The sequence below is a fragment of the Citrus sinensis genome, chromosome 3 (genome assembly GCF_022201045.2).
Source record: "Citrus sinensis cultivar Valencia sweet orange chromosome 3, DVS_A1.0, whole genome shotgun sequence".
Lineage (NCBI taxonomy): Eukaryota > Viridiplantae > Streptophyta > Magnoliopsida > Sapindales > Rutaceae > Citrus > Citrus sinensis.
The window spans coordinates 29,440,628-29,512,716 of NC_068558.1; the positions used below are offsets into that span (position 1 = coordinate 29,440,628).

A 72,089-nucleotide genomic window follows, 5' to 3' on the forward strand; every position below is an offset into this window, starting at 1 on the left:
AACTTGTGAGGCTTGTAATTTGATCATTTCTGCATTTGTCAATGCATTATTGATTCCACGACCAGGCTCTAAAATCAGGTAAATGCTACAGTTGCCTGCAATTGATGAATATAGATCAGCTAATCCAAAAAAATTTTATTTTACTTATTAAGATTACGAATCCATCCGCAAGGCAGCTGTAAATAATCATAAAGCCTGACGTCTGAACCTTTTACATGATTTAGCATATTCAGAAATCAATTTCTACTTGAATGTATGGTAGTCATGCAAAATAGAGAAACCTTGTTATAGTGAATCTGTCAATGTGTATGGCACTGTGGCAGAAGTAAACAAAATCATACAAGCATGACAAAATATAGAATTAAAGATCATGATATGTGCCTATTAGATTATTATAGAACGAACCTACTGACAAGTGACTGAGCTGGAAGAAAAGGCCACCTAAGATGTGAATTTGCTGTTATTTGATTTGACTTTTCGGCATGGCTCTTGAGGTTTGAATCAGTCTATGGTGGCCAAGTGAGCAGGCTGATGCTGCTGTCGTAGATAGCTTGCTGCCCTTATTTACATTCGTCTTCCATATTACAGTAGAACAACATTGAAAGGAATGCACATAGAAGTAAGACGGTATTTCTTGTTCTAAAGGAAATTATGAATTTTGTAAAGGACGTTAGCAAATTTTGCTTTTGCTGGCTTTGTTACTGTCTTAACTGCATTCTGTTCCACGGTCGAAATCTTTCTACTTTTTGGCCCGACTGTAACAAGACAATCTTACTTCCAAGCTTTCAACTTTCCCCAAGTTCTCTGTCACATTTTTAATTTTGGAGCAGCCAGAGAGATACAACTTTCTAAGAGATCTCAAACCATTTATAGTACTTGGAAGAATCTCTAGATTTTTGCAATCTTTCAAATTCAACAAGACAAGGCCGGAAAGAAGTTCAATAGATGCTGGCAATCCTCTTATATCAGTTTCTTCCAAATGAAGCTTCAACAGCTGCTCCCTCCTTGAAGTTATCTCTCTCTGAATTTCAAAAGGCCGGAAGATTATAGATATTTTCGAGCACTTATGGTACTTGGAAGATTTTTGCAGCCATTCAAAGTCAATGAACAAGTCCAAATAGAAGTTCAATTGATAATGGCAGTTCTTTAATATCAGTTCCATCCAAAAGAACTTCCCACAATGTTTGGAAATTTCTTCAATTTCAAGCAACCAGAAAGAACAAGTGTCTTAAGAGATTTCATAAAAATCTTGCCTGTAAGAGTTGTAAGATTTGTACAACCTTTCAAATTCAACAAAATCAGCTTCTTTGAAGCAGCAAAGATGAGTGAATGTCATGCAAGCTTGTACATCCTTCAAGAATCAGCTCCTCCAAATTTGTACCCTGTGAAGTCTGGTGTCCTTATGAGGTTGTTGGAATGCTTGAGACTCTTGATTTTCAACTTGGTCAAAGGCTGTAAGAAACAAAATGGCACAAAAAGGATGTGCTTTTGTCAGCTTATCACATTACTTAAAAGAAAGCAAGTATGAAATTATCAATAAGCATTTACTGAAAACTATATCGCAAAAATGCTGATTTTATTGAGGAAATCAATAAAGTTAGTTGTTGGAATAACTAATTGATTAAATAAACACTGGGTTTGCACTATGTTTGTGTAAAATTCTGTTAAAGACATGTATACATACACTTCCATGGCACTGAAAATATGAAATTAACTGCCTCAGTGACTCTTTTAGATATATTGGATCAAAACAATACATATTGGTGGTGAAGGAATCTTAAAATCTGCTCACTGTTCACTAGATGAGTAACCTTAGTCTTAGAAAATCAATTTTTGGCAGTAAGAATGGTTACCTGTCCTTCAATTCCCAGCCAGAGATATTAGCCACCTCTTTAAAGCGTCTCTCCACTCTTGAAAGCTTCTTCACTTTCAGAAAAAGCTTCTTGAAAACTTCCTGTTTGCTTCCTTATCACAGTACTTGGTAGAAAATTGGAAATATCATTTGTTGATGATCACTTGTGTCCAACAATCTTAACAAGTTCATCCAAGCACCAAGTCGAAAAAGCATAGTTTCTTGAGAAAATATAACTGAAATTCTTGATTCTTCAATTGCTTTAAATAGTTCTGGTAAAATGGATGTTCCTCTGTCACATTCTGTCATTGCCGAATACAATGATTCATTTTTTATCCAAAAGCAGCATATAAATGGTCTATGAAATTTTTGCAGGTGTCCTTGCCTCTGAAGCTCAAGAACACATTGTATTTCCAATTACAGAGAGGAGATGGAACATAAGAAGAAACTCCCTGGATGCTCAAGATTCAAGCAATAACTGGATGCTCATGACTCAAGCAATTGATTCCACAACAAAGTTGCAACAAGTACCAGAAAATTGTCGCTTAAATAATGATAATCAACAAACAAAAACAGTTACGAAAGCAAACAAAACTCGATGTGGAGCCGAAAATGGAAAACCCACACTACCCGCAAATTTGCAACAAGTTCGAGCCTTGGCAACAAGAGATTAAAACTTCCTTGTAAATTGAATTATGTGAAACACTTATTACGTAAAATATGTAAAGTTAAACATCATTGAAGTACAAGAGTGAGTAAATATTAAAATGTAAGAAAATAACTTACAGCTTTGAGTGCATTGTTCCACTGCAAAATGAAGTTTTACTTGAATTCAATTAAGTTTGTTTCAAATAAATCGATAAGAGGATTTTACGCATTCTAGTTATTAATTTCTCCTATTTTGCTGGCTACAGCAAGTCTAGTCAAAAGTGTTCACAAAAGATAATACTAAAGGATCTGTGGTCTACGCTGGTGTTTCCAATGATCTTACTTTTTCTACCCAAAAAAAAAAAAAGAAGATAAAATAAATTAATTCAAAACAAACCTGAAGGTGACACAGACCAATTTGCCATTTGCTATCTTCAAGCTCCCAAACTCCAAGCATAGGTTTGTTTTGGACTGTTTAAGCCACGGTTGCCTGTTCCTCCTTGACAGACGCAAGCTGATGTTGCTGTTGAAGATAGCTGCTTGTCACGGGATGAGTATTTTGCGCAGCTAACCCGTGCGGCACTTAGACAACTTTGCCGAATGTTGCTAAGTAAGCCTAGAGCTTCTCGAACTAGAGAAGAGAGCAATGGAGCCGAATGAGAAAACTTATATTGCACAAAGAGTGATTACAATGCTTGAGTTGCTTACAAAGCTTGTTGTTGTGTTTGTTGGATACAAATGCCTAATGCCATCCCATATTTATAGGGGAGGCTTGCCAAGCTCTAGAGATTCTAGAGAATTCTACCACTTCCTAGCTATTTACATGAGCTGGAATTGTAAGGAGAATTCTAGAGTATTTACAAGCTTAATGTGCTAGAGTTGCCTAGAACTTTCCGGAATTGGGCCAAGCTAGCACTCTTGGCCTTGTGTTGGCTCTCTAGCCCGAATTTGTGGGCAATTGGGCTAGCGAATTGGGCGGTCCGCAACATGCTGCTCTTATTCAGTCTTCCATTGTTGTAGTACTGGTGAAGAAGGGGTAGAAAATCTGAGTCTGAGTTTCGTACCTAGATCAGTTCTGTTATTCATTGCTAGTTGCCCTCATCCACATTCTTGTTGCATGAGTCTGAATGATTCTCTCGAACAACATTGAAAGGAATGCACATAGAATTAAACAGTATTGCATGTTATAAAGGATATTATGAATTTTGTAAAGCACATGAGCAAGTGGGTACATCAATATCATAGTTTTGCGATTGTGCAGCATCTCTCGCTGCAATTTTTGCTTTTGCTGACCTTGTTACTGTCTCAGCTGCACTCTTTTCCACAGAGTTGAAATCATTCTGCTTTTTGGCCTCCGTTGTCTGCACCCAGTCCTTCACAAATTGACCCTATTGATTGATTGCTTTTGCTTGGGAAATCATAGAGTTGATGCAATGCAACACACCAGGTGGGATGCACTTTCCTTCTTGGGCATATTATCGAACACGTCCTGGGCATGAGAATTATACAATAATTCCTCCATAATTTCTCTTGAACCTGCCCTGCAAAATTCCATATAATCATTCCTTTGTCTATTTTTGTTTGTTCTGAAGCTAAATCAAGCTGAAATCGATCATATACATATTTTTTTATTCTTCCTAAAATCCTCAACATTCGCCCCCAAGCATTATAGCCTCAATCCCTAGTTTCAATTATTTAAAGCTATAAAAGTTCTCTGAAAATCACAGAAGTACATTTAATTATAGGTATATTATTCAAATCCTACACCTACATCCATGACCGATAATGGCTTGAAGAGATATTATCAATGGAGGATTTTATGTTAAAATCACAGAGGAAATAACAAGGAAGAGAGTGAGCTCAATAACACTTTTAACCCCTCACACTACACTTACAAACGGACACATTAAAGATAGCCAATAAATCAGCCCTGCTTTTATTTATAAATGCTGCTAACCACGGTTAACAAACTTGACACCAATCTAGACAGCTCATCAATGCCACGTCACTACCCTTAACTGGTTTCTAACAGATTTTTGAATAAATAGAATGTCAATGAATTACCATATGCGGAAAAAAAACAGAATTTGAGATGCATGCTTACTGATAAATTCAGAGAATAATAAATAGCCTTTCCCCATTATTTGAGTTCATCTTTGAGGGTGGTTCCTCATCATCACAGCAGCCATTCCACTGGCTTCTATTCCAAAACCATATTTAGTTTATTTATATTTATTTTTAAAATACAATATCAATTTTCGGTTACTGTGGTCAAGAGTATAATAGTAAAAGAAAATTTTTACTATCATAATGGAGGCATATTAAATTGGTAAAGCGAGGTACTTGCTAATATGCGTTAAAAAGACCAAAACTAATTGTTTGTTAAACTTCACTAACTTTCATATCCCAAAAATGGAAGCATTTTTAAATTGATCCAACCCAAAAATATCATTAAGAAGAAAAGGGGAGAGGACAAATGGCGGCTGCAGTGTGTTTAGGCCTTTGGGGTTTCTTTTTCCAATTTTTTTCTTTTTAAATTAATTAATAATCAAAAACTAATTATTTAATGAATTTTAAAATAAAAAATATCCAGATATGAGTTCTGGATTTCCGGGTTCAAAATACAACTGTCGGATCTGCATTGTTTTAGCATTAAACCCAGCTCGGATCATCCGAGTTTGTCCGGGTTTTGGTTAAGTTGCCATCCCTAAACCCAATGATGAAGCTTTGGATATCTTCTTCATCATTAAGGCTGAAGCTAATTATTTGACTGACTTTTTCATCATCCTGGCTGCCGCTTTCACTGGTCTCTGCTCTGTCATATTCATCAATAAGGCTTCTCTCAAACGGCGTTTTTGATCCTGAAGAATCGTGATGAAAGTCGTTCAAATTCCAAACAGGAATTGTTTTGTTGAACTTCTCCACTTGAATCTCGTTTACTGGATGGAAACCACAACTCACCTCCAATCCCGACGAAGATTCAAATGACAACACCCCATTATTCATTCCAAACAAATGTACATTAGGCTCATAGTGTAGCCAAAAATGTTCTGACACAGCCTGACCGAATTGCTTTCTGAACGTAGGAGTAGAAATCCAAGTATCACCGCCATCACATTTGATTTTGCAGTCCAGCTTATGAAGATGACTAAACCACTCTAGATAAGGAGGTGAATGCTTATGGACTTGAAAAACACAGCACATAGCATATCCCACAAGCTTACTGTTCTTATACGTCTTTGAAGACCTGCTTATTCTTATTGAAGAACCCTCATTATTACGATGCTCGAACCACTCTGGGATTTTACTTCCAGGAACAACAATGCTACAATATTTGTGATAATCTGACATATCCTGCAACCCCGAAAAAATAAATAAATAATATAAGAAGCCATACCATTGCATAATTTTTAATTTAGGCATAATGTTAGTACAGGTGAGAGATAGTGAGAGACTGACCTCATACTGTTCCATGTGCTCTTTCAGCAGTGAAAGCGCCAAATCATTGTTGCCCTGCAGTTTCACGCAGTCCATACATTGAATTTCAAAGTCCTTTAGCTTGTTTAATTCTAATGGATCTGACAATGTCTCCAATGAAGCACAACCATTTACACTGGCGATTCTCATTCTGGCTGGAAGTGGAGGCAGAGATTGAAGCTTCTTGCAACCATTCAAATTTAGGCATTCAAGCTTAGAAAGACGGCTAATGCTTGCTGGCAGCGAAACAAAACTGTTGTTACTCAAACATAGAACTTTTAACGAGCGTAAGTTGCCAATATCATTTGGGATAAATCCTTCCCCAAGATCACAGTCACTGAGATCCAACTTTGTTAAAGAGCACAAACCTAAAAGAGAAGTCAGCCTCAAAGCTACAGTATGTGAACTCCTCATTTTCATCGAATTGATGGGGAAAGGAAAATACGGTGATGATGATGATTGTGGTAATTTGCTTCCAAGAAAAGACAGTGCTTGATAATTCTGCATAGAAAAAATGGACGACACTGGGTTCCATAAAGCAGTTCCACTTGAATCAAGCCCCTCCAAACTTTCTACCCTGTCAAAACTCTCTAGCACATTTTTAGATTTGAAGCAGCCAAAGAGATTCAGGGTTCTAAGAGATGTTAAACCATTCATAGAACTTGGAAGTCCCACAAGATTTGTGCAGTTTTCCAAATTCAACAAAATGAGTCCAGTCAAAAGTTGAATTGATGATGGCAGTTCTTCAATAGCTGTTCCATCAAGAAAAAGCTCCACCAGACATTCCATACTTCCCACAATTTCTGGAAACTTCTTCAGCTTCGAGCAACCAGAAAGTACAAGTTTTCTTAGACGTGTTGTGGCAATCTTATTCGGAAGAGTTGTAAGATTGTGCAATCTTTTAGATTCAGTGAAATAAGGTTCTTGTGAAGCAGCAATGATGGGTGAATATCACACAATCTTGTACATCCTCTAAGATCCAGCTCCTCTAAATTTGGCAACCCAGTTAAGTCTGGTGTTCCAATCAGGTCATTGGAATGGCAAAGTCTCATGATTTTCAACTTGCTCAAAGGCTGTTCAAAAACAAAATCTCCACAATTATTCAAGGGATGAATCATAATACCATCAACACTTATTAACTGAAAGGATATAAACAAATCTTACTTTGATTCCACTCCAAATTCGTTCCATGCGGCTATAGCACATGTTAAGTTCAAAAAATTTTTCAGGTTGAAAATTTGCTGGCAAGGATTTGGAAGGATATCCATGCCATTCAAGATACTGTAATTCATTAGGGAGAAATTCAAGGCCTTCAGGAAGTTGCACATTACCAATTGTCAGCATCCTTAAGTTAGTCATGTTAAAAAATGCTTTAGCACTTGCACTCAAATGCGCATCATTATCTCGAGAAGAGTAATCAAGTTGTATGCCTTCAACTACTTCAGTCCCCTAAAAGTTATAAGCAAAGAATTAAGTGAAGAAACAATTTGAAGACCATTAAATCTTAGGACATGTTTTTGGCTTAGTTGCTTACCGTGTTTTTTGTCAACACATGATGTACATCTTCTTCTTTCCACAATCTGCTATGTTTCCCGGGCTCTTTAGGGGACTGTCTTTTAACAATTTGTTGACCCATTTCTTGCAACAAATCATGCATCCGTAATCTATTGCCATTAGACATTTCTATGAGAGATTTGTCAATAAGAACCCTTATTCCAATAACTGGATCAAAATCACAGTAATCAAGAATTTTTGTTACATAATCTCTTTTCTCCCCTCGATAAAAACATGCTATGTCGGGGAATATTTTCTTCTCTGTTTCTCTAAGCCCATCAAAACTTATTTTAAGTGTATCCAAAATTTCATTTTCTGATTCTCTTTCAAGTCTCTTTAGTGCACTTTCCCATTCTTTTGTTGTTTTACCATACAAAAAGGATCCCAAAACTTTGAGAGCCAATGGAAGACCACCAGTGTATTTTACAACATATTTTGACAGCTGTTCATATTCTTTCCAAGGCTGATTGGTTTTAAAGGCTTGTTTATAAAAGAGTTGAAGAGCTTCATCATCTTGTAGTGCCTTGAGCTTATGTACTTCATCTACTCCATGTGTCATCAACAAATGCTCATCTCTTGATGTTATTATGATCCTGCTGCCTGGACCAAACCATTCTTGCTTTCCAGCTAAACTTTCCAATCGCTTTAAATCAAATGCATCATCGATAATCAGAAGAACCTTTCTGTACCGCAGCCTACTTCCTATCATCTTGAGACCATCATAAACATTCCGTGTGCTACTATCTGGAAGCTTTAGTAATTTGGAAAGGAGTTGCTTTTGTAAACAGATCAGACCGCCTTTTTCTGAAATTCCTCTAACATTGGCAAGAAAACTACTTGCTTCAAATTCATGAGAACTCAAGTCATAAACAACTCTTGCAAGAGTTGTCTTACCTATACCTCCCATACCACAGATCCCAATCATACGGACACCATAAGGCTCTTTATCCATAAAAAACCTGAGTGTATTCCAGCATGAATCAATTCCTACTAGATCCTTAAAAATCTCAGATTTTGCAGGAATTTTACTTGACATCTCCAGGATATCCTTGACAATATCTACAATAAATTCTGATTCATTCCTGCAGATTGGAAGAACAAGAAAAGATTGGTGTTGTTGAATTAAAATTTGTGTGAACATGGTATCAAATCAATCCCGTAATATGTAGTATCCACACAGTGCTATATTCATTCATTCAAATTGAAGTCATTAAATGTGTTGATTTATCTATCTGTTCTCTTGTGCTTCTTCAGTCGCAGATATTCATTTTCAAAGCTATTATTTCAATTACATCATATGTATTAATAATTTCTCCTTACAATTCATTCTATGGCCTGCCTCTGTTTTTAATGTCTAAAAGCTCAAGAAATTCTACAATTTATTTGTTCCTCCGCATCATTCTTGCAACAATAAATAATCAAATCTTGTCATGTATATTTTTATTTGAAAAATCGCAAACATGTTATTTGTCGGAACAACTAATTGAATACATAAACACTGTGTTTCTGGTATAAACTTTTGTTAAAGACATGTATACACATACATGTACTATCAAGGCATTTTAAAACATGAAATTAACTGCCTCAGTGACTCTTTAAAAGTATATTAAATCAAATAATACATACTTGTGAAGGGATATTTTGATCTGCTCATTAGCGATGACTCATGCAGAACAAACAAAAATAAGAAGCCTTGGTCTTAGAAAATTAATGTTTGAGAACAAGAACAATTACCCGTCCTTCAATTCCCTTCCAGAGACATTAGCCACCTTTTTCAAAGCATCTCTCCACTTTTGCACCTTTTCTATATTCATCCTGAAAGTTTCTTCATGTTTAGAGAAAGCTTCTCCAAAACTTGCTGTCTGTTTCCTTACCACAGTCGGTTCGACATCATAGAAAATTGGAAAGATCATATGTTGATGACCATTTGTGCTCTCCAATTCAACAATTTTAACGAGTTCATCCAAGCACCAAGTCGAGTAAGCATAATTTCTTGAGAAAACAATAATTGATATTCTGGATTCTTCAATTGCTTTCAACAGTCCGGGTGAAATGGATTTTCCTCTATCAAGTCCTTTATCATCTCTGAATACAATGATTCCTCTTTGATCCAAAGCAGCATACAAATGATCCGTGAAATTTTTGCAGGTGTCTTCACCTCTGAAGCTCAAGAAGACATCATATTTCCAATGGGAGCCTTTTTTGATGTTCATGGAAGCCATTATATTTGTTCTTGAATATTTACATCGGAATAGTTTATCACTTCCTGCTAAAGATGTGGAACATTATGCCAACCAATTATATGTAAAAATAAATAAATAAATAAATAAAGATTGGATCGAAAATCATGGGCTTGACAAAAATGAATTGTGAATGTCAAAGCTGAAAATAGAAAGTCAATTAGTTAATGCGATCACTTAAATTACAATTACATATGAGCTAAATTGCTACTTTTAGGTCGCTTAATCCAAGAGGTATATCATGTTATACTTTCTTTACCAGAAAGAAAAATTCATAGTAAAGAAATTCCAAGATGTAGTGAAAAATTAATTTTTCAGACGCTGACTGGAGAATGAATATGCCGACCTCTATTTAAGCAAGACTTTGATTAGAGCCTCTAAGAGAACGCACAGAGTATCTTGAGCAAGCATCTAAAACAAAATTTAACAGTCAAGATTTCTTTCATCCTGGATATGCTAATTAATTCTGAAAATAAAATAGGAATTTGTATAAAAGATAAAACGTACAGCTTTGAGTGTTTTGAAGGCAGCTACTAATGATTGAATTCCTGTGAAGTAATTGATTTAAAGAAGTTGATCAGGCGAATATATCTTTCAAAGAAAAGCAGAGGATTTTTAGTTTGGAAAATAAGGAATCACAGAACTAGAAAAGCAAGTCTTGGTCAAAATAAATAATAATAATAATAATAACAAAAACAACAACAATCAGCAAGGAGATGGGTTAGGGACGTGACAGAACCAACGTGACAGACCCGACGAATCCGACCAGCGACGAGTGATAGAGAGGGGCTGCAATCGGCGAGGAATCCAACCGGTGACGAGCTGCTGAACCGACGTGATAGAACCGACGAATCCGACTGGTGATGAGCGATGGAGATGGGCTGAAATTGGCGTCGAATCCTTTTGGTGACGCGCTGCTCAACCAGAGAAGGTGCTGCAGACGATCGTTTCTTTGGCTCTAGGTGGTAGAGACGTGATGGGCTAGTGATTTCATGGCTTCTTTTTTTATTTTTTCTCAATTTATATTTTTTAATTGCCAAGAGGGTATTTTGGAAAAATTAAAAATATAATAGAAGGATCCCCTGTCTTACAACTAATGTAAGATATACCCCTCACATGAACAGTGAATAAATCCCACACATATAATATTTATGTGAGGAGATATACTTTATATTAGTTGTAAGATAATGTTTGTTATAATAAAAATAATTTTGTCGTTTGGGGAATAGGGTTTTGATGCCCAACCCCAATCAAAATCTCAGTAATCAAACTTTATTTTAAGTGGGTCTCATGCACTTTATTCCCATTTCCACCTTCAGTAAAACAAATAAATAACTTATTCATTCCCTTGATCCACATTTTACTCTCCAATTGATGATTTTATCTTTAGTTATGGATTATTATATTTGTTTAATGAATTTAGTAATTTGTTGAGAATGATGAAGTTTAATGATTTAGTGAGTAGTGAGGTTTAATTATTTTGTAACAGTGGTATTGGTTTGATAATTTGTTTAAAGTGATGAGTGCTGTTTGTCTAAAAAACTTATATTTGATTATTATAATAGAAAAAATTTAGAGGAATCAATTTTAAAGAACTCAAAAGTTTTGAAGCTATTTGTATAAATTTCTCCAACTTTAAGGGGCTGCCCGGTTGCATTACTATCTTAATTATTAATTGTTAAGTACATATATGAAATATGAAATATTAATTTTTATTATTGTTACTAAATTAAAATTTAAAACCTAGCCAGTCCAAGATCCAATTCAGCATGACAGGAAGCTCCGAAAACCTCGGAGCAGGAAAAAACCTTAGTTTCACAAGGGATTTTCCGCCGCCGTTGCAGGTGACTCGCTCAACAAAAAAGGCTCGGATGCGGGAAGAAGGAACATATGAGGATAATCCACAACCAGTTACATATAAGGAGACGTTAGTTGGACCCTCACAGGTTAAGGAACCTGGAGTTAGAGGAAGTGAGGAGGACTGGGAGTTTGAGGAAGGTGACATGATTGAGAATTGTGAAGGAGTAATGCCATCTATAACTTTCTCAGCCAGGATACAAGAAAAATTAATTCAGCCATGGAAGAAATCGGTTGTAGTAAATTTGTTGGGAAAGAACATTGGCTATAGAGCTCTTTGTGCCCGATTGGCTAGTATGTGGAAACCTTCGATGGGTTTTTCAGTAATTGATTTGGAAAACAACTACTACCTAATAAGGTTTCATGCTGCAGGAGATGTTATTGATGCTATGACAAAAGGGCCATCGATTATATTAGGTCATTATCTAACAGTACAGCCATGGACGCTTGACTTTGACAGTAAATTCACGGACTTGAATCATGCCATTGTATGGATTCGGTTGCCTGCTCTGGCTATGCATCTTTATCATCAGAAAACTCTACAAAAAATTGGTTGTTTAGTTGGGGAGGTCATTAAGTTTGACGACAATACTGAATTGTCGACATGAGGCAAATTTGCAAGAATCGCTGTCCGGATTTCCCTGGTGCAACCGTTAGTCTCCCAAGTTGAAATCAATGGAAGGGTTCAGAAGATTAAGTATGAAGGGTTACCAGTTATTTGCTTCAAGTATGGCAGATATGGACACCATAGTGAAACATGCAACGGTAACACAAATGAAGGGAATCCTACAGGTGACTATACAAATAGCCAAGACCAACAAAGAGCCGAGAAGACTGAACCACAGGAGAATAGAAGGGTGGAAGTTTCTCACCTTGAACCGTTTGGGCCGTGGATGATTGTGTCCAAGAGGGGTCGTCGTCTGAATGCTGGGAAGGAGAATGGGGATGTTTTTAATCGGAACAGGATGCATCAAGGTACTCATGTATCAAGGTTTCAAGTCCTTGCGCAAATCCCTGAGGAGACAGCTAATGGAGCACCTACAGAACCGCATGTATTGCCTGAAATACCTGGCCATTTCCAAGCTACCAACAGTAACAGTAACCCTAACACGATAACTTTTAGAGCCAACCTCTCAAAGAGTGCTAACCGATGGCAGCAAAGGAAAAAAGCTGCTATGAGTATACAAAACCGACCAGAGGCCTCCACATCAAACAATCCCTTTCAGAATACTAATTTCATCCAAGATCCTTCAAATAGCCTTACAAATGATGCCCGCTATAATTCCCATGCAAACCCTAGCTTCATCTTTCATCCTTTTACCCATGCAACTTCCGCTAGCCATACTACAAAATCCATCCCTATCACTTTAGACCCAACCAAACATACAACGGTATTCTGCTCTCCTCAGCCAAATACACCACCAAGGCTGAACAGTGATACGAATGTCTGGCCTGCAGCTACCCACCATGATCGACCTCCTCCACACTCTTCTCACCCAAATGATCCCCCTGATGATATGAGCGGTTCTATCACAGAGAATAATGAGAATGATCCTCTGGAACATGCATTAACAGAAACTGATGTAGTAGAAAATGGAATGTCTGAAGATGAAGAGTCTCTGGTGGAGGAAACGCCCGAGGAGTATCCAGAGCAACCTCATTGACAGTAGCTATAAAATCCACCTTTTTACTCGTACATATTTATTTATGTCAATATTAGTAATATTTTGGAATGTTCAGGGAGCGGCGTCCCAATCTTTCAAACGAGCTTTTGAGTCCATTAGGCAAAGTTACAATCCGGACATGGTTGTGGTTATGGAACCAAGAATTAGTGGAAGTAAAGCAGACAACTTCATTAAAGCAAGTGGTTTTAATCGCTCTCATAGAGTGGAAACAGTAGGATTTTCGGGTGGAATCTGGTTATTGTGGAGAGATCGTTTTGATGTGGAGATTGTTTTTAACCACAAGCAATTTATACATCTTAAATTTTGAGTAATAATGTATTGACTTCTTGGGTCACAACAGTGTATGCTAGCCCAGTTCCTGTTATCCACAGCGAGCTTTGGCACCATCTTAATTATCTTGCGGCTAACACGGATGAGCCTTGGATCGTTGGAGGAGATTTTAATTCAATTTTATTTCCAGGAGAAAAGATGGGGGGTTCGGTTACAACACATGGTGTTTGTAAACACTTCAGTGAGTGGTTTCATAATAATGGGATTCATGATTTGCAGTTTAAGGGTCCTAGGTTCACATGGTCGCGCGGATCTTTGTCAAAGCGCCTCGATCGAGTAGTTTGTAACAAGGCTTAGTTTCAAAGTATCCTAACGCTCCAATTCTTCATCTACCAAAAGTTGAGTCAGATCACCGCCCTGTGATAATTAGATTTGACCAACATGGCCGAAAAAGTAAGGATCTAAAGCCTTTCCGTTTCATGGCCACTTGGTTAACAGATCCGAGGTTTGAAAACTTTATGGAAAATAACTAGAATAATAATGTTTCTTATTATCAAGCAGCTTCGAAGTTTACCAAGCAAGTGCAACAATGGAATAAAGATGCCTTTGGGAACATTTTTCAAAGGAAAAAAGGATTGTTAGCTAGAATTGGTGGAGTCCAAAGAGCCTTAGAACAAAGACCTCTCCGTAGTCTATATCGTTTAGAGGATACACTTAAAAGAAAGTTGGAAGAGGTTTTGATGTAGGAGGAATTGTTATGGCTACAGAAGTCGAAAAGGGATTGGGTATTATTTGGTGATCGGAATACTGGTTATTTTCACCAAAAAACACTCACTAGACGACACCACAACAGAATAGATGCAGTCAAAGCAGAGGATGGTCGATGGCTCTATGACACAGAAGACATTAAAAAACAGGCTACCAATTTTTTCTCTAAACTGTACACATCGGAGCAAGGAGTGTATGAGTCGTATCACGTATGTGGTAGCTTCCCGCCAATTGATGAATATCGAATGACAAATTTAGCTAATGAGATTGAAGAATGGGAGATCCGGCAGGCCATTTTTAGTATGAGCCCTCTCAAGGCCCCTGGAGTAGATGGTCTGTATGCCATTTCTACCAAACTCAGTGGCATATTGTGGGTGAGTCTTTCTGCAAGGTAATCAAGGATGTTTTTTGATCTTAATATATTCCTGCCGAAATTAATAGAACTCTGCTGGTCCTCATCCTTAAGACGGAGAACCCCACTTCTTTTAAGATGTATCGTCCTATAAGCCTCTACACTGTAGCTTATAAAACGATCACCAAGATTATAGCTAATAGGCTGCAAGATATCCTCCCCGATTTAATTGGTCCTCATCAAATGAGTTTTGTCCCTGGCCACCATATTACTGAGAACATTATAGTTGCACAGGAGATTATTCATTCTATGAGGAGGAAAAAAGGACGTCAAGGCTTTATGGCAATAAAAGTGGATCTAGAGAAAGCTTATGATAGGCTTAGTTGGAATTTTATTCATGACACTCTTCAGGAGTTGAATTTACCGATTGTGTTTATTAATCTCATTATGGCTTGTATTACTACAGCCAGGATGAACATTCTCTGGAATGGTGAGCTCACCTAAGAATTCAGCCCTTGTAGGGGTGTTAGACAGGGGGATCCACTTTCGCCGTATATTTTTGTTTTATGTATTGAGCGCCTCAGCCATGGGATGTCGAGGTCAATACAGCAAGGCCAGTGGAAACCAATTCGGCTAGCGAAACTAGGAACCCCTTTAAGTCACTTGTTCTTCACGGATGATCTATTATTGCTCTAAGAGGCATCTAGACTGTAGGCTGGCGTAATTAACAAAGTTATGGAGGAGTTTTGTGTTAGCTTGGGAGCCAAGGTTAATAAATCAAAAACTTTGGTTTATTTTTCTAAGAATATTTCAGCGATGGAGGCCTCTAGAATTAGCTCTGAACTTGGAGTTTCAGCAACGGATAATTTAGGAAAGTATTTAGGTGTCCTTTTGCTTCATAATGGGATTTCGAAGCAAACATACCAGAATATTATTGACACGGTGGATAAACAGCTGTCTAGGTGGAATGCTTCTCATCTGTCGTTAGCGGGACGCATTACTTTGGCACAATCAGTTTTACAAGCCATTCCTGTGTACGTAATGCAAACCATCAACCTGCCAAGAAGTATAAAACTGAAGATTGATCAGTTATGTCAGCGTTTTTATTTGGAGTGGATCAGGCGAACACCAAAAAATGAGTTTAGTTAGCTGGGATATGGTTTGCACTCCAAAGTCTAAAGGGGGTCTCGGTTTTAAAAAACTGTAGATTATGAACCAGGCCTTCATTATGAAGAATACTTGGAGTTTGATTACCGAACCCACTAAACTTAGCAATCAAGTGCTGCTAACAAAATACGGAGTTCAAATGGATGAGGTTCCTACAAGTTTGCCTACTTGGTATGGTTCCCCTATGTGGAAAGAGATGGGTAATATTTGGGATAAAACTCGAGGGGGCATTCGGTGGAACATTGGTGATGGGGAGACAGTTAGATTTTGGGGGGACTGTTGGGTGACAAGTCTAAAGCCTCTAGCTGATTTTGTGACTCAACCAATCCCGAATGAGTTACTAAACAAGAGGGCAGTGGATTTTCTTGATGGATCTGGCAACTGGAATTGGCCTTTGTTTAGCCACTTGGTGCCGAGCAATGTCCTTTTAAAGATTGCTGCAATTCATCCGCCAACAGCTGCCTTTGGCAATGACAATTATTTTTGGGGGAGTTCAACTAATGGAATGTTTTCGGTAAAAATTGCTTATGAGTTGCTGGATGAGTCTAAGGGCGGTGGCTCTCAGATTGACTGGAGTTTGGCTTGGAACTAGAAGGGCCCTCAAAGCATACGTGTTTTTCTGTGGCTTCTTTTGCATGGTCGATTGAAAACTCGGGAGGAGCTTCATAGGAGGCATGTTACTGTTTCTATTTACTGCGATCGATGTGGAGGGTCAGTTGAGGATATCCTTCACTCTCTCTAGGATTGTGTTACGGCTAGGAGGGTTTGGTCTCAGCTTCTGCCGAGCCAGTATCATCCTAATTTTTTCCTTTGGCCGCTGAAGGACTGGCTCCATATGAATCTGGTGAGAGGTAATAATACTGCAAGTCAAGAGTACTGGAGAGTGTGCTTTGGAGTGACAGTGTGGCGTCTATGGTATTGGAGAAATGATGTACTCTTTAATCATGGATTGTGGGATAGCAGCTTTATAGTTACAGATATTAAAGCTCGGACGTATGAGATCCTAAGGTGTATCAAGCAACCTCTGAATGTCAAGCAGAAGAAAGTGGAGAAAATGATACGTTGGAGAGCCCCTAGTTGGCTGACTGTTAGCTTAAATACGGATGGTGCCAAGAAAGGTTTCGGTCAGACTGGAGCTGGTGGTTTGCTTCGTGACTTTAATGGAAATTGGATCATGGGATTTATAGTAAATCTTGGAACGTGTTCAGTCCTTTCGGTTTAACTTTGGAGGCTGCTGCATGGCTTGAGAATGGCATGGGAAAATGGTATTAGGCGTATTCAAGTTGGAGTGGATAACAAGAGTGTAGTGCAGTTGTCGACTATGGCTTCTGTTCCAGAAAATGAAAATGCCCCTCTTATCAAGGCTATTCGGAAATTATTAGAGCAGGATTGGATCGTCCAACTTGAGCATGTGTATAGAGAGGCAAATTGTGCTGCTGATTTTCTTTCTTCCTATAGCTTAAATTCCCCTATAGGCTTGCATGTTCTTCCTTCTCCCCCTCCTGGAATTGTTGGCATACTTTGGAAGGATGCTTATGGGATTGCACACTCCCGTTTAGTGTTGCTTTAGCTCCTAGAGAGCCCATTTCTAATCCAAAAAAAAAAAAAAAATTTAAAACCTAGCCAAACTTATGTTTAAAAAAAAACACATTACTAAATATAATCATGCTAATCCATTTTAATCCAATCTAATATGCATTCCCCAGTCCGTTTCCTCAGCACTCCCCATAGTTGGTTCGAAGGGCTGAGCTACGCATGACAGCTAGGGCTAGCCATGAAAAATTTTGCTTATTCCCCTTAAGATTTTATAATTTTTCGTAACATAAAGAATTTTTATTTTATTTTCAAGTATGTCTCTTGTTCATCTTTTTATTGGAGTTAGTCTTATTTGTAAAATGATTTAATCATTATTTATTAAGGAATTGAAATTATTAGGAGGTTAAAATGTTAGTATAGTTTTAACTTATTATAAAAAAATTATAATTTGGTCTAATTGAAAAGAAGTATGCCAATATATTATAACATTGTTACTAGAAATAAGTTTATAATAAGTGAATCTCGTACTTTTAATTAATTTATAATGCTAAAGATCTCTCCATTTGAGTCTCAACTTAAATCTCAATACTATGTGTTACTAATCTATTAGATGATAAATGTAAAATTACTTTTTCCTCTATTCTACTATCCAATTGATGAATGTCTCACCAGTTGGAACTCAAAATCAAATGTTAGTATCCCTGACATTACTCAATGATATAGTAACAATTAATGATATTTTCATAATTTCATAGTTTGTTTCTTTCACAGTCATATTTGTTCTTTCTTCTTTTAATTAAACCAAATTGTTCAAATATGTCATATTCTTCTATCACTGAAAAAAAGGAATTTTGAAAGAATTTTTTAATGTAGATTTTTAATAATTTATATTATAACCTTATTTGTTGCATTGTGATTTTTTATTAAATAAATGAATTTTACAAAGAGTTCGCTCTGGTGTTACTTGAGATATATATTTTTTATTTCTTTTATATGAACTGGTATTCACACAAATATTATACCATAAATTTATAAATTAGCTGGGGCTAATAAAAAATCTTAGGTCCGCCCAAATTGGTTCATCATCATAGAAAATCGGAATTTGTTGATGATGATGATCACTTGCGTTCATGCACTTAACAATCTTAGCAAGTTCATCTGAGCACCAAGTTAATTAAGCATAGTTTCTCGGGAAGACAAAAATTGAAATTTTTGATTCCTCAATTGCTTAAAATAGTCCTGGGGAAATTGACTTTCTTCTCTAAATACAGCAATTCCCTTTTGATCCAAAGAAACATGCAAATGGTCAGTGAAATTTTTGCGGGAGTACTCTTCGCCTCTAAAGCTAGAATTGCATCCGCCAGGAAGAATTGAAGGAGAACAGCAGCTGCAGCTTGGAGAAAGAGCCAGTCACTTGGATTTATTTCCTATGACTGGTTTTATCTACTCTTTCATCCTCAATTCAATTATGTGTAACTAAATCTTCTATACTAGGACTAAGGATAAAACCCTATTCAATGAAATAAATTACTTTTTTTTATTCAATTAGTTTCTTATATGAGCGCTTTAATGTTTATAGCTCTTGTTTCACATATTTGGTTGAGTAAAATTAAATCGTTTCATCAATTCTGTCGTGTATTATTGATTGTTAAGACTAATATTTGACTCAATTTATGCTTGGATCCATAAAACTTATATGTGATTATCTTTGATTTTGTGTCTTTCATTAAATTATTTGCATAAAATGCTTGGGTAAACTTTAACTATTTGTTATTCAATATGATTTCATGGATACTTAGATATCATACTATTAAATAGAAAAAGAACTTACATAAGATTAATTTTAATTGGGCTTAATTATTATATTCACGAGTAGACATAGATTAACTTCGAGTAGTTATACTAAAATTGAAAATTGATTAGTAATTAGATAATTGTTAATTGAATTGGGTAGATTTTGAAATCCTGGTACCCTCAATCTCTTGAATTGTTGTGTTAATTTACTCCTTTTAATTTTAATTGCATCCTTAGCTTTAATTTTCTCAAACAAAATATTTTTTATTCAACTAGGGCATAGTTATAATGGACTTAGATTAAATTTTCCTTTCCTAAAAATTCACATTCCTTATGGATTCGATCTAAATTATTTTTAGTCTATACTTCAATAGCCTCATGTGCTTGCCAATATATTAAAATTTGCACAACACATTCAGCCTAAAATAAAATATAAATTATGTAAATGAAACATAAAACTTATAAAAGGAAGGTTAAATAAGTAAATTAATATAAGAGTTATTAAAAAAATTACAAATGTAAATTAAAAGCTTATTATAATAATCACTATCTTATGTATTTATTGATTTTGTTTCTAAATGAAATAACTATAGTTTTGGGTTTATATAATACAAGTCATAATATATGTGAAATTTTATTAAGAATAAAATTCATTAAATACAGGAGACAAGTTAATATAAAATGTAAGAAATTAACTTGCAGAAGATTAGATGTTGCTAAGCAAGAAGAAGCGGCCACCTAAGATGTGATTAGCTGTTATTCAACCTAACTTTTCCATTTGTTGAAGTACTGGTGAAACAAGGGATAGAAAATCAGAGCCTGAGTTTACTTACTTAGATCAGTTCTGATATTCATCGTTGCTGCCCTTATCAACATTCTTGCTCCATGAGTCTGAACCATTATGTTGATCAATACTGATAGGAATGCACATTGATGAACTAACACAGTTTGCGTGTTACAAAGGAAATTAGGAATTTTGTAAAGCGCAAAAGCAGAGAGTATTATCAAAGTGTTGCTTTTGCTAAATCTGTTACTGGCTTAACTGCACTCTGTTCCACAGAGTTGAAACCATTCTGTTTTTTCCGTGGTTCGTAAAAGCCACTGGCATCAGGTGGGAATCGTCTCTTTTGTTTGTTCAAGACATCAGGTGGGATGCACGGTTCCTTTCCTTCTTGGCCATTTTGTCGAACGACTTTTGGGAATGGGAATCATACCATAATTGAAAGCAAAAACAGTAATCAGAAAACAACGAACACAGATTTTCGAGGCTAAGCCAGATGGCCTAGTTCCTGGTGCAGAACAGGCGAACGGATTTCATTAATCATCAGGAATTCAAGAACAAGGTCAAAATTATGATGATCTGATTGCATGCTGACAAATTGCAGCTTCTAACGCTATTTAATATAGCCTCGAAAACCTTCTGGGACCTCCCCCACTTGCCAACTTCGTTTCCCGCCAAAACCAACGGCTGTAACAACTAATCATTTGACCAGCCTCGGCGCACGTGTCCGGGGCGTGACAAGTTAAGTTTATCTTTAACATATGTCACGTGCAAGACAAGTGCTCTACTAAATGTTCGTAACCGACATTACATGATGATCATACATTGATATCGAAGGAGTAACCGTTATCTCGATCACGTTTAAGACGACATAACAGTAAGCAATAGAATCAGAAACCGACAACGTCTTTCGCTATAGAAGCTTAAATTTGAGATGGGTAATTTTTGGATACCTCCCCGAGGTTTGCCCTTGCTACACTTAGAGAGAATGTATGCATATATTGACATATAGCACCCCCGGACGTATATAATCGTTAGGATGCCGTTTGCTCTGTTGATGAAAGTACAATAATACCCTTCATTCCACTGCACAACAACTGACAATACTTGTAGCAATGCAGAGTTGCAGACTTGACAATACTTGTAGAAATGTTGCAGAGTTGCAGACCGTCTGTTGTTTTTTGGCGTCAAATACATAATAACAGTGAATATGTATTTTTTTCATTCGCGAAGCAACAGCATCACCAGATTCTGGTACCCCGGAAGTGTTAGTGATACCAGATGAAACACTATCAGTATCATCAGAAGTTACAAGATCACAGTACTCATTCATCAACAAATTGCCATCTTTATTTTGCTTAGCATTATTTAAATCCAAGCTCAATCTACTCTCATTTTCCATAAAATATTGGTACCACGACTTAGCCACCGCCCCATATCCATACCCAACGAACTTCTTACCCTCAACACTAGAATCTCTCACTGGAGTCCCTCTTATTGTCTCAGGAGTTGCCTTAGCTTTAGTCTTACTAATAGGAAGTGAAAAGGCATCAGCTTGAAACGAAACGGATAGGCTCCTAGTTGAAGTAATAAGCATCCTTGTTATTGTTGAAAGCTCTTGACTTGAATTGCTTGCTTAGAGCTTGGAACTAGGGTAATAGCCCTTGGACTAGAACCAATCACCTGCCTCCTTCTATCAACAGATTGTGATCTTTTAGTCCCCAAAGCTGGTAAATTCGATGAATTTATTGAACGAGACACAAGTAGAGAAGAAAATCTCAGGCTCTGACTCTGACTTTTTGCTGTTGCTGTTGCTGTTGTTGAAGATGAAGATGAAGAAGGAGAAGGTGACAAATATCTTGAAGAGACAAATCTTCCTTTAGGTTTCCTTGGACCATTAACAATAGGAACATTATGCGCATTGTTTTTTCAGAAGGCAAAAGGGGATGCCCTGACCTTGTCCTTGGGTTCTCTTCAGAAATGGCAGCCACCATTATCAGAGAAACTGTAGAAATAAAATTTAAAAAAAAATCTTTTTTTTCCCTTCACATTGCCTCATCGTGAAGTCCAATGTTACTTTATCAATCATTTTTATTTTTGGCACTTTAACCCAGAAAGCATTTGATTTTGTTCGGGGCAAGAAACTGCTGAAAAAAAATAAAACAAGGCTGAAAAAGATTAAGAGATATGGGAGAAACAGAAAAGGGCGGGTGAGTTTAATCTTATTTTCAGTTAATGAAATCTTGATTATAGTTTATCAAAGTGTATTTATGCCTTTATTGTTATTTCGACCCAATAATTTGTCTTAAAAAATTCAACAATTATTAAATCATTTAAATCATTGTCTTATTAAAGAAAAAGATACTTCTTTTCAACATTATACTTCAAATATATTGATAATATAATACAACATTCCGCAGTGCAGAAGCTCATAAATTTTAAGATGTAGATTTGCTCTCTCTCTATATATATTATATGGGTTATTTTTAGAGACCTCCCCTGAGGTTTAGTGTATTAACACCTAGATAGAATGTATTGATATAATTACAGAAACCTCCCCCGCCGTTAGTATAAAAATACGTATGGCATCAATATACAAGGGTAAATTTGTAAAATCATATTTAAAATTCAAAATATGTTTTTACTAGATCAATGATATTTTGAACGACTTGCCCGTTGTTAACCGAACTTAACTAGTTGGCCATGACTCCACCGGCAGCCAATAGTGGTGCTTTGCCACTGCCGGAGTCCCCTCTTCACCCTGGTTACCAACCCTAGTCACGGAAGCCTCTGAATCAACCGCATCCACCACCACGCATTAACCCAAAAAGATGGCTTTTGTCTCACAACAGCCCCCACACCGGCAGTGCCCCTTTAGTCGTTGCTGATGTCACCCAACCGCTATCACCCTTGAGCCATCCCTATGCCATGCAACAATCTTTGACATCCCAAAACTTAACCACACACAGCTCTCAAAACTATAGCTCACGGCTGGTCACGCCGCATACCACTGCCGTAATTTCTGCCATCAGTGATGGTTCCATTTCGTTGCTGTCTATCCCCTCAACCAACCCCCATGAAGTCCTGACCTCAATAAACATCTCAATAGCCACAAAACCCACAATTTTTTCATCCCACACTTGCAGCCACATTCAAACTCATGAGATCTCGCTGTCGCCATCTTGTCAAAGTCCGTTAGTGGTGCTTCACTGCAAACGGAACCTTTTTAAGCCCAATACACCACCAATAGGCATTTTGTTCAACTGAGTTTTCAAACAATTTGTTGATTCTGACGCAATTAATTGCTTTGTCGAACTGGGTTTTCAAACAATTTGTTAGAGTCCAAATCTAGCTACGACTGCAAGACTGTGAAATCTCCTGAAAGCAAGAACAATTGACGCTTCGCATCTCTTTGTCTTTTAAATAGGCACCAGCTTTCGGATCCTTTGCAGCCATCTAGAGGACACGGGTTGGTTTTGAAAGCATAGAGCTGGGTAGCAGAGAAAGAAAGGAAGGGAACAAGGTAGAAAGAAAGACAGGATGGCATTGAAAGTGTATAAGTCAAGCCAAAGGACGGCGACAAGGAAGATGGCAGGCAGCAAAGGAGTGGTTGAAGACCCGGTTAATCGATGGAAGCAGCAGCCGGCCAAACCTATTACCCATAAATTCTCAAAGCTACATTTAATAATTTATTATTTTGGTGAGAAGGGTATTTTAGTAATTTTGACAGTCTATTAACAGTAAACTTAACGACTAATTAACGGCAGGGGAGGTTTCTGTAATTATATCAATACATTCTATCTAGGTGTTAATACACTAAACCTCAGGGGAGGTCCTTAAAAATAACCCTATATTATATAGTATATTGGTATTTTTATTATTTTTTGTTCAATTAACTAATACACTTGTATATAGTGAAATAAATATTTAAAAAAATACAAACGTTTGTACTTAAAAATAATTATATTATTATAATTTGTTGAAACCTCCTAAATCACTTGTGGAATAACATAACCCAAATATATAAATTCATAATAAATTGGAGGTGTTTATGATCGTGCTAGTGAGTGATTCCTAAGAAGATGAAATAATTTACTTCAATGATAAAACAGTACCCAAAATTATTAATTCCAAATTTTTCTTAAGGTTTACAAGAAATATGCAGTGTAGAGTTGTCTTTTATTGGCAGCATGTAATTTGGGTCATGAAGCAAAAAAATTTATCCCATATAATAAAAACAATAAATTGTGAGAAAATAAGGGAGAAGTTCAACATAAGTGAAGATTCTTTAAATTTTTTAAAATTTAATATTGATTATGTGTGCCTTACAGGGACATCAAAGAGTGAAAATATGCAGGGTTCAGTCGGTCACTGTGATGTACAATGATTTTTTTTAATCAGTTCACGGCCTTTTTAACGATTTGAAAATTTAAAATTTGTAATTACGTTATTGTCCTTAACTATCAAACGGTATCCCAACCCTTATAAACGTCAGGGGTGCTATATGTCAATATATGCATACATTCTCTCCAAGTGTAGCAAGGACAAACATCTGGGGAGGTATCCAAAAATTACCCAATTTGAGATCAATCTTTCACATATTGTTTCCGAGCAAGTTAGCGACTTGTCAAAGCTTGGTGGCAGGCAGGTTCTGTCGGAAGAAGAATGTTTTTCAGCGGGAGTCTCATCTCAGGTTGAGGGGTGGCTGGAGAGTCCCTAATGGTAAAGTTGGTTACTTCATTTTGGACCAAAAAAACTTTCAATTTCCCTCCATTGAAAGCAATGGTTCCGATGACGAGGTTGACAAAAAGAAAGAGCGTGCAGGGACTGGGAGTGAGGGTGAGCCAGCTGCTCATGCATCCCCATAGTGTTGATTGGTCTGTCATGCTCTTCTGTTTCGGTTTCGTGGGTTTTGGTTTGTCCTTAATCTGTAAGAATGGAAATTGGAAGGTGAGAGAGAGAAGGAGAAAGAGAGAGAGAGAGAGGGAGATTTATTATGTTATATTGTATGTCGCGAGGAGGAATGCTCACATGATTTGTTGCAATTACTACTTCCTATTTGTGAACCAACGCTAAGAAAAAAGCATATCAAATTGGAACATTCCCAATTTGTGAACCACCCCAAATGTTAGTTTGGGTTGAGTTAAAAATATTTAGATTAGTTTGAGTTGGGTTTAAATTTTTATAGTTTAATTTAGATTGATTTAAAATCCAATTCAAACCAACCCATGCCCACCCCTATTTGTATGTACATGAGGATTGTGCATGCGTTTTCTCTTGCTTTATTTACTCAAGCGCAGTTGATCTCATACACGGAAAAATAGAATTTGTCGCTGTAAAACTCTGCATGTAGAAAAGCGACAATTTAGCTTATCTGTTCCCACAAGGTCTCGAATTGATTTGACATTTGCTCGCCGTCTTATCTTTAAAAAATATAAAATATAATAAAAAAATAAATCAAGTTACTAGAGTCGGCCATTTCAATATAAAGTATTCTGCCTAAAGCATACGTGTTTTGTTTTTGAATCCAAATTGCCATGGAAGTAGGATAAAGGTGAACTGCGAATAGAAAAATATAACAAAAAAATCTCTTAAAACTTCGTTTAGTATATGGAGGTGCTGTGACTTTTAAGTTATACATTTTATGGTATTAAATTTTATTTATGAAATAAAAATTGATAGTATTTGATGATTATCATTTTTTAACCTTTTAGGAAAATTTTTAACAATTTGATCTTTTAATTATAACAGAGTAGACAATTCTCCAATCAAAACAGAGATAATCAAAATAAGAAACCGAGTTTCTTTTTTTTTTTTTTGGTTGGGGTCTGTCCTTCATGTTTTCTCTTTCTTTAATTCTCAAATCATCAGAATTCATAAAATTCAAATCTTCAAATTTGACTTTCTCTTCTTTAACAATGAACTCAAAAACGAAAAAGGAGAAAGAAAATAATAATAATAATAATAATAAAAAAAAAAAAGACTAAACGTACGGCATGAGATGCATTTTTTCTCACGGGCCATCCATTTCCTCTTGCCATTTGAAATACGACTCAACTGCTTGTTTCTATCAGCAGGCATTGGATTTAACTACAATTTATGAACAAACCTCAGAGAAATTCCAGTAAGGGGCTAATCTGATCGGGCACGAAAGCAACTTTGGAGATATTCTTTGCTTCTGATTCAAGCAGAGCATTTTCTAGTGATTTAAAATAAAACTTTGCATGAGTAAATATAACAGACAAAAAGAACAAAACTGAAATTGAAATTGCATGCTTACTGATAAATTCATAGACTTTAAACCTAATATTAATGTTAAATAACTATACTTAATATGCACAAAATTTAATACATGAACCAGATGAAGATCTTGTTGTAAGCAGTGAAGGATTGAACAACAATTTGAAGAAGAAAAAGCTTGAAGAAGTGCAAAGTACACCAGATGCAAAATTGCCTCGAAAGTCTCCATCAATACAGGTTCAGGTTATTCGGAAAACCAAAGTTAATGCAAAATCAGAGAACAAACCAGAGGAAAGCTCTGTACTACAATCACTCTGCCAAAACTACGACAATGATGTGTGATGATGAGCAGTAAACCAAGCAAGACTCCTGACGCAAGCAATTTATTGAAGGCTTTTTCTGAAGTTCCTTGCTGCAAAAACGCATGAATCAGGCAGTTATTTTGCTTGGTCATTTTGAGAGTACTTTGCAGACTCATTCATCTGGAGAGTAAACATTTACCGTTTCTAGGTCGAAATAAAGCCGTCTCTGATCTTGTGCTAACCAAATAATATGAAAGTATAATTATTCTTTTTTTAAAACAAATAAAATATTAATCTGATATTCATCATTGATTTTATCAATTTTACCTAATAAATTATATTATAATTAATTTGTATACCCCACATTACATTATAACTGATTCCATAAAAGATGAGATTGATCATCTGTCGTTTCCCTGCAAATCCACAATCATTCGATGTCTATGTTTTCATTTGCTCTGAACCCAAAACAAGAAGCAGAAAGATCCTTCATATTAATCCTTCATATTTTGAAGCTTAATCGTAATCTCAAGTGATGACATAAGTTCATCAATTTTCCAAATCTTAATATCTGTTAACTGGTAGTAAACAAACAACAGCCATACCATCAGAAGGCACTAGTGCAGTTCGAGTAAAATCTATGTTCATTCAGTAAGAGTCTCAACAAGCGAAAACTGTGTCAACTAGAACTCCAGAAGCTATAGGCAACACAAGAATATTCAATCAGATTGCAATCAGCTAATTTCTTTATTGTTCATTCATTGCAATGCAATTCATCTACTATGATACAAACCACTTTCAAGTGTACCCAAGAACCTGCGCTTATCACTTCTGGATCTGGCATCTTTTGCACAAAAAGAAGGGAACAGATAGTTAAGTCCTCATCTCATCTCATTTGAGTTCAAAACCCCTCTAAGTCATTTTCTTGCACTGCACTGAAATAAAAAATAAAGTTATTAATTATATGTGTTGTTGTGTGCGCACACGCGCATGAGATAATGAATACATAAATGAGAAAGCTGCAAGGGATAATTATGCAATGAAACAGTGATGGTAAGATCAAAAACAGAGGATTTATTTCAGTCCTTTACTTTTGATCCAAGCAGAGCATCTTCTGGTAATTTAACATGAATTTTTTTTGCAAGGTTAGATACATTAAATAAATAAAGAGAATGTAAATGATTTACCATATGCAGCGAACATAAATTGGAACTGAGAATCTGAGATGCGTACTTACACATAAATTAGAACTGAGAATCTGAGATGTGTACTTGCACATAAATTCAGAGAATAATCACTAGTTTATTCCCTTCAATCGAGTCGTCTATATCTTTTAGCTTGAGATTCCTCATCATCACAGTAGCCACTTCCACTGGCTTCAGCTGTCCCAACATACTCTGCAAGGCTTCGCTTTGATGTTGTGGCTACTTCCATATTTGATCCAACAAAATTCCGATGGAACTCATTTAGATTATAAGTAAAGGGAGTCCATCGGTTTGTTGGTTGGTTGAACTCCTCCCCCACTTGGTGGATATATACTGGATGGAAACCACACTTTTTCACCTCCAATCCTGGGCCCCACAAGGGTTGAAATTCAAAATGCCAATTGTGTTCATAGCATTCTTGCTCTTGACGAGGTAAATAGAGTAGCCAAAGATGGTCAGACCCATCCTGACCGAACTTTTCCCTAAAAGTAGTACTATCACCAACTCTAGAACCTTTCAAGTGCCAGGTCAAGCACTTTGTGGGATATGAACGTAACATTCTGATTCTAGTTGAATGCTTATTGACATGAAACACACAGCAAATAGCATATCCCACCACCTTATTCTTATTAAATGAATCGGGAGGCCTCTTGAGTGTTATTGAAGAACCCTTGTTCTGATACATGAACCATTCCGGAATTTCGCTTCCTGGAACAACAATGCTTGAACGCTGTCGCAAATTGGACACAGCCTGCAACCAAAAAATTAGGAGGAAAAAATAAAAAATAAAACCACACCTGTGCATAAATTTAGCGCAATATGTTTGGCACAGTGGAGAGACATGGAGTAAGAGACTGACCTCGAGGTACTCTTTCAGCATTGAAAATCCCAAGCCGTTGAATTTGAAACAGTCCATACAATGAATATATGTGCGGTTCAACTTGCATAATTTTAACACACATGATATCGTTTCCAATGAAGTACAACCATCTACTCTAATTGACACAATACTGGGTGGAGGTTGTGGTAGAGATTGAAGCCTCTTGCAATCCTCCAATACCATTTTCCCCAGCTTAGAAAGATGGATAATGCTTGCTGGAAGTGAAACAAAACTGTTTCTACTCAAATATAACTCTTTTAATGAGCATAAGTGGCCAATATCGCTTGGGATTGCTCCTTCCCCAAGATTGCAGTCACTGATATCTAATTTTCTTAAACAATACAAACCTGATAGAGATGGGAACCTCCAAGCCACAGGATCTGAATTCCTTCGGATCAAAGTGATGGGGAAGTGCAGAAACCATGATGTTGATTGCAACAGTCCTTTGCACCCGCTTATATCAAGTACTTCCAAGCTTTCTACCTTCCCCAAGTTCTCTGGCACATTTTTAAGTTTGGAGCAGCCAGAAAGATGCAACGTTTTAAGAGATCTCAAACCATTTATAGTTCTTGGAAGACTCTTGAGATTTTTGCAATCTTTCAAATTCAACAAAACAAGGCCAGAAAGAAATTCAATAGATGCTGGCAATCCTCTTATAGCAGTTCCTTCCAAATGAAGCTCCAACAGCTGCTCCATACTTTCCACGATCTCCGGGAACTCTCTGAGCTTCCAAAGGCCAGAAAGATTCAAAGTTGATAGATATTTTAGAGCACTTATGGTACTCGGAATACGCTCAAAATTTTTGCAGCCATACAAAGTCAACCGAACAAGTCCAGATAGAAGTTCAATTGAGAGTGGCAGCTCTTTAATATCAGTTCCGTCCAAATGGAGTTCCTGCAGACACTCCATACTTCCCACAATGTCTGGAAATTTCTTCAATTTCAAGCAACCAGAAAGTACAAGTGTTTCAAGAGATTTCATAAAAATCTTGGCTGGAAGAGCTCTAAGACTTGTACAACCTTTCAAATTCAAAAAAATCAGCTTCTTGTGAACCAGCAAAGATGGGTGAATCTCATGCAGCCTTGTACATCCTTCAAGAATCAGCTGCTCTAAATTTGGTACCCTTGAGAAATCTGGTGTCCTTATGAGGTTCTCGGAATGCTTGAGACTCATGATTTTCAACCTGGCCAAAGGCTATAAGAAACAGAATGGCACAAAAGAACATAACTTAAAAGAATGAAATCATGACATTATCACAACTTAAAAGAATGAAAGTATGAAATTATCAATATGTATTCACTGAAAACCATGAATATGTAGTTGGACAATCTTACTTTGATTCCACTCCACAGATGTTCAATGCTGCTATGAGGGATGTTAAGTTCAATGAGTTTATCTAATCTCAAATTTGATGGCAAGGATTTCGATGGATATCTTTTCCAATCAAGAAGCCGTAACTCGTTGGAGAGGTATTCAAGGTCTCCCAAAAGTTGAACATAATGGATTTGGAGCACTCTAAGATTAGTCATATTAGAAAAGGCTTGAGCACTGAAATGCATCTCTTTGTTGCTAAAGCGATCAAATATGATGACTTCAACTGCATCAGTTCCCTAAACATTTTAACAAAAAATAAGTGGGAAAAAAATGAAAGAAAGAAAGTCTTGATAAAACTATGCAAAGATTTAAATAGTTAAAGATATGATCATGATCCTAAAATCACAAGTTTTCGACTTAACTAATCACTTACTGTATTTTGTGATAATACATGGCATACATCTGCTTCCTCCCACAATCTACTGCGATTTCCAGGCTCTTGAGGGGAGTGCCTCCTGACAATTTGTCGACCCATTTCTTGTAATAAATCATGCATCCACAGTCCATTGAAATCATCTACAGTTACTAGAGATTTTTGAATAAGACTTCCAATTCCAATAATTGGGTCAAAATCACAGTAGTTGAGAATTTTTGTTACATAATCTATATACTTCCCTTTATAGAAGCATGCAATATCGAGAAATATCTTCTTCTCTGTTTCTTTTAACCCATCAAAACTTATTTGAAGTACATCAAGAATTTCATTTTCAGGATCTCTTTCTAGTCTTTGTAGTGCACTTTCCCATTCAGGTATAGTTCTTCCAAACAAAAATGAGCCCAAAACCTTGAGAGCTAATGGAAGACCTCCGGCATACTTTACAACACTTCTCGACAGTTGCTCGTATCCTTTCCATGGCTTATGGGATTTAAAGGCTTTTAAGCAAAACAGTCCAAGAGCTTCATCATAATTTAGATACTCATGCATATAAACTTCATCCACTCCATGTGCCATCAACAAATGCTTATCTCTTGATGTTATGAAAATCCTGCTGCCTGTAGCAAACCAATCATGCTCTCCAGCTAGACTTTCTAATTGTTGTATGTCAATCACATCATCAATAATAAGAAGAACCTTTTTGCATCGTAGCCTACTTCTGATCATGTTCACACCATCATAAACATCCCATATGTCACAGTTCCCAAGGTTTAGTAACTGCGAAAGGAGCTGCTTTTGCAAAAAGACCAGACTACTTTTTCTTGAAATTTCCCGAACGTTGGCAAGAAAACAACTTGCTTCAAACTCATGAGAGATCAAGTCATAAACAACTCTTGCAAGAGTTGTCTTACCTATACCTCCCATACCGCAGATACCTATCATACGAACATCAGTAGGCCCTTCATTTATAAGAAACCTCAGTTTCTCCAAGCGTGAATCTAGTCCAACTAGACCCTTAAGAGTCTCAGATTTTGCAGGAATTTTACAGGATATCTCCTTGACAATATCCACAATAAATTCCGACTCATTCCTGTACATTGAAAAGAACAAGAAAATAACATTGGTGTTGTTGAATTAAAGTTAGCATTAATGTACCGTCAATCAACTCCACAAGTATAATATCTAAACTGTACAATATTATATTCATTAGATCGAATCTCTTGTTGCTTCTTCAAGTATATATATCTACGTTCATCTATAACACTTCATTTACAAAAATTCTTTGATCAAGTTATTATCTCAATTGCATCATATAATGTTAATAAATTCATTTACATTCTACACTCTTTTTATTTCTGAAATCTCAGAAATTCTAAGATGGCTCAAAGACCTTTTAATGATATTGAATGAAAGCAATTCATTTTTGGAAGTTGTTTGATAGGGAAGGAATCCCAAAATCAATCCATTAGTTAAGACTCATGCAAGACAAACAAAAATAACGAACCTTAATTTTGGTAAGATAGTATTTTAGAATAAGAATGGTAACCTGTCCTTCAATTCCCAGCCAGATATATTGGCCACCTCCTTCAAAGAATCTCTCCACTTTTGTACTTTTTCTATATTCTCCCTGAAAGCTTCTTCATGTTTTAAAAAGGCTTCTTTAAAACTTGCCGTCTGTTTTCTCACCGTAGTTGGTTCCAAGTCATAGAATATTGGAAAAATCATTTGTTGATGATCACTTGTATTCTTGCATTCAACAATCTTAACAAGTTCATCCAAGCACCAAGTTGAAAAAGCATAGTTTCTTGAGAAAACAATAACCAAAATTCTTGATTCTTCAATTGCTGCAAGTAGTTCTGATGAAATAGCTTTTCCTTTCTCAAGTTCTTTGTCATCTTTGAATACAATGATTCCAGTTTTACCCAAAGCAGCATACAAATGGTCTGTGAATTTGCGGGTGTCTTCACCTCTGAAGCTTAAGAACACATCATATTTCTGACAAGAGAGTGGCGAAGGAACATATGAAGAGATTCTCCAGATGCTCATAATGCAAGCAATTGATCCGACAGCCTTCTATTTAAGTTCCTGAAAATAAATTTGGATCAAAATTAACATCCACACTATAAATAAATGTCTCTTAAGTAATCATAAACAATAACCAAACAAAGTTACAATATCTAATTTATAAGATTTCATACAACAAACAAATACGGTCAAATCATTAATTATAAATTGCAGCTGACGAAACATTCATCATTTTATTATGAAAACAAAGAAATTTATATATCCAAAACTTATATGGGGAATATATGGGATAGTAGTATAAGCTAGCTAGCTACCTGCACACGATGGCAGAAAAATTTCTTTATATAAAGGATATATATATATATATATATCATAAAAAGAACTAAGAAAATTAAATAGGTTGCCAGAGCATAAAGAGGCAAGAGTTTTGTTTAATAAGTGAGGTTTTTCATTTTTTTCCCAAAAAAAAAAAAAAACTAAACTAAAACTAAGGTTATAGCGAATGTTTGATTTTATTAAAAAAAAAAAATCTATGTATTTGCTCTGTAATCTTACACGATTAGATTAAGAATTATAGACGCAAATATTTCTCAAAGACCAAAATTAACCAGTTCAAAAATATATAAAACTTGATAATGGTTCTGTTTCGGAAATTAATGACCTTCTTCTTCTTATTAGCCCTGAAAATTCAAAAACAAAATAAAAATACAAGGGAACTGCGTAGCATAAAACTTACGGCGTCGATTGTGTTGCCGGCAGCAGAGTAGTTTCTTCAATAAGATTTCTGACAGCAAATCTTCTAAGTTCTAACATCAAATATGCAAGTCAACGATGCTGCATTCCAAGGCATCTTCAGAAAAACAAATAATATAAATTCAACACTTTATCTGTTCTAAATGACAGGTAGGGTCCCGCCTAATCCTCACCATAGAGTGGTATGCTTATTGGAAAAAAAAAATTCAACACTTGTCAATTCTCATCCACAAAATCTTCAAATTGACACTGCGGTCTCTGTTGTTTGGTAAAAGTTTAAAAAGGTCCTCCAACCAAAATAAAGAATGAGGGTGAATAAAAGGATTGTATCATGGCTAAATCCAACTTAGATCCGAGTCCATATTCTACCATATTCAGCGATCCATTTTCAGACACGCCAACAATTGTAAATAAATTGAAAGATTCACAGAAAGCAACAAAGAAACAGGGAGGAAAAAAAAATCTATGTACAGCCGCAAATAAACTATTTCACAGCCAAACAGAATCGCTATGGCTTCTTTAGTTCTTTTATTCCGATTCAACAGAACATATTAAAACCTACATAAGGTTATAGACAATATAAGGAAACAAACAACACTTGTGAAGCTACACGTGACAATATTACCAGTTCCAGCACAGTTAATGGGATGAACCGCATTAATGGCAGCTGATTCCACAATTGCTGACTGAGTCAGTCCTGTTTCGGTGGCTTGTTTCAAACCTTTTTCAATTGCAAAAGCTTCCAAGAATTCTACATCTCCTGTGAAATAAGATCAGTCAATGGAAGCATATATGATTTCTCCCTTGATGCAGCGGAAGTTTAATGTTCAAAATATTCCGTTGATTCTAGAGAATACCGGAACAAAAGAACAACTAAATTCACGTTGATTCAAAAGAATACCGTGAATTTAGGGGTTAAGACTCGTTGATTCCGTAGAATACCAAGAATTAACTGTTCAAATACTCACAAAGAGATTTGAAAATTGAAATATTATTAAACTCAAAATTCTCTCCTTCAAAGGTTACAAGAGGGAGCTATTTATAGTAGTAGTAATTATCCTAATTCATGAAGGAAAAACAAAATCCTAAATTGAAAGGAAAACAAAATTCTAAATTAGAAAGGAATTTAAAAGTCTTAAACTTTAGTTAATAAGGAAACTAATCCTAGTATAATATGGATTCCTACTCTTCATCATTCCCCCCCAGGGTGGAGAGAATTCGCCCGCGAATTCGGATTGTCAGCAACATCTTCATCATGATCACCTCTGTAACGAATAAGATGCTTAATATTAAATACATCTGCAGTGCGGATATGACTAGGAAGCTTTAATCTGTAGGCATTAGGATTTATCTTCTCTATAATCTCCAAAGGGCCGATTTTCCTGGCAGAAAGTTTGTTGTACTCACCAACTGAGAATATATCTTTAGTTAGGATAACCCAAACAAAATCTCCCACTTGAAATTCCAAAGCTCGACGTTTTTTGTCTGCCATAATTTTATAACCTTCGGTCGTCTGCTTCAAAGACTCTTGCATAGTTTCATGAATCTTCTGAAGCTGCTCAATAAAGTCTTCTGCTTTACCGCTTTTGCGAACTAAATTTGGAACTGGAGCCAAGTCAATGGGAGCTCGTGGATTATATCCGTAATTTACCTGAAAAGGGCTTAAACCAGTACTACGCTTAACTGCACGGTTATAAGTAAACTCGACTTGATATAACTTTTGATCCCACATCTTCAAGTTATCGCCAACTAGACTACGTAGATGGTTTCCTAAAGAGCGGTTGACAACTTCAGTTTGACCATCTGTTTGTGGGTGGTAAGCACTACTAAAATTCAGGCGAGTGTTAGTCAATTTCCATAATGTCTTCCAAAAATGGCTAAGAAATCGTGTATCCCGGTCAGATACTATAGAACTTGGTAAACCATGCAATCTATAGACTTCCTTGAAGAATAGGCGAGCAACAGTCAAAGCGTCTGTAGTCGTCTTGCAAGCAATGAAGTGAGCCATTTTCGAGAATCGATCAACAACAACAAATATTGAATCCATACCCCTCTGAGTGCGGGGTAATCCTAAAACAAAATCCATGCTAATGTCAGCCCAAGGTTGTGTTGGAATCGGTAGCGGCATATATAACCCAGCATTAGTTGCTGCGCCCTTGGAAACTTGACAAATGCGACAAGTCTCGACATAGTGATAGATTTCACGCCTCATAGTAGGCCAAAAATAAGTGTTGGCTATTAGAGCCAGAGTTTTGTCACGACCCATGTGCCCTTCATTATGTAACTCTGCAATGATTTTCAATCTCAAACTTGAGTCAGGAACACACAACTGATTACTCTTGAAAAGGAATTTGTCATGTAAATGATAATCTGAGCGAAACCCTGCAACAACGTCTTCTAGTATAGGAGCAAAGTAAGGATCAGAAGCATATAACTCTCGAAATGTGTCAAATCTGAGAACTTGATTATGCATCTGTGTCAATAAAGAAGTTCGTCGACTAAGTGCATCTGCTACCCGGTTGGATTCACCAGAGGTATGCTTCACCACAAAAGTAAATTGTTGAAGGAATGCTGTCCACGTGGCATGTCTGTGAGAGAGTTTGTCTTGACTATTGAGGTATTTTAACGCGGCATGGTCAGTGTATAAAACAAAGTCTTTATGAATTAGATAATGTCGCCAATGTTTTAACGCTTGGACTACTGCGTAAAATTCCACGTCGTAAGTGCTATAGTGTGCCTTTGCTCCATTCAACTTCTCACTAAAATAAGCTATAGGCTTACCTTGTTGGCTAAGAACAGCTCCAATGCCGACCTTAGAAGCATCACAATGTACCTCAAAAGTGAGCGAAAAATCTGGTAGAGCAAGTACTGGGGCAGTAATCAACTTTTCTTTGATAATCTCGAATGCCTTAGTAGCTGCCTCTGTCCAAGAGAATTTTCCTCCTTTCATGCAATCCGTGATTGGTGCCATAATAGTACTGAAATGAGGAATGAATCGCCTGTAAAAAGAGGCCAATCCATGGAAACTTCTGGTGGCGGATAAAGTAGTTGGCGGAGGCCAATCTCGAATAGCATCCACTTTTGATTGGTCAACAGATATACCATCTTTCGACACCACATATCCCAAAAATAATACTTTCTCTGTTAAGAAAATACACTTGTTTACTGCTGTGTATAAACTTGCTGCTCTTAAGGCTGAAAGCACTTCTCTCAAATGTTGTAGATGTAACTCGTGGCTGGTGCTATATATAAGTATATCATCGAAGTAAACAACCACAAACTTTCCAATGAAAGGGCGAAGAACTTGATTCATGACTCGCATAAAAGTACTCGGAGCATTGGATAAGCCAAACGGCATTACCAACCACTCGTATAACCCTTCGCGAATTTTAAAAGTTGTTTTCCATTCATCTCCAGGTCGTATTCGAATTTGATGGTAGCCACTTTTCAAATCAAGTTTGGTAAAAATTGTTGCTCCACTGAGTTGATCTAACAAGTCATCTAATCGAGGGATTGGAAAACGATATCGAACTGTAATTTTATTGATAGCTCGACTGTCCACGCACATCCTCCAAGAACCATCTTTCTTTGGAGTCAATAAAGCAGGGACCGCACAGGGACTAAGACTTTCACGGATAAATTCCTTTTCTAGTAACTCTTCTACTTGGCGCCTTAATTCCTCATGTTCTGTAGGACTCATACGATAATGAGGTCGATTTGGTAGTGTAGAACCTGGTACCAAATCAATTTGGTGTTGTATATCCCGAAGAGGTGGTAAACCCTGTGGTAGCTCCTTGGGGAACAAATCTTGAAATTCCGCCAGAATAGGTGTCACAGCTTCAGGAATCTTTGAATTACCGTTACTCTCTTTTCCCAATAAAATGTAGATTCTCTTTGTCTCTGCTACAACATCTATAAATTGCTTCTTGCTTAACAAATAATTACCCAAGTCTTGCTGGAGAGTAAACTCCTTGTTAGGTAGGAGAACGATCTTGGTGTTGTTAAACATAAAGTTGTAGGTGTTTCTCTTCCCATCATGCACTACGTTTCGATCATATTGCCAAGGTCTACCCAGTAATAGATGACAAGCATCCATAGCCACAACATCACACCAAATTTTGTCTTTATAAATTGAACCAATGGATAAGGAAACTAAACAACATTTCGATACTGTCACTTGATTCCCCTTCTTCAGCCATGTGAGCTTGTATGGAGTTTGATGAGGTTCTGTCTTTAAATTTAGCTTTGTTATGGCTTCTTCTGAAATGACATTCTCGCAACTGCCGGAGTCTATGACCATACGACATACTTTACCCCCAATTGTGCAAGTAGTCTGAAAGATATTTTGTCGTAGCCACTTGTCTTTGTCTTGACCTTTAGGAGTGAAGAATGCACGGTTCACGATCAACATTGGTCCGCTATCACCATGTCCTTCAACAGATTGAGCGCTACCACTACTATCAAAAGTTGGTTCTACAGCAAACTCTTCAGTTTCTTCCTCCTGATAGTCTTCGCTTTCCTCTGTGCTTACGAATAAGCCTTTACCATATTTTCCTCCCTTTTTACATTCTGTCATTCGGTGCCCATTTTCTCCGCAATTAAAACAGCGTAATCCCGAACCCGAGGATTGGGTTTTGCTGCTTTGACCGATTTCACTAGGCTTACTAGTTTTATTTGGAGGATTTGGAGGAGTGAAAGTACGAAATTGGGAAGTCGGGTTTGAATTATCACGAACAACACTTCGAGCACCCCGAAAGCTTGAGTCATTAGTACGTCGACTAAATTGCTTCTCCAACTGCAAGGCTTGTTGGTGTGCCTCTGAAACAGAGTATGGGTCAAGTAAATTTAATTGGTCTTGAAATTGAGATCGTAGGCCTCCAATATAGCGGGAAACCTGTTGCTCTTCTGTCTCTGTCAAGTCATTGCGTGCCACCAACCAATGGAATTCTGTAGTGTAATCATCCACTGATCGATTACCTTGCCTTAAATTATGTAGCTGTTGGTATAACAGTTTGGCGTAATTATGAGGCAAGAATGCTCCACGCAAGTGCTTCTTGAACTTTTCCCAAGAATCAATCTTCTTTTTGCCTTGCCTAATCCTTGTGAGCTTAGTTTGTTGCCACCAAGCTGCTGCTCTTCCACGAAATCGAGTTGCAGCAAGCGAAACTAGTTTATTTTCAGGAACTTCTTTGTATTCGAAAACTTCCTCAATGGCGTTAATCCAATCCAATAATTCTTCAGGTCGACCACTTCCTTGAAATTCGGGAATGTCAATTCTCAACCCAGATTCCCATCTTCTGTCATCAGTAGACTCAGTTCTAGGTCGACGCCCAGAGAATGGGTTAGCAAAGCTTCCACTTGATTTGTCTTCACGTTCTGGAGTACGATGGCGTTCGTTAAGTAACTCTGCCATTCGTGCCATTTGTGCAGCTAACATATCAATTCTGGCTGTCATATTAGCCAGGGATTCATCTTTCGAAACATCTTCTTGATTGTAAGTTGTAGTATGAGCATCACGAGCTTTTCTTGGAGGCATTTTTTTTTTAAATTCGGGTTTAAAAAGGTAGTGGGGCTAAACTGAAAGTAAATAAAAATTTTAGGCCGAAACTGTAATTAAGCAAAAGTTTTAGATTTCCGATGACAGTAGTCAGAAATCGAGTAAGGATGGGTGGATCTGAAAGATTTTGGGTTGGTAAGTATGATGGTGGTAGTGGTTTGTCTGAAAAAGTTATGTTTTTTTTTTTTTTTTAAGCTAAACGAAAAAAATCAAAAAGGGAAAAAGGAAAGGTTTTGTGGTAGATGAAGTTAGATTGGTGATACCAGGTTTTGCTCTGATACCAAACTGATGCAGCGGAAGTTTAATGTTCAAAATATTCCGTTGATTCTAGAGAATACCGGAACAAAAGAACAACTAAATTCACGTTGATTCAAAAGAATACAGTGAATTTAGGGGTTAAGACTCGTTGATTCCGTAGAATACCAAGAATTAACTGTTCAAATACTCACAAAGAGATTTGAAAATTGAAATATTATTAAACTCAAAATTCTCTCCTTCAAAGGTTACAAGAGGGAGCTATTTATAGTAGTAGTAATTATCCTAATTCATGAAGGAAAAACAAAATCCTAAATTGAAAGGAAAACAAAATTCTAAATTAGAAAGGAATTTAAAAGTCTTAAACTTTAGTTAATAAGGAAACTAATCCTAGTATAATATGGATTCCTACTCTTCATCATCCCTTTTCAGTCCTGATGAATGCAACAGCTAATAACACCATAAGAGTTGATCCTCAAGGGGTCTTTTAGGTAAAGGGATTTTTAAAATACATGAAGTATCTTCGCATTAGGTGCTGGGACTAAGAGGACTTGTCTGGTGGGTGGAGGACAATGTGGCACAAAACCCAACACTTCGAATTAAGTCATCTTTCCACCTGCCATTTTCATCAATTAACTGAGAAGGCTTGAACCTAGGTGAGAAAGGCTTGAATGTACAGAGGAATGTAACACTGCAGTGCACAGAAATAATGAAACTTCCAGCATAACTGTTTCTTTATTTTCATTCACTATTTATATTACATCAATGTATGAAGCTGCGTTATTCTAAAATCTAAAAGTAAAAGGAAGGTTGCCAGGAGATAAATGAAAAGAATCAATTGCTTTCACCTGGTTCAAGAATTAACAACGTTATTGATAGTTGCGTCTCTAGTGGAAGAAATAATTTTGACTAAAGCACGGCATCATTACAACAAATCTGACGACATTTTTCCAAGTACATCAGATAACGATAATTTCTTCAGACATTCAATATATGGCCTACTCTGTTTTTTTGTCTAAAAACTCAAGAAATTCTGGAATTCCTTTGTTCTGACACATCATTCATGCAACAATAAATTATCAAATCTTTTCATGTATAATTTTATTTGGAAAATTTAAAAAAAAATTAGTTATTGGAATAACTAGTTAGGGTGCGTTTGGGATTAAGATGCTGTAGATTTTAAACTGCAGCTGCTGTGGAAAAAAAACTATAATTATGAAACAAAAGTTAGTAATATGTAGTAAATATAAATTTTAAATAATAATTTTAACAAAATTATTAAAGATATAAAAGATTTTTCATGATACAAGTGAAAAAACACATTAATATAGTTTCTAAGTTACAGCAGTTAGTATTTAACAAATACTTTAGTATTGTAGCTTGAAAGCTACAGCTGTCCAACCTCAATCTCAAACGCACCGTTAATTAGATAAACAGAGTTTGCACCATTTTCGTGGTAAAATTCTGTTAATGACAGGCATACAAGTCAATGAAAAGATGAAAATAAATGCCTCGGCGACTCTTTAAATAAATAGAATCAAAACCGTATGTATTGATAGTGAAGGAATCTCAAAATCTGCTCATTAGCTATGAGTCATTTAGGACAAACAAAAATAAGTAACCTTAGTCTTAGAAAACCAATGTTTGAGAATATTAATGGTTACCTGTCCTTCCCAGTCAGAGACATCAGCCGCCTCCTGAAAGCGTCTCTCCACTTTTGCACATTTTCTATATTCATACTGAAAGCTTCTTCGTCTTTGGAAAAAGTGTCTCGAAAACTTCTTGCTTGTTTCCTTTTCACAGTTGGTTCCACCTCACAGAAAATTGGAAACATCATTTGTTGAGGATTACTTCTATTCTTGCATTCAACGATCGGAACAAGTTCACCCAAGCACCAAGTCAAGCAAGCTTAGTTTCTTGAGAAAATATAATAACTGAAATTCTTGATTCTTCAGTCCTAGTGAAATGGATTTTCCTCTGTTACGTTCTTTGTCATTGCTGAGTACGATGATTCCTTTTTTTTTTTTTCAATCCAAAGTAGCATACAATGGTCTGTGAAATTTTGCAGATTTTTTCTCCTCTGAAGCTTAAGAACACATCATATTTCCAATGAGAGAGAAGAACACATCATACACAGCCTTGTGGTAGACTCTAACTCTTCTTATGAACTTTGGAAAAATCTTGAGGAACAATTTGGATCTAAAACTGTGGCTAAGGAAGTACATGTGAAAATGATGTTGAATAATCTTATTCAAGAAGATGAAATCTCTGCAAGAGAGACATGAGAGAATCCAACCTTTGTTGCTTGGAAAAGACAAGACCAGCTGCTGTTAAGCTGGCTCATGTCCTCGATCAGCGTTGAGATAATCAGCCTTGTGGTAGACTCTAACTCTTCTTATAGTTGGAATTTGAGGATCAAGGGAAAAAGATGAAGATCTGGAACTATTTTATTATCACAACAACTCATTACAGAAATGAGCTTAGCTCAGTATTTATAGTAGAATCTAATGCTCGCTAATCACGTCAGTTACAGCTAAGCAATCTAACTACTAAAATAATAATTGCTGATGTAACTAATCTTGAACACAATTAACAAGAGCTAATTTGTTAACTAATTCCAGCCACATCTAATAGCATGGGAATCTCTTCATAACAGTTTTGCCATCTGGAGTTTTCCAGCTTCTCACGTGCACCTTTCACTTTCACTCCTAGACTAGCTACTGGATTTACAGCTGGCTTGATTCCAGCTGGCACTCCAACGTGAGTTGCATGAGGTTCAGCTTCATCAGTTAATTCAACACCCCTTCTCAAACTTAAGTCTTTTGGGAAGACTTTAAGTTTGCTTTTGAAGAAGCTGAACTTGGGATAAGTAAGAGGTTTAGTTAATATATCAGCAACTTGATCATTTGTAGACACAAATGCAATTTCAACTTCTTTCCTTTCGACTTTGTCTCTTACAAAGTGAATGTCTATTTCAATGTGTTTTGTCTTAGAATGCATTACTGGATTTGTAGCTATAGCAGCTGCACTTGTGCTATCACTTAGCAGCAGTGGAGTGTTCTGAAATCTGATGTCCAGTTCTTTAAGAATTGAGTAGATCCAAGTTAATTCTGAACAAGCCAGTGCCATAGCTCTGTATTCTGATTCTGCTGACGATTTGGAAATTATGCTCTGCTTCTTTGAACTCCAGCTGATCAAGTTATCACCTAAGAAAACACAATAGCCACTAGTAGATCTCCTGTCATCAATATCACTTCCCCAGTCTGCATCAGTATATATCACAAGGTCAACAAAATCAGATCTCTTGAAAGTCAAACCATAGTTTATGGTTTCCTTAAGATATCTCAGTACACGTTTACAAGCAATCCAATGAGGTTGTAAAGGATTTGCCATGAATTGACTTAACTTGTTTACAGCATATGCTATTTCGGGCCTTGTTAAGACTGCATATTGTAATCCTCCAATAGCTTTTCTGTATTGAGTTGCATCAGTGAAGACTTCACCCATGTTTTTGCTCAGTTTTTCTGTTGTGGCCAGAGGAGTATCAGTTCCCTTGCATTCTTTCAAATCAAACTTGGCAAGGAGATCTTTTATATACTTTGACTGGGATAATACCAAAGTTTCATCATTTCTAATAACTTCAATACCAAGAAAGAAATTGAGATTTCCCAAATCCTTAAGAGCAAATGTGCTGCTGAGGTTGCTGATAAGCTGTTCTATTTCAGCATTATTATTTCCAGTCACTATTATATCATATACATAAATCAGCAACATGATCATATCATTTCCACTTCTCTTAAAGAATAAGGATGTGTCTGACCTGGTTCTAGTAAACTGCCAAGACTCAAGAACTGATATGAGTTTATCAAACCAAGCTCTTGGTGCTTGCTTCAATCCATAGAGGGCCTTCTTCAGCTTGCATACATAGTTAGGATGTTCTGAATTTTCAAACCCTTCTGGCTGAGGCATGTAAACAGTTTCACTGAGCTCTCCATTGAGAAATGCATTGTTGATATCTACTTGTCTCAGCTTCCAGTTGTTTATAACAGCTAGACTTAGTACAATCCTTATTGTTACTGCTTTAACAACTGGACTGAAGGTTTCTTGGTAATCAACCCCTTCTGTTTGTAGAAACCCCTTAGCTACCAACCGAGCTTTGTATTTGTTGATTGATCCATCTGAATTCTGTTTGACTCGATAAATCCATTTGTTCCCAACAAGCTTTATATTTTGTTCTGGAGGAACTAAGTACCAAGTCTGATTTCTCATCAAGGCATTGAACTCTTCCTGCATTGCTTGTTTCCATTTGTGGTTATTCAAAGCATCAGCTACACTTGAAGGTGTGTCAAGGGACAGGGACTTTTCAGTGTTGTAAACTTTTGGTTTGAATATGCCATTTTTAGCTCGAGTTGTCATAGGATGTGAAGGTCTAGGTTGATGTGTAGGCTGAGATGATTCTGGAATTTGGTTGTTTGGTTCAGAAAGAAAAGAGGTTTGAGTATATTCATGTGTGTTGTTTTCACTTTCATATATTGAATTTATTTGATCAATGTTGTTGTCAGGATTATGTTCATTAGGAAGATTATCTGAGCTAGTTGTGTCATCCAATGAACTTGTACTTGCTGCTGTTGCCTCATGATTTTGGGTTGCTGCAGGAAATGATATTGAAAGGAACTTACTAAATGTGTTTATTAGTTCTGGTGTATGAGTGGACTCAGGGGTCATGAAATTTGAATCATTTTTTAAAGGAAAAGAATCCTCATTGAAGTTAACATGAGCAGCAATATAAATTCTGCCATTTGGATTCAAACACAAGTAACCCTTGTGCAGTTTACTGACACCTAAATTAACACATTTAGAAGTATGAAAATCAAGCTTATGTTTGTTGTATGGCCTTAAGAAAGGGTAACACTCACAACCAAATATCTTGATTTGAGAGTAGCTTGGTTTCTTGGAATAAAGAGCCTCAAAAGGTGTTTTATGATTCAATGTAGGTGTACTGATACGGTTGATAAGATAAGTAGCATTGTAGAATGCTTCCCACCAAAACCTAAGAGGTATATCAGCCTGAGCAAGAAGTTTGAGTCCAGTTTCAACAAGGTGTCTGTGTTTTCTCTCAGCTTTCCCATTTTAGTGGTGTGTATAAGGGCAGGAATATCTTATAGCTATCCCTTCATTTCTGAGGTAAGGTTCAAAAGCTTTGTATTCTCCCCCCATGTCACACTGAATTGTTTTGATTTTCAGCTCTAAACTTTTCTCAATTTGGTTTTTAAAAGCAATGAAGGCTGACAGTGCTTGAGACTTATTAGCTAACCCATAAATCCAGGTGTAGTTTGTTTTGTCATCAATGAAAGCAATATAATATTTGAACCCCTGATTTGAAATGGTTGGTGCTGGACCCCAAAGATCACTATGAATTATCTCAAGGGCAGTAGATGATTTTGATTCACTACTTTTAAAGGATAATCTGTGCATCTTTCCATATTGACAAGCTTTGCAAAAAGACAACTCAGGCATTTTATTCCCAAATGAAATATTACAAGCTGACAGGGTTTTTCTAAGATCAGAAGAATTTGGATGACCTAATCTCATGTGCCAAAGATCAAGAGTTCTGTTGATTCTTTGATATTTACAGCTTGTACAGAGTTCTTTAGAAACAATTGACATCATAGACTCTGGTTTATTTATCTTACAAATAGAAAACAAACTAGAACATGAATTAGAAGACAACATAATAGACTTGACTTGAGAGTGATTTAGAGGCAAGTTCAGCAGCTTGTACAGTCCATCTTTAGCCACACCTTTCATGAGAACAATCTCACTTCTCTTGTCCTTAACAACACAATATGTTTTGTTAAATTCAATACATATATTGTTATCATACAAGAGTTTTGATATGCTGATGAGATTCTTGGTTATTTGTGGTACATAGAGAATGTGGTTTAGTTTAATGTGTTTCTGGATATCAGGTTCAAGTGTGCCAAGCAATGTATAACCAACAGAAACAATTTCAAGCTTAGAGCCATTACCTACTGCAAGCTGATGATTACCTTTGTATTCAGAACTTATGCTTAAGTTGTTGAGATCATTGGTGACATGATCTGTAGCTCCACTGTCAAGATACCAGCCTCCACTTTTAGCTTCTGCACCTTCAGCCACATAAGCACTCCTTTTGTTTCCTGCAAAATTAGGCACATAGTTTTTCTTAAACCTATACCAGCAGGTTACAGCAGTATGATTCTTCCTGGAGCATATCTGACATGGTCCTTTAGGTATTTCTTCATCAGCTGGAGCTTTCCCTTTCATCTTCTCTTGAGTTGGATTAAAGTTTCCACCACCAGAATTAGTTCCATATTGCCTTCCACTCTGATAAGAAGCATTTCCAGAGTTGTTGAAATTCGATTGCCAATTCCTCCTCTGGTTTCCTCTGTAATAAGCAATGTTTGCTTGATAATCTGAACCACTGACAGAGTTCTGATGTTCAATCCTATTTTCTTGACTCAACAGCATGCCATAAACCTCTGATGGAGTTATGCTTTCTGACTTAGCATTGATTGTAGCAACAATTGAGTCATACTCGGGCCCAAGACCAGCAAGTAGACACAATACAAAGTCATCATTACTCATATGATTACCAGCAGCTCTAAGTGCATCTAAATTCATCTTCATCTTAGTATAATACTCATGAACATTTAAAGATCCCTTTCTAGTTGTCTGGATCTGAGTTCTTAAGTGAAGAACTCTTGATCGAGACCTGGCACCAAACTGTCCAGAAAGTGTTTGCCATACCTCTAGAGATGAGCTTGCTCCAACAACTGCACTTAACACTTCTTCACTCAGAGTTGAAAGCAGCCAGCTCATGAGTTGTTGATCAACTTTTCTCTAGATCTGGAACTGTGGATTGACCACGGTGATCACAGTTTGGTCATTATCGACATTTACAACCATTCGGCTTGGAGGATTCTTAGTGTTGTCAATTAGATCTTCCAGTTCGTTTGCATTGATTGTGGCAATAACTTGAGATCGCCATAGCAGGTAATTGTTGTTTGTGAGCTTGATTGGAGTGTTGAAGATCAAAGAGTTAATCGATGAGTTGTTGATTGAGTTTGTGATTGGATTTGCAGTTGAGCTCGAAGCTCGAGTGCTTGTAGTTTGAAATTCATTGCTAGCCATTGTATCAACTAGCTCTGATACCAAGTTGGAATTTGAGGATCAAGGGAAAAAGATGAAGATCTGGAACTGTTTTATTATCACAACAACTCATTACAGAAATGAGCTTAGCTCAGTATTTATAGTAGAATCTAATGCTCGCTAATCACGTCAGTTACAGCTAAGCAATCTAACTACTAAAATAATAATTGCTGATGTAACTAATCTTGAACACAATTAACAAGAGCTAATTTGTTAACTAATTCCAGCCACATCTAACAGCATGGGAATCTCTTCATAACAGTTTTGCCATCTGGAGTTTTCCAGCTTCTCACGTGCACCTTTCACTTTCACTCCTAGACTAGCTACTGGATTTACAGCTGGCTTGATTCCAGCTGGCACTCCAACGTGAGTTGCATGAGGTTCAGCTTCATCAGTTAATTCAACACTTATGAACTTTGGAAAAATCTTGAGGAACAATTTAGATCTAAAACTGTGGCTAAGAAAGAACATTTGAAAATGATGTTGAATAATCTTAAAAAAGGATCCATAACAATGATTGAATATTTTGGCCAACTTAGAGCTGTTACAGATGAACTTGATTTAGCTGGAAGTCCTGTGAGCAATCTAGACTTTATCACTTATTTGATTTCTGCTTTAGGTCAGTCATACTATCCTGTTTTTGTGTTTATTGAAGTTAAGATGATAAAAATGTCTATTAATGAAGCATAGTCTATGCTTTTAACTCAGGAAGCAAGGATTGAAAGCAATTAGCTGAGTGCAAATAAAGAAGCTAAGCTGAACTATGCAGCCAACATAGCTCAGGCTGGACCTAATAATAAGAAACCTAGTGGCCAATCTAATCGTTATCAAGGTTAGTGGAACAAAAATGCTAATTATCTGCGTAATAATGGAGGTAAAGGTGGATATGGCAGAGGTTTTTCTGGACAAGGAAGAGATAATGGAACAATGGTAGATGCTGGAATAATAGAATGACTTGGAATGGTGGAATGTTAGGACCTTTTCGTGGAAGAGGAGGTTATAATAGTTCTAGTAATAATAATAGTGGCTTTGGTAAACATGTTGTATTTAACAATAAGAAATGTGTGATTAACTTTTCTATTTCTGCTGTAATCTATCAAATCTGCTTTAAGCCAAAATATATAACTGGTGAGTGTAGAAATAAATACAACAAAGAATTTGTTCCCTCTTATCCTCCACCAAGCTACAATCTTTATCAAACCTCAACTCCAAGGGCTACTTAGCTCACAACATGTAAAGATGAAATGGCTGATCAGGGATGGTACTTAGACAGTAGTGCCACTTATCATCTCACCAACAATCTTCAAAACTTGAATCATGCCATCGAATACTCGGGTAATCAACTCTTGCATGTTGGTAATGGTGAAGGATTGAAAATTCCACACATAGGATATACAGGTTTCAAATATCCTGTAATTCTCTGCTGTATCTAAATGATATATCGTGTGTACCCACCATAACCAAAAATCTCATAAGCATTTATAAACTGTTAGCAAACAATAACATAACTATTGAAGTTGTTATCAATCTTTGTTTTATTAAGGACAAGAAGGAGGTTGTGCATCTGGCTCAAGGGATTGCTGGAGATGGATTGTATCAGTTGCCATCAAACTGCTATCAAAGAATGATTTTCTATCTAGTTCATGTTGTCTGGCCTCTGTGCCTAGTTCAATGCTTTCTGTTATCAATAATTCAGATACTGCTGATAATAAACCCTGTCCTAAGCTTGTTTCTAATATTTTCAATGCTTAATGTCATGTAAACACTACTCATTCAATTGTTTCTGGTACTTTGTTACATCAAAGACTTGGTCATCCAAGAAAGCATGTTCTGAAATGTATCTTGCTTCATTTGTCTCTTATTTCTTCTATAACATTACCTGATTTTTGTGATGTCTGTCAAAGCAGAAAATTACATCAACTTTATTTTTATTTTCTGGGAATAAAGACCTCAACACCTTTAGAACTTGTTCTCATTGACCTTTTGTGACCAGCTCCTATGTCGTCTTATTTGCATTGTTATAGATACTATGTAAGCTTTGTGGATGATTATTCTAGTTACTATTGGTTATTTCCTTTAATCCTCAAGTTTAATGCCTTTGAAACATTAAAAAATTTCAAAGCCTTGGTTTGAAAAACAGTTTGATCTTCCTCTGAAAGCACTTCAATCAAATTAGGGGTGAATATTGAAATTTTGAAACCTATCTTCAGAGAGAAGGCATATTTTGCAGACATAATTGCCCTTATATCGCCACCAAAATGGAGTGGTAGGAAGAAAATATAGTCATGTTGTAGAAACTGGGTAAACCTTAGTTGCAAAAGAACAAATGCCTTTTTCTTCTAGTGGGAAGCTTTCCATACTGCATCATTCCTTATCAATAGGCTGCCAACAACTATTTTAAACAATACATTATCCTTTGAAAAACTATATGGCAAAAAACCAGATTACCAATTCTCTAAAACATTTGGCTGCTTATTCTTTCCTTCGTTTAGACCTTACAATAAACACAAATTCGACTTTTATTCACAAAAGTGCCTAATGATAGGTTATAGTCCCATTCATAAAAGTTATAAATGCTTAACTTCTACTGGAAAATGCATATTGCAAGGCATGCACAATTTAATGAATCTGAGTTCCTGTTCAGTCACTTTTTTCTTTCTCTTTCTGATCACTCTCCATCTACGGCTTCACAATCTTGTAATCCTTTTACTACTTTTCCTAATATATCAATCATTCAAGATAGCGATGCTGCATACCTCTCTATAAATACTCTTGTTTCAGGTGCAGGCTTTGATTCAGATGCCTTACACTCAGTTTTTGCTCACAACCTCCTAAATGCATCACCTATTCAACACTTCTCAAATGCCTCTTCTCCAACATCCCGTCATCCTCCACCACACTAATACCTCAACCAGTTCAAAATGCTCATCCAATGGTCACAAGATCTAAGGTTAGTCTATTCAAGCCTAAATTACATCTAGCTGTTTATCAAGAACTTAAAACAGCCTCTGTTAAATTAGTTTTACATGACCCCAAATGGAGACAAGTAATGCAGGCAGAGTTTGATGCTTTACGAGACAATAATATCTGGGTTTTAATTCATAAAGAAACTGCACAAAAGGTTGTTGGAAATAAATAAGTGTTGAGAGTCAAATATAACCTTAATAGCAGCATATCAAAGTACAAAGTTAAACTTATTGCAAAAGGTTTTCATGAGACCTGAGGTGTGGATTTCTTTCAAACATCTAGTCCAGTAATTAAGCCTTGCACAATTAGAGTCATTTTAGCAGTCACGTATAACTAGTCCATTAGACAGATTGATGTCAATAATGCATTTCTTAATGGAATTCTTAGCAAAGATGTGTATATGACTCAACCAGAGGGATTTCTTCATCCTCACTATCCTTCTCATGTTTACAAAATTAAAAGGATCTTTATGGAGTTAAACAAGCACCAAGAGCTTAGTATGATAGGCTGAAAAACTCTATGTTACAATGGGGTTTTCGTGCTTCCAGATCAGACACTTTACTATTTATTTAGCATATGGAAAAGGCATTGGTTGTGGTTCGTTTATATGTTGATGATATATTGGTCACTAGTTCAAATATTAAACTTGTTGGGAAGTTATTCAACAACTGGGGTTAGAAAATACTTTGAAAAATCTTGGAGAATTCAACTATTTTCTTAGCCTTGAGGTTACACCTTCTAATAAAGGACTCCATCTCTCTCAGACAAAGTATATTAGAGACTTACTTAAGAAGGCACAAATGCTAGAAAGCAAAGGTTGTCAAACTTCTAAGAGTTCAATTGAAAGATTAGTTAAAGACAGATGTGCTGCCTTTGAGAATCCTACTCTATACAAAAGCATAGTTGACTCTTTGCAATATATAACCTTGGCCAGACTTAAAATAGCATTTTCTATTAATAAGCTGTCTTTTTCTTGATGCACTTTCTGTATTTCATTGGCAAGCCTGCAAATGATTTTTGAGATATTTTCAGTATACAGCCAGCTATGGGTTACAATTTTACAGCATCGGAGATTTGATAATTACAACCTTTTTATATGCAAATCAGGGATTAGATTTGGATGATAGAAAGTCAGTTGGAGGTTACTGTGTTTACTTAGAAAACAATCTAATATCATGGTCATCAAAGAAGCATCAATTATTCCAAGAAGCACAGCAAAGTCTGAATATGGCGCTTTGGCTTCAACTGCTTCCAAAGTACTCTAGATCACTTGCTCAAAGAATTGCAAGTGAAACTGCTGCATATTCCAAAACTTACTTGTGACAGCAAAAATGCAGAAGCATTAGCATGTAATCCAAAGTATCATTCCAAGACTAAGCATATTGAACTTAACCTGCATTTTGGTCGAGAACATATTTAAGTACAGAAGTTTGAAATGATTGAAACAGCATACTTACAAGTTGTTGGGACCTAGATGTATGTAATGGTTTGCACTAGAGTAGATATAGCTTACGCAATAAGTGTAGTAAGCAGATTCATGGGTAATCCTGGTAAGGTACATTGGGATGCTGTGAAGTGGATTATAAGGTAATTGAGAGGTACTTCTAGCTATGGTTTAACATATGGGAGATCTAAACCAGAAGTTAGTGCAATCAGAGGTTATGTAGACTCTGATTTTGCTGGAGACTTGGATAGAAGGAAGTTAATTTCTAGGTACTTTTTCATGCTGGATGTGTTTTGTTCCCGAGGCTTGTTCTTCAGGTCGGCATTCTGACCCCACCAGTCTTGGACCAAATTCAGCCACGGCTCTGTATAAAATTTTCAACCCTGTCACGGTAAGCAAATTAGGCATGTTATTGTTATTAAGGAATAAACTTTTTAGACTAGCTTTATAATCCTGCACTTTCAGTAGCTAAAAGGAATTTTTACAGCTATGATTCTCACCATAAAATCTTATTATTTAATTTTTTTATCTTAGTGAACGGAAAAGCTAGAATGGACTGCCACTTAGAATTGGCTGAATACTTTTTGACTAATTTTCTTTGTCATCAAAAAGCAAGATTGATTTCAGCTAACGTCGATTGTTGAACCAATCTTTTTTTTTTTTTTTTTTTTCTTTCCAGGGTCCATGTGAAAACCGATAGATAAAAGCATGTATGTCCAGGTGTGATAACAAAAGCAAGCCATCATGAAGAGTCAACGCAAGTCGCTGTTGATTGCAGCGGCTTTGATGTTCTATTAGTTGCTGTACTCGGTGACTCATCTTGTAGTCAAGATCAAGCAGTTGAAACAGAGGATTGAGAGGCTCAAGAATAAGAATATGATAAATAGGTAAAGCCGCCTAATTTTAATTCCTCTAATTTAATAGTGACCATTAAATTAACAACCCAGATCCAAGGTCCAATTTTTTGAAGTTACAGCAACTAAAATTTTATTATATTTTACTTCAATATATATCTCACATCCTGGAAAAATTGATTATGATCGAGATAATACAATGCCTTATTAGGGGGGAAAAAAAAGAAAGAAAGAAAAAAACAGTGGATACGTATTCCCGTGAGGAAAAAAAGACATGGTTCCGTAGGATTATTATACTAGCTAGCAATAAATTAATTTTAGAGAAGAAAAAATTGCACTTATGTGATTGTTCGACAACTCAGCTGGTCACAAATTGAAGACCAGTGAAGCTGCCAAACTATCAACACTCCAACAAGTTTACTTCGAGTCTCCATCAAGGAACAAAATGACAATCTTCGTCACAACTGCTTGCATTAATTTTATTGGTGCACAATTTACTTTTGTCAAGCAAATTGTTGTACCTTTTACAAAATTTACGAAGATTATATGATCGGCCATCATTTTCAACGCATACAACAACTCCATTCCCCACAAATAATGAGGTCATTCACATGTAATCATAACTCGGCCATCACGTTGTGGGCAGAAACATGAAAATAATTAAGGTCACTTTCTAGCCAAGACTTGCTTTTGGTTTTGTAATACAATCATACAACAACAGAGCTGTGGAGATAGAAATTGTGTGAAGCAAAACTGAGGTTTGTCAATTAAAAGTGAAGCTATACATATAACTCTCGGTGTCTCATCTTGTAAGTATTTTAATATCGCCTATTGCTAAAAAGAATGCTGGTGCTCTTGTATTCAACCCTTAACTTGCTGGAGTATTTCATTTTTTTTTTCATCTTATCCTTTAATTAGGATTTCTAGTATATCTCTTGGGACCAATTATTTATGAGGCTTAGTCTACCTCTACTCAATTCACTTGAAAATATCAAGCTAAAACCATTAATATTTGAATCTGATCGTGAAAACCCTATGGACCAACCATCTCTACTTGCTATTGTTTGACCTATTTGCATTTGAGGCATTAGGTGGAAAAAAACATAGGTGATAATACCAATTATGAGTTAGGCCAATCATACTTTCGGAAAATGTGTTCAAAATGGCCATTCCAACTAAAGCATACCATACTTGTGAAATTTTTAACAAATATTTTGGATTCCTAAAAGAAAGATTTTAAATCTTCTTGATTTTAATAATGAGATTTTCCCATTCTCAGTGTATTGTTTAATATACTCCTAGACATTGTGGAGCATGCCATATGTTTGTCCTTACAATATATTGCATATACAAGTTAGTTTAATATACGCCTGCAACATGTTTAACTGAGTAGCTCAGAGAAACTTGGTTTAGCACATATAGCATCTTTCTTTCTTGATATGTTGATAAAGCCCTATCTAAAGAATCGAATCATCCATGTTTTATTTCTAATTGCTTCATTCCTTCTATCTTTGGAATTGGATGTCCTATAAAGCACTTTCCATTCAATACAGTTACATCATGTGTGTGGACTGTGGTGATGCAAAGAATGATCAGTGTTCTTGGTTGGCATTGAGTTCTTTGATGGTGAAGTTGTAATTTTATAGGGGATACTCTAGTTAAATTTTAGTTTTATTCATATTTTCTAATTATTGTTACTATTATTGTTGTTATTATTATTATAAGTCAACAAAATAAATTGTTACTGATTGCTAGATCTAGTTCTACTAAGTATAAAAATAATATATAGTTTTTTTAATGTGTATATCTTGAATGCAGGATTACTTACAATAAACTTAAGCACGTACAGTGGTCAAAACTAAATAATCAGAGCAAATAATCAAAGCACGTACATAATAGAAGGCTTCATTTCAATTATCGAAATTAAGAATCTGCAGAAGCAATAACCGTGTGTTTGATGATGGTGCTGCTACTATATATCAGTTTATAAATTACTTGTAGTTGGTTAGCAATGTAATAAATTTTCAACAATGTAATAATTTTTAAACAGTTCAATGCAATGTAATACTTTTCATATTGTAGGAAGTATATTTCAATTCAAATGCCAAATGCAAATTTTCAATCTCTATTATGTTGTTTTCTTTCTTTTTTTTTAATTTTTCTCATAAACATTGATACCATAGTATCGTTATATTTGTTATGCTCTTGTACCAATATTTGTTTGATACCATAGTCTCGTTATTGATGTGATGTTCGATCATCAACATTTTTTTGATACTATGGTGACATAGATTTCCTGACACAAAAAATGTGTCAGAAAATTTTTTGCATCGTGATCAATGACACTAAACTCGGTGTTAGTAAAAACCATTACTGATATGGAAATAGTATCAGAGAAGACCATTTTTTTATTAGTGCACATAATTTTTGGTGTTCCTGCGTGATTCTGTTTTCTCACTATTTTTTAATTTCACTTTAATTGTGTATCTGTTTCACCCATCAATTTTCCAATAGTACCCACTTGGGCATTTTATCAAACATGTTCGGGGCATAGGAATCATTAAATAATTCCCCAACAATACCTCTCTTGAACTCGGTCTGCAATTCAATAACATATATAAGTTGAGATCCATAATCTAGATATTTGTCCTTTATCCTTCCAATGCGTGGCTTTTCAAATTCTTGCTGAATTCCTCAGTGTGTTTATCAAGCTTTGCCAATATTGGGCCTGTTCCAGCATTCGGCCACTAATAACTGTTGAGAAATCAGTAGGCACAAAATTGAACTGGGCAACCAAATGAATTGATGTTGAGTACGCCCGCCGAAAGAATGATGCCATTAACACCCTTTATTATCCTTATAAAACCCCACTTTAAATAAAACATTTAAAATTAAATATGAATCTAAGTAATCCGTAAATCACATGCATTCATAATCTATCCATTTTTTTCCCTACCTGTCACTGGCCATCTAAATGAAATTAATTTGCATAAATTTAGAATAATTTATTGTTCTTTCTTTATTTCTTATTGATTAAACATTCTGGTACAAAATTTCTTTCAAATTTTAACTTAAAATCATCACCCATGAAACTTTTCAATTCGTATTAGGATAGATAACAAGATTGTAAAAGGAAAGAAAATACTGCTTTAAATTCAAAAGTAAGAAAATAATATTAAAAATTAGAAGAGTTTTCCAAGGAAAAAGGTGAATCTTTTGGAACTAAAATTGAGAATAACTGAAAAAAGTGTTTTATGAAAAGATTGGTGAAATGGGTTCTCTTCCTCAAGTTCTCTGTCATCCTTAAATACGTAAATTCCTTTTCCATTTGAGGCAGCGTATAGATGACTTGCAAAGCTTTTACAAATATCTTCTTCTCTAAAGCTTAAGAAGGCATCGTATGTCCAATAAGAGTCATTTTTTTAAAGGAATTTAGATCTATTGCAAATAAATGGAGGCAATTAAAATCCTAAAATTAACAATTTAATTAATTTTTAAAAATACTGCTAATTGTTACTATTCACAATTATTGTTTATCGGTACTGTTCAAGCTTATTATCATCTGCATCAAAAATATTGTTTTCCAAAAACACAATAAATTACAGAGATTAAATGACACGAAGATTTTTACGTGGTTTGAATTAATTAATCCTACTTCTACGAGGCCACACCCAAATGAAAAGTAATTCACTAACTTGTTACAACCTATGGATTTACGAAACTTAAGACTCTCACTTATAGTTTATCACCATACAGCTTACTCAACCTTAGACTAAACATACTTCTCTTGAATAATTACTACCCCTCTTAATCCACGATTCTCAAGACACTTCGCAAAGTGATCAATAGCAATTCTTCAATTTCTAGTTATCTAAGATCCATATAGATTCTCTACAGAGATGAAATGAAGATAAGAAAACAAATCAACATGACATTATGTGCCAAATCCGGATTCTCTAGGAGGCCGAATTTAGCTTTTTTGCTTTATATTCTATGTTGCATACTTGCATATCTTCAATTGTGAAATACCTTTCTTTATATAGACACTAGGGTTTCACAAAAATTGCAAGTCTTAAAAGATTTGATTCTTTCTAAATAAGAGTTTCTTTCCTCTTATAATTCTTATTAATCTTAATAGGAATAAATCTAATTTTCTTGTCTTCCTATCTCCTAAGAAATATCTAGAGCATTTAATAAACTTCTTGTTTGAACCAATTTCTTACTCTAAATAGATTTCATGCACCAATTATAGAATTCCATCATTAATTGACTTGCTAAATTAGACATATAATTAAATTAGGAAATAAATATTCCTAATAAATTGGAATTTCACTAAATTTTATTTAATGTAATACAAATTGTAATAAAAAATTGTATGATATTTTATTTATAACTATTTAATTTATTAATAAAAAAATACCATTGGCCACCACCAAGGCACCAATCATGTTTGATCAATTTCCGTAATTATCTCTCCGAAACCAATCACGATTTATAAATTCCCGCAATTATCTCTGTATAGAGGGTATAAATTGTCATTAGGTCATATTTATTACGATTACTAATTAGCCCTGACTGCATTCGATCTGGAGTGCCACTAAGGGTTTTACAGTGGTGGATCTTGCTCAGGATTATTACTTGGTCCGGTTTTCTAATGAGAGAGACGTGGAGTACGCTCTAACGGAGGGTCCATGGACAGTCATGGGGCAATATTTAATTGTCCAGCAATGGTCACCATCTTTTGATGTTGCAACTAATAAGATTGAGAAGATTGTGGCTTGGATCCGTCTTGCTGAGATGAATATACACTTCTATCATAAGAATATTATCAGACGTTTGGGAGAAATTGTCTGCCCTGTTGTAAAGATGGATCACAAGATGGTGGAAGCGCAATGAGGGAAGTTCGCTTGAATCGCGGTTGAGATTGATCTTAACAAACCATTAATATCTCAGTTTAACTTTGAGGGTAAAATTCAACAGGTGGAGTATGAGTATTTGCCTACAATCTGCTTTGTCTGTGGTAAGGTTGGTCATTACAAAGATGCTTGTCCGGATAGTGCTAAAGTTGTTCCTCAAGAGAAAGTGCTTCCAATCCCTCCCATGGTAGCGGAAACACAGGCGACTGTTGAGACGGAGTTAGCTGGCCGAAGTGAGGCAAAATTTGGGTCATGGATGGTGGTGGCTCGAAAACCTCGGGCCATTAAGCTTAATGCAAAAGCTATCTCGAAGAATATGGTAACAGGGCACTAGCACCTTATTTTTCAAGATTCTCGATTTGGAATTTTAGATTCTGTCAACGAGGAGGAGTCTATCCTTGATTTTACGACAAAAGTGGTAAGCCCTAACCATGATGAAGTCATGCCTGCTTCAACAAGTATCTAGTCTTTGGCGCTTCGAACTAGATATCCCAAAAAGAAAAACCACAGCCATCCTTATAGGAAAATCCCTACATGATTGGACTCTTCACCCTTGTTTCTAGAGAATCATATTTCTAATGAAGAAAATACCAACACTAATATCCAGATTCTTTCCAGAAGTTCAATCCCTAAGTCCAGGCCTAATAGTGTCCTCATTGCCATGCAAGGCATGCTTGCTCAAATTGGTAACTCGAGTACCAACCCCAATGGTATCCCTACTGTCATGCATGGCATGCATGAACACTTTAATGACCCCAATACTACTTTCCCACACAAACCGCATGCTACCCAATCTCCCATGCAAGACATGCATGCTATTCCTAGCTCCAGAATTCCCATGCACGTCCCCACATCCTTAAACCCCCTTCATCATAGTGTTGTGTCCTTTCCTAAAATTCCTAAGCCTCCTAATCTAGATAAAGCCCTTTCCTCCTCTAGAACTACCTGAGGTATTTCCCTAGCGGAGGGGCATGATAATTATCTAGATGGGGACCCACCTGACAACTTTGTTATTGAAGGTGAAAACCATTTCAGGGATATGGACGGGGCTCAAAGTTTTCATAGTGCAAATGGAAAAGAGGTGTGTGTATCAGATGAAGATGATTTGGTTATGGCTGAGTCGGCTATGGATATGGGAGCTGAGTTAGTGGGGTTGTCTTAGTGAAGACCTTTATTCTTTAAATTATTTTTATATGTATACAAATCATGTTTTGGAATACCCAGGGTGCCGCATCACCTTTATTTCACCATACCTTTTCTATGATGGTGAAGAATTACAAGCCCTCACCTCAAATCAATGGCCTAAAAGTCGATACTTTTATTAAAAAAAAGTGGGTTCAATAAATCTCATCGTGTGGAGGCTGAAGGTTTCAGGTGGTATTTGGATCTTGTGGAAGGATATTTTCGATGTAGAAATTATTTGGAATCATAATCAATTTATTCACCTACGGGTTTCACATAATAACCATCTGGTTTCCTGGATTACTGATATTTACGGCAGCCCTATCTCTAGCATCCGAAAATCCCTTTGGAGCGCTTTGGAGTTATTGGCCTCGTCGGTTCAGGGCCCCTGGCTTTTAGGGGGAGATTTCAATACCATTTTACATGACTCTGAGAAGAAAGGGGGTTCCCCGAATGGGTTGGGAGCTTGTAGGCTGTATCAAGCTTGGTTCCACTCTCAGGGAATGTATGATCTTCACTTCCATGGGCCGCAGTTTACGTGGTCAAGAGGTACTCTCTTCAAACGCTTGGATAGAGTTATTTGTAATAATTATTGGGTTCAACGTTTTGCAGACTACACTGTCCTTCATTTACCAAAATTATCTTTGGACCATCGTCTTATTCTAGTTAAATGTGAGAATTGTTCTTCTAACGTCTCCCATGACCGTCCTTTTCGTTTTCAAGTTGTGTGGCTTACGAATAATAAGTTTAGTTAGTTTGGTAATGAAGCGTGGAATAAGAAGCTTACTTACAATGATACTGCCAAAAGCTTCACGCTCAATGCTTTGGAGTGGAATAGGCACATGTTTGGGAATATTTTCTGGAGGAAGAAAAGGTTGTTGGCTAGGTTGGGTGGTATTCAGCGGGGTGATAACTTTAGGAAATGAGAGTTATTACATCAATTCTAGGCTTGAATCAAGAACATTTAGAGAATAAATAAGGTGTTTTTTTATTACATTTTGGTTACATTTTGCATAAATATTCATTTTAGTTGAGTCTTAATAAGTTTTGCTTGAATCAAAGTAATTTGTGCTAAAAACAGGTGCATAATTGTAGGTTTTCATAAAGTCTAAATTCATGAGGAGATGTTGAGACATTAGAAGAGTAAGAGGAGGAAAGAAGATGGCCACAAAAGAAGTAAAGCACAATCGGGAATAATGCAGTGTTGTTGTGGATGTTAGAGCAACTAGTGCTGTAGTAATTTGGGAGCAATGCATGAGAAAACTTAGGCGCGGATCAGCCACAAAATCGCAATCTGCATGTTTCCTAATTTAACGCATGCACGCTCATGAGCTTTCGTTTACCTTAATTTGCAATATAAAAGGGAGGCGTGCACCACATAGAAAGGCGGCAAGGAATTATCATCAGAATAATTACAAAGGGAAGAAGAAAAAGATCAGAATTGGAGAGTGTTGTTCGGCAACATTGAAGAATCGTGCAGAATTATTTGTCTTTCACCGTGCTCAACTTATATTTCTCTTCTTCCTTTAATTGTTTTGATGTATTCAGTTATCAATATATTTATGTTTACTTTTCTCACTCAGAATATGAACTAAATTTACTTGTAGTTGAGTGACAAACAATCCAATGGGTTCTTGACTGTTCTTATATATTGTCATGGCATTGCTGTAGCACTTTACTCTAGTAGTTTTTATGAATATAACTGTTATTTCGATTGACCACCCATTTAATAGTTTCAGTTAAGATAGAGCAGCAAAAGGGCATGTCTTAGCGGATATTATTAGAGTATTACTTGATCTTAAGTCAAGTTTCTTGGATTAAGTTATCTTAAATTCCATAAGGGCAATACTTGAAGTTAAGATTTATGACACACTAGACATAAGTGTTTACCTTGTAGGGTGGAAAGGCTAAAGATCATAATGTCATACCATAGGTAGATTAGAAACTGATCATTGTTAATAGATTTAAAGGTATGAGACTTCCAATATGCGATAGCTGAGAATGCAGATAAACTATGCCCAGTGCTGCGGCAATGGTCATAACAACTGGTGCTAACTTGATGAAAAACAGTCAATGCCTAAGGAGAGTTTGATCATTCAACTACCATAATCTCAATTGAATCTTAAACACACTTAACCTAGTTTATTTCATTACGGTATTGTTTTATTTAATTCATGTTTCAATCATTGATTACGATAGAAATTACTTGACAATTGTTTGCTTCGGTCTTAAGTTGAGTTGCATTATTGTGATTGCTTTAGCATTTCAAGTAACATCAATCTATGTGGAGACGATTTTGAATACTTATCACTTTATTACTTGTTGTATATACTTGCACATTGGCATTGGTAGTAATTGCTTATAAAAATAACCAATAAGGGCCTTAGAGGATTACTATTCCCACGGGCTGATTGATCTTAAAAAAAAGCTTAGAGCTAAGCTGGAGGAGGTTTTGAGCCAGGAAGAAATTATTTGGCTTCAAAAATCTCGCCAAGATTGGTTGTCTTGGGGACCGAAATACCATATATTTTCATCAAAAAACTGCTTCTAGAAGGTGTCGTAACAACATTGCTGTTGTTCAAGATGACTCGAGAGGTTGGATCTATGAAAAAGAGAATATTAAGGAATACGCTATTTAGAACTTTTCCTTGCTCTACTCTTGCGAGCATCGAGATTTTCGGCCGTACCCTCATTCGAGTTGCTTCCCTGTTATTGATGATGCCTTACTTTTCATGCTTCGGAATCCATTTGAAGACGAGGAAATAAAAAACACTGTCTTTGGTATGCATCCTCTTAAAGCCCCTAGCCCTAATGGCTTCCACGCTATTTTTTATCACACTCAATAGGCTACGATTGGTCCTTCATTCTGTAAGCTAGTTCAGGATGTCTTCAAAAATGAGTGTATTACTGGTGATTTGAATTCCACTCTTTTGGTCCTTATTCCCAAGATTGAGAACCCCACTTCTTTGAAGATGTATCGCCCTATTTCCCAATGTAATGTGGCTTACAAAACAATTACTAAAGTCATTACTTATAGACTCCAGACGATTTTACCTCAGTTGATTTCTCCTCATCAAACTAGTTTTATCCCGGGAAGGCATATTACTGAAAACATTGTGATAGCTCAAGAGGTGGTGCATTCTATACGTAGAAAGTCTGGCAATAGGGGTTTTATGGCCATAAAGGTTGACTTGGAGAAGGCCTATGATAGACTTTGTTGGGATTTTATCAATGAAACTCTTTGTGAAGCTCGTATTCCGCTGGACCTTATTCAAGTGATTATGGCTTGTATAACTTCTGCCTTTATGTGGGTTCTCTGGAATGGGGAAAATACAGAGTCTTTTAAGCCTTCTAGAGGGGTCCATCAGGGAGATCCTTTATCCCCTTATCTCTTTGTGTTTTGTATTGAGAGACTCAGTCATGGGATTTTTAATGTTGGTGGTACGGGAAAATGGCGTTCTATTACTCTGTCTCGAAATGGTGTCCCTTTGTCCCACCTCTTTTTTGCTGATGATCCTCTTTTGTTTGCTGAAGCCTTTGTTGAGCAAGCTAGTGTTATTTTGTCTGTGTTGGACTCCTTCTGTTACAATTCTGGTTCGAAAGTTAATAAGTCCAAAACATTAATTCACTTTTCCAAGAATGTAGGTGATAGTGAGGCTAGTACTATTTCGGGAATGCTTGGTTACTCGATTTCCAACGACCTTGGCAACTATCTGGAGTTCCTCTGCATCATTCTAGAGTTTCAAGTGGTATGTATCAGGAGATTATTGAAAAAGTTAAAAGGAGGCTTTCGAGCTGGACGGCTTCTTACTTATCTCTGGCAGGTCGTATTGTGTTGGCTCAGTCAGTCCTCCAAGCCATCCTCATATATGTGATGCAAACAATCAAGCTTCCTAGTGGAGTGCGTGACAGAATTGACAGAGTTTGTAGACGTTTTATTTGGAGTGGTGTCTCTCCGCAGCAGAAGCTCAGTATGATTAGTTGACGGAATGTTTGCAAGCCCAAATCTATTGGTGGCCTTGGTTTTAAATCTTTATCTATGATGAATAAAGCGTTACATATGAAGCTTGCTTGGGGTTTGATCTCCTCTCCCGAAAGTCTTTGGGTTAAAGTCCTAAGAACGAAGTATGGGATTGCTAATAACACCCTTCCTGAAACTTTGCACACTCGCTATGGTTCTCACCTTTGGAAGTCTATTGGCACGGTTTGGAGTGAAGTTCTTACTAGTCGAAGGTGGTGTTTAGACAATGGTGATTCTGTTTGGTTTTGGTGGGACCTTTGGGTTACGAAGGATTTACCGCTGGCGGCCTATGCCATGGATAATATTCCTGTTCATATCCTTGATTGTAAAGTGTCGGCTTTTATAAAGAATGATGGTTCTTGGTGGTGGGATCAGTTTGAGCATTTACTTCCCAATAATATCATTCTTCAAATTACGGATGTGCTTCCTCCTTCTCCTATGCATGGTTTGGACACTTGTTTTTGGGCTCACTCTAGAACAGGGTTGTTCACCACTAAATTGGCTTATTTGATGCTCACTGGATCAAGTTCGGTTATTGAGGATTACCGTTGGAGGTTTGTTTGGAGGTGGAAAGGTCCCCAAGGTGTGCGTATCTTTCTTTGGCAAGCTTTATAGGATCGTTTGAAGACCAAAATTGAATTGGCTCGGTGTCATATTCCCATTTCAGAGGCTTGTGATCGTTGTGGAGCTTCAGTCGAGGATACTCTCCATGTTCTTCGTGATTGTGTGGCTGCCAAGACTTTTTGGCTCAAAGTTGTCCCTTTGGAGAAGCGGCAATCTTTCTTTAACTCCAACCTCTCGACTTGGTTGTGGGAATGTAGAGGACGTGAGTAGAAGTCAGAATATTTCCAACTGGTCGGTTTTCTTTGGTATTGGAGTTTGGAGGATTTGGTTCTGGCGGAACCAATTTGTTTTTAACAAGACTTCTATGGATCCTATGGCGTTATTGGTGGATGTTTCTCTGCGTGCCGAGGAGATGAGCAAGATTCACAACCATTGTTTGGTCACAGGAAGGTTAAAGATTGATAAGTGGATTCGGTGGCACCCTCCCGAGTGGCCTAGGTGCACTTTGAATACTAATGGGGCTCATAAGGCCAATGGTATTTCTACTGCTGGTGGTTTGCTTCGCCATTATTTGGGTCATTGGTTGACTGGTTTTGGGTTGATGCTTAGTTCCAGTTCTGTTACAATGGCTGAGCTTAGAGGCATTTATCAAGGGCTTATCCTTGCTTGGAATATTTGCACTAGAATATAGAATGGTACGACCATTTTCCCCATGCCAATTCCAAATTTTATAAGATTTTACAAAACTGTATCAATAAAGATGTTTAGTTACAATCGTGGGTGCGCGAAATGCTAAATTCCTATATTTATAACACGGACCTCTAGTGACGCGAGCATCTTCGACATTTTTAATAGCAAAATTCACAAATTCAACAACGCTTTTTCATACTCATGTGACATTCTACTACAATCAATCCAAGACTTATTCACTGTAGTTTTAACGAGTTTTGATCTTGGCACATAAAAGAGGGCAAACATGAAACAAGAATACTGGCTTTTTAAATTTGTTCTTTCATAAAAAAAAAACAAAATAACATTGACTTACACATATGTAGAACGAAAAATAAGAAAAGATCAAAACATGTTGGCCTCACATATAAACAAATATTTACATATTAAAAAAGTAATGAACAGTGTAATACAAAAATAAATGGAATATAGAAACAAGGCAAACTCAAATATCCAAAGCAATAGACACAAACAATCAATAAAGAAAGTTCGATTAATTTATTAAGCATATCAAAATGTATTTAATTTACTTAGTTTATTGCCTGCAAATGAATATTAAAGAATTAAAATAACTTGGTTTTGATCGCATGCACTGCAAAAAGCTTAAAGGGCCCTCGAACTTAGTAGTAAAGCATGGATTTGAAAGAAACGACAACAAATATATTCAAGACTGAAACAAAAAATCCAAAAAAGCATATTAACAGTTGATAATGACACAATACTCTGACTTAAATAATTTATATAAACGTATTTAGGACCATGTGTGACAAATTTGATTGCCCCACATGCACATGCTATTATTTCTTTATTATAACATAATGAAAAACATAGTTGCTTGACATCTATTTTTTTTTTTTCAAAAAAAAATAACCTTTACTTGAGGAACATGTTCATAAGAAACAAATCACAACATTTATCAATATGTAACTTTATGTCATTGAAATACAACATGAAACAAGAAAAAATAGATAAAGTTACAAACAAGAAAAGAAATTAAAAAGAAAAAGTTGATTTCCGAGGTAATGGAATGTATTTATAACCATCAAAAGCAAAACCAAACAACCCATTTCAATCTTTTTCTCTCTTTCATAGCTATGACAATAACAGCCTTGTCTAAGAGAAAAGGTTGCTTGTCAAATCAAAAGAAAAAAAAAAGTAAAAATCTAGATTACTGCTATTATTTTATATTTTCCTTTTTTGGGTTTGCAAGTTTCTACATTTATGCAAAATGAGGAAGCATGGGTAGCAACTACCTTACCCCCTACCTCCTCGCCAACAAAATCACAAATACAGACATAGAGCAACCTCATTAGCAACCTTATATAATCTCAACTTTCTCTACCCATCTCCAGCTACATTAAGTTCAACCTTTCCATCGCAAATGAAACAAACCTTCACTCTCTCTATCTCTATCATCTAATGCAACTTCTTAATCAAACCCATCATCTCATTTAGTCATTCACTCAGTCACTTGCTCACAAACTCTCCAAAATAAAAAATTAAACTCAATCACTTGGGGCCTTAAACAAAATTAAGTGAAGAAGAAGAACAAAACCTAGAATTGAAGGTTTATGGCTGCAATCCTCTAGTGTGTGACAATACCAAGGTGTTGATAGTTTGCGTTGCATCGCGCCATTGCCATTCGTGGTCATGGTGGTTGGTTTGAATTCAATCAATGGGCCTGTGATTTGGGTGTTACCGTTCGCTCAGTGCTAAGAGTAGCCGATTATTTAAAGAAAACTTAAATGTAGGGAATGATTGGCTGGCTAGGGTTTAGGTGGTGCTAGTGAGGTTATTGATTGATAGGGTCACGATGAGTTTGGCTAGGGTTTAAGCGTTGATTGTGAGAGTGACAGTGACAATAATGTGCCAAGGTTTTGACTGTTATTTGACTGAGTGAGAGTGAAGATGATTGTGGTGAGTGTAGGCTGATTGATTGAGGGTGTAACGGTGACTATGGCTAGGGTTTTAGAGTTGATTGTGGAGTGAGAGTAACGATGATTGCGCCTTGGGTTTCAATGGCCTTTGCGCGCGAGTTGTGATGGCTGAGTTATGTAGTGTTTAGGACTTAAATTTTTTTTTTTTGTTCAGATTTTGGCTAAATGCACCATTTTGTTTTTCCTTTTTTCTTTCCTTTTTTCATAAACCATTTCACAAGTTAAACACCCCATTTTGGATTTTCAAAACACCCAATGTCCCTACCGCAATATAATGAGAGGCTATTCCTCTTGGAACAAAAGGATCAAAAACTTCCACACCCCATGCTGGATTTACAAATTGTACCTTTCCAGTTAGTCCATACGAATCAGACACCCTTAAAATAATACTTTTAATTTTAGTCAAACATGGTCAATATAAGATTTCTATCATAATGTGTGTGACTGAGTAAATTTCTATCATACACATATCATAAACTATTGATATACAAATATTATATCACAAGTACATCATTAATCATTTGATAGACCACAATTCTATCATGAATCCATCATACTTATATGACAAAATAATTTTTGTCATAAAGTGGCTGTCATCTATTGTCAATTTTCTTGTAATTAAAAAAAATATTGCCCTTCTAATTAAAATTTATTATAAATTTACCATACTCTTACCTCATTCAATCGTACTTGTGTTTTGAGAGAGAAGATGGAAGGTACAAATGGGGATGGCAATATCCTATTATGGATGGATAATATCCATCCAAATACAAATCCATAGTTATCCATGATGGTTATGGATCCAATATTTTATACTGGATATAAAAATGGATTTTATCTATATAGATATGGATATCCATGGATATTTGATTTTTATTATATAAAAATATGAAAAAAAATAGAATAGTTAAAACTAGTGTTAGATTGCAATATAAAATAAAAAATAATAAACACCTCAAATAACAAATATCAAAACTATGAATTAACAAAAAGAAATTATAAACTAATTTCAAACTAAATGTAAAAGGTTTATTCTTCTAACACTTCATTAATCTCCAACCAGACCATCATCATTAATCTACAAATTAAAGCAAAGCATTAAATAACTAAATAATTTGTATTATTTATGACCATCATCATTCATAATTGAGCATCACAATAAGCATCAAGCACATATCAGAAAAAGAAAAATAAACACTATTTAGAACTTGATTGTGTCTCCTCTTCATCATCATTATCAATCCCTTCTCCATTTATTTCTTCCCTATTCATCACCTTATCTCTAGGAATCCCACCTAATTTAAAAAAAAAAACTTGTAAAATATAAAGAAAACAAATACTTTCAAAATCAAATAAAGTGCAGAAGTAAATTGAATTTGATACCTTTCAATTGAGCCCATATCTAGTTCTGAGTAAGGCCTCTACTGTACTCCGATGAAGTCTACTACGATGTGGGCTTAAAAAAATTATATTACTTTGAACAAAAAAACTAAGAATCCAAAGTTATATAAATTCAATTATATAACTTTGAACACTATAACTAGATTAAAAAATTATATTACTAAAACAGTCTTAATTGAGTTTACTATTAAAGCATTAGAATAACTCAACACTAATATTTTCAATATATTTCTCTCAATAGTCTAATCTAATCCATTATAAAGAAAAATATTTTGCTTCACCCCACCCCAGCAACTTAGATTTGAAAATCATCAAGCCACAGTTGTTTTATGACCCCGAACCCCCAACAACATTCCCGATCATACAAGAGTTCTCACATGGCTCCTCAATTACCAACCTGATTCCTTGTAATCCAGGCAGCAGAATACGGTAACCCATCATACCACATTTCCCCAAGCAACCAAACCTTGATAGTTGAAATTTTTTCTATTTAAGCAGAAACTTATTAGAGGATTTATCAAAAGTTTATTGTCTACTTAAAACCATATACACTCACCTTCTTCATGATAAGGTTATACAAGAAGACCAACTTAAGGTTTTTGACAAATCACATGATTCACAGCTCCTTCAATTGTATCACAAAATTCCCCTAATTCACACCCACACAAATCACATATATTTCAAATCAATTAACAGCATCAACATATCTTGAGATTTTCCTTCTACTTTTAATTGTAACACAAAATTATGAAAACAAAATAGGAGCACAGAAGAAACATACTTCCATACCTTTGACAAGAATCGTTCAAGAACAATTACAACTTCCACAAGCGAAGGATCCAACCCTATTTCCTCCTTAGCCTTCCTTGTTGTAGTATCCCTATTATCCATGTCACCCTCTTCTGCCTTCCCACCAGGCAATGAAATTTCTCCTGCAACCAAAAATTCCATTCTAAAATAGTCATCTTGCCCTCAATCTCCTATTAGTTACCAGAAAGTGAAGGGAAAAAAAAGAAATTAAAATTTCAAATATTATCTAATAACTAATGCCCTAGTTAAACAGGTATTTCACAATAGAAAACTATCACACTTTTATCAAAACTTCAAAAGTCTCATTTTCACATTCTTTTGCATATATTCCAACTCAGTTTTTATTATAATTATAATAAATTGAAATTTAAATGGGAAAAAAATTGAAAAATTCATGGTGAGACCTTGTGAGAGCTGCTGAGAAAGAAGAGAAACGAAGAGAGAGAAGAAAAAATAAAAACTAATAGTGAAGCAGAGTTTGCTATTACTTTAGATCAAACGCAATGAATCAAACAAAATTCGGGGAGCGTAAGTGAAGAAAAATAGAGAGATTTGAGTTACATACACAGATGTCAAAAGAGAGAGATTTGAGTTACAATGCCTCCGCTTGTTCCTTTTCTAGTGACAGAGAGAAAAGAGGAGAGAAGAATGAGCGGCAAGTGATTAGCGCCGGTGAGCGACGAGCGGTCGGTAAGCCATGAGTGTCGCCGAGCGACAAGCGGCTGGTGATAATCTTAGGGTTTGCTAAATCGATAATCTAGGACTTTTGTTTTTGTTTTTTTCATTTTAGTTTTACAATATAAATTTTGTAAACTTCAAATTGGATAAATTAATTGAATTTTGGATATCCATCAAATATTTAATTGGATATTTTTAAAAATATCCATATCCATATCCAAAATGATTTTGGATGGATATTATCTTGGATTGGATATATGGATATCCAATTGGATAGACCAATTTGCCATCCCTAGATACAAAAATTCTTAAGCCTTTCAGTTTGCTGAAATTGGATATCCATATTGTCCGTATGTCGGTATGTGTATAGAATAAGACTAGAGACATGATTCTTGAGTTGAAATCTCTTTATTTTAAAGAACAAAACTTCCAATTAATGCTTTTTGTCTTCTAAAATTAAACACACATGATCACCAAGTAAGGACGACTTTGTTGATGCATTTAGATGAAAATGCAACTTTTCGCTTGTTTATTTATAAAAATTTGAAAAAAAAAATGTATGTTGATGAGAGAAGTTATATCTGAAAGATGAATTTGAAAATCATTTATTAAGTTTGCAATTTGTGTATTTTGTTATGGCAATCAGTTAAAAAAATTAAAAAATTTAAAGATTAAAAATCAGTAATCAATTTTGGTATTTAACAAAATTATAATTTCGAATTATATTTATTCTATTGTTTGTGAGTGTGTGCGCGCGCAGCGTTTTGAGACAGAGAGAGAGAATTAGAGAATGCGTATAAACAGATGAAGAAAATTCATGATAATTTTAAAATAAACTGTAAGTGAAGGACTCTTATGTACTTTTTTATTGCCAAAAAAAAGGTAAATAAAAATACACGTGGTTTGACACGAGGTCAGCAACAGTGCTTCTCGGTTTTCTGTCGTATGCTTCCTTTTGATTCCAAAAGCAAGCCTTGTCCGTAAGTATCACTCGGCGTTGTAATGCCAGATCAGTGCTTAAAAAAAAATGTATTGGTCAAAAATTTACTTTCATAATTCTTGTCACCGTTCACCGACACAAAATCTCCTGGATGTTACGACGAATTACTACTTCAAAAGATTGACTTCATAATTATTGCCACTGTTTATCCTAAGAAAATTTCCTGGAAGTGGCAAGGAAATGCTGCTCCTTAGGTATGTTGAATGTTGTGGCGATGGACAGCCACATATAAGTTTTTCTCGATAACAGAAATGTGAAATGATTGGAAACGTAGCAAAGTTGGATTAAACACACCAACGACGATGAATAAAATAATATTCAAAACTCCTTTTTCAATTTTTTTTTTATTTTAAATTTACAACCACTGTTTAAAAAAGTTTAATAAAAACCACGTATCAGCTAAAAATAAATTGAAACAATAAACAAAAGTTTTTGAAATTTGTGAGTAATTGAATGAAAAACGATCATTTTTCTTTTTTTTTAATAATCCGATGCGTATATATTAGGATGCTTATAAAATTTGCTTCCAATTGACACGACATTACATCTTGCATGTAACGATCAAAGATAGGTGGTATATTATTCATAATAAATTAATTGATTTACTAAAACTAATATCACCGTTGGCCATGACCAACCACAGCTGATCAATTCCCTTGATCAGTCTTGTTTGGAGGGTATAAAATGTTTGATTAAGTCTTATTAGGTACTTTTGCTTATTTTAACGTCCGTCAAAATCTACCCAAACATTGCGGCGGTGGCGACAAGCAGCTCGCCGCATTTGGCTATTGACGGCAGAATACGATTATCTTAGCTCATATTTTTTAATTTATAAAATCAGATTGATTTAAGTTCAAGTGATTCTGGAATGAAATTAAATTATTATAACGAAAAGCAAAAGAGTAGTGAGGATGTGCTTTGGCTCTAGCAATTCAATAAAAGACTCCAATGTTTTATAACAAATAGAAATATAATGTTGAAACAAATGTAACAACACAAACATTTTAAAATAATTTTAATATTCAAAAAAATATTTTAAAACTTTTGCAATCTTATATTATATTAAACTAAATTTTATATTAAATATAAACATAATATCGAAATAACTCTATAAAAATTTAAATTATTTTCAATAGTAGATCAAATAATTTTAATATGAATAATACATTAGGCATATTTTATTAATTATAAAATCTATTTAGGCCAAAGGTTCATTTAAAATTTTTATAATAAATACAAATATATTTGCATTTTAAAATTTATTCCGTAAGTTAACAAGTTCTAGAATCATTAGTCTGTTAGAAAAATTAAACTATTTACTTTATATTTTTATTTATTAAAAAATTTTAAAATCAACTTTTTAGTTGATTATTTAGAATGCTTATTGAACACTTGAGGGTATATTTGACCATTTCCCAAAAATTAGTAATGTGGATGTTTTTTTCCCAATTTTGGGATATCTACTATTACCAAAATATTATTAACATTAAAAAGAAAGAAAACACTCTAATTTTATAAAATGGAAAATATAGTTTGAAAGAAATACAAACGTTGTCTTTAAGAATGGCTCACGAGAATCAATACAAGAATAAGGGCCCGTTTGTAATCGCTTTTGGGAGGCTTAAAGTTGATTTTGAAAATCTAAAAGCTAATTTTAGCTTTTGGTAGAAAAAAAATCAAAATTACTTTTATCAAAATCAGCGCCTCTTACAGAGATTTTGAAAAGTAGAGAAAAAGTAGTTTTTAAATTATGATTTTGAAAATCAATTTTATCATTTAATATAATTCCATAAATATCCTCAAAATTATTACCTGAACCCAAAATTATAATAAGTTTTTATTATAATTCATCAATATCAATTTATTAATATCAATTTGTTGGTCAAATTATTATTAAATTTGTTTCACTATATTATAAAATTAATTATCAATTGTTTTAACATAAAAAATAATATATTATAAATTTTATTTTTAATAAAAATTATTATAATACAGAATTAAAAATATTATATGTACATGTTTTTATATGTTTAAGTAGATTTTATTTTACATTCTATATATTTTAATCATTTGTCTTCTCTCAATGATTTAACAGTAAAATTTACTAAATGTCCATAACTACTTTCAAAACTCGCAGTACTTCAGAAAATAAAAATTATCAAACACTTAACTGATTCTCTTCATAACTAATTACTTTTATAGCACAACTAATGATGGGAGTCGAAGCCAACAAAAATAAATTCCTACTCTAAATAAATTGTGTATAGTGATTGAGCAGGGTCGTGTCCACAGAGATCGGTAATTAATTAAATCCTTTTGAAACGTAAAACGTAAAATAGGGGAATTGTTGACAATAATAAAAATCAAATTAAAATAATAAGAATGCAAATTAAAATTGTAATTCAAATTGGAGAAAGCTCTGGTTGAAGGAATTAACTCAGCTTGATTCGACTACTGATCATTGATTCAAATATAGATTATTATTACTCATGAATAGACCGGTTATAGCTACTGAGACCCTCTAATAGCCAATCTCTCCTTAACTAGTCGATAACCAAGGTACGACCGTTGGTTATTTCCCTAATCAATAGACAACCCTAGATACGATCATAGAATTTAATCAATTGACAGCCTGAAAAACCAGAGAGACCCAAATCCTAATCAACACATATGATGATTCATTTAAATTAGATTGTTTATTCTCACAACACAACTCTCTGCTATGTTATTTGTCACAAGCATTAAATTCTTCATACGATGAATCCTTTAATTGACAATAGATTAAGTTGATAATTAAATAGTGGCCAATTACCTAATTAACAAACATAATCATGAAACTAATTCAGAGAATAAACAAATACCCAAAAAGCAATAAAACAATTAAAGCACAAGAAAGATCTCACAGTAGTGATGAATCAAAGCTTCATTAACCTTCAACCAGAAAAATGGGTTTAGTTCCTCATAGAGAGAAGAGAAAAATTAGATCTAGGGTTTCTTTTTCTCCAATCCAAAATCCCCCTTTTTTCACAATAGATTCCTCTCTTAAATACTCTCTCTCTCTTCTCTTTTAGAATTCTATTTAAAATAAAATACTAATATCTGAAATATTAAATTCGTAATTACAAAAATAACCAAAAATACAAAACACGTTAAACTAAAAACTGCAGGTCCGCAGTTGACAGCACGCGCCCACGCCTTATCAACAAAGTTCTTCTGACGCTCAGAAATTTCTCCAAGAGAACAATCCTCCTTAAACATCATCTTTTAGCTCAATTTTATCATCAATCAATAGAATTGCACCTACAAAAGTAAAACACAAGTAAAACATTATTATTAAGTGCAAAACATCGATATTAAGGGAAGTAAACAATGCAAAACTAGTGCATAAATTGCACTCTAACAAATTCCCCCACACCAAGATGATGCTTGTCCTCAAGCATATAACTC

At 35.6% G+C, this 72,089-nt stretch overlaps 3 protein-coding genes, 1 long non-coding RNA gene and 1 other non-coding gene across 6 annotated transcripts; 3 read left to right on the top strand and 2 right to left on the bottom strand.

Moving 5' to 3' along the window:
* Positions 1 to 5,041: 5,041 nt before the first annotated feature.
* Positions 5,042 to 10,771, bottom strand: LOC102610485 (TMV resistance protein N). The gene is made up of 5 exons (XR_008053736.1): positions 9,266 to 10,771; positions 7,512 to 8,613; positions 7,142 to 7,426; positions 5,960 to 7,050; positions 5,042 to 5,854 (listed from the first exon to the last, which is right to left on the bottom strand). It is a non-coding gene; the product is annotated as a TMV resistance protein N (transcript).
* A 769-nt stretch (positions 10,772 to 11,540) lies between these two features.
* On the top strand, positions 11,541 to 13,292 carry LOC107174900 (uncharacterized). Its single transcript, XM_052435905.1, has 2 exons — positions 11,541 to 12,180; positions 12,286 to 13,292. The coding sequence occupies exons 1-2, from the start codon at positions 11,541 to 11,543 to the stop codon at positions 13,290 to 13,292; spliced, it is 1,647 nt and encodes a 548-aa protein (XP_052291865.1).
* A 13,857-nt stretch (positions 13,293 to 27,149) lies between these two features.
* On the bottom strand, positions 27,150 to 33,697 carry LOC102619279 (disease resistance protein RUN1-like). 2 transcript variants are annotated; one of them, XM_052438614.1, is made up of 7 exons: positions 33,120 to 33,697; positions 31,905 to 32,443; positions 30,356 to 31,448; positions 29,943 to 30,218; positions 28,588 to 29,802; positions 27,761 to 28,479; positions 27,150 to 27,453 (listed from the first exon to the last, which is right to left on the bottom strand). In XM_052438614.1, exons 2-6 carry the CDS (start codon positions 32,402 to 32,404, stop codon positions 27,835 to 27,837), a joined length of 3,729 nt encoding a protein of 1,242 aa, XP_052294574.1. In that variant the 5' UTR covers positions 32,405 to 32,443; positions 33,120 to 33,697; the 3' UTR covers positions 27,150 to 27,453; positions 27,761 to 27,834. The 2 variants fall into 2 exon arrangements, with proteins under 2 accessions (XP_052294574.1, XP_052294573.1); XM_052438613.1 differs by having other exon boundaries at positions 27,150 to 27,458; positions 33,120 to 33,696.
* An 18,411-nt stretch (positions 33,698 to 52,108) lies between these two features.
* On the top strand, positions 52,109 to 53,528 carry LOC127901288 (uncharacterized). The gene is made up of 2 exons (XR_008053446.1): positions 52,109 to 52,213; positions 53,223 to 53,528. It is a non-coding gene; the product is annotated as an uncharacterized LOC127901288 (long non-coding RNA).
* Positions 53,529 to 57,955: 4,427 nt separating this feature from the next.
* On the top strand, positions 57,956 to 62,778 carry LOC127900704 (uncharacterized). The gene is made up of 5 exons (XM_052435906.1): positions 57,956 to 58,051; positions 60,349 to 61,251; positions 61,347 to 61,424; positions 61,569 to 62,108; positions 62,191 to 62,778. The coding sequence occupies exons 1-5, from the start codon at positions 57,956 to 57,958 to the stop codon at positions 62,776 to 62,778; spliced, it is 2,205 nt and encodes a 734-aa protein (XP_052291866.1).
* The last annotated feature ends 9,311 nt before the right edge of the window (positions 62,779 to 72,089 follow it).

Coding starts and splice junctions, on each gene's coding strand:
- LOC102619279 (XM_052438614.1), bottom strand. CDS start 32,404: ATGAGCATCTGGAGAATCTCTTCATATGTTCCTTCGCCACTCTCTTGT. Junction 31,449..31,904: donor GGCTGGGAATTGAAGGACAG/GTTACCATTCTT, acceptor TTCAATGTACAG/GAATGAGTCGGAATTTATTG. Junction 29,803..29,942: donor ATCTGTGGAGTGGAATCAAA/GTAAGATTGTCC, acceptor TGTTTCTTATAG/CCTTTGGCCAGGTTGAAAAT.
- LOC127900704 (XM_052435906.1), top strand. CDS start 57,956: ATGGGTTGGGAGCTTGTAGGCTGTATCAAGCTTGGTTCCACTCTCAGG. Junction 58,052..60,348: donor GCAGTTTACGTGGTCAAGAG/GTACTCTCTTCA, acceptor CACACTCAATAG/GCTACGATTGGTCCTTCATT. Junction 61,252..61,346: donor TCATTCTAGAGTTTCAAGTG/GTATGTATCAGG, acceptor GTGTTGGCTCAG/TCAGTCCTCCAAGCCATCCT.
- LOC107174900 (XM_052435905.1), top strand. CDS start 11,541: ATGACAGGAAGCTCCGAAAACCTCGGAGCAGGAAAAAACCTTAGTTTC. Junction 12,181..12,285: donor GAAAACTCTACAAAAAATTG/GTTGTTTAGTTG, acceptor TGCAACCGTTAG/TCTCCCAAGTTGAAATCAAT.